We start from the raw sequence: 62,996 nt of genomic DNA, 5'->3' as shown, positions 1-62,996 counted from the left end.
TACTCCTTACCATATCCTTAAGAGTCCGGTTTCGTCTTTCAGCCACACCATTCATGCTAGGTGACCCTGGCATGGTGTACTGTGGGACGATTCCGCATTCCTCTAGGTATTTGGCAAAAGGCCCTGGACGTTGTTCACCTGAACCATCATATCTACCGTAATATTCACCACCACGGTCAGATTTGATACTCTTAATTCTTTTGTTGAGTTGGTTCTCAACTTCAGCCTTAAATGATTTGAACACATCCAGTGATTGAGACTTTTCATGTATAAGAAATAAGTATGCATATCTCGAATAATCATCTCTGAATGATATAAAATATTGTTGACCATTCCAAGAAGGTGTTGGAAATGGTCCACAAATATCCGTATGTATCAATTCCAAGATGCCTGTAGCTCTATATGCACCAAATTTCTTTGTTTTGGTCTGTTTACCTTTAACGCATTCAACACAAACATCAAAGTTTGTGAAGTCAATGGAATCCAAAATTCCATCTGACACTAGCCGATCAACTCTATTTTTAGAGATGTGACCTAGGCGCTTGTGCCATAATGCTCCTGAATTGTTATTATCAATTTTACGCTTAGTACCACGTGATTCCACATTCAGGGATTCGCTATAGGTGGCTACAGTGCTCAGCAAATACAGATTATCATATCCAATAAGTGAACCGGTTCCAACAATATTTGAATTAAAAGACAACTCGGCTTTACTGTTTCCAAATGAACATGAATAACCTGATTTGTCCAAATTAGAAACTGAAATTAAATTCCGTCTAAATGACGGTACCACAAAAGTGTCTTTCAAATCCAAATAAAATCCAGTACACAATAATAATCTAAAATTCCCTATAGCTTCCACCTCCACCGTCTTGCCATCTCCAACATAGATGTATCTTTCAACATCATTTGGCTTCCGGTAGCTTAGGCAACCCTGCATTGAAACACTGATGTTAGTAGTTGCACCAGAGTCTAACCACCAAGTGTTTCTAGGTACTGAAGCTAAATTGACCTCAGAACAGACCAAAGCAAAAAATGTACCTTTCCTTGCATGCCAAGCGTGATATTTAGTACATTTCTTTTTCATATGCCCAGACACATTGCAAAAGTAACAGGTATCATCCTCTTTCTGTTTCTTTTGTGCTGGAGCATCTGCAGCTTCATTCTTGGGCTCAACAATTTTCTTTCTTTTGCCCTTGTCTTTAGAGATGCTAACAAAATGAGCACTTTCTTTCCTTTCTTGCTTCAACCTTTCCTCTTCTTGCACACAAAATGAAATGAGCTCGTTAAGAGACCATTTCTCCTTTTGACAGTTATAAGATATCTTAAACTGACTGAATTGTGCAGGAAGATAAAGCAATACTAAATGAATGAGCAAGTCATCCGACAGCTCAAGCTTTAGCGCCTTAAGTTTTGAAGCAATATTTGACATGCCCATAATGTATTCCCTTATATTTCCTTTGCCCTGATATTTCATGGAAATCAAGTTCTGAAGAAGAGTACTTGTTTCCGCCTTATCGCTTTTTGCAAAGCGCTTTTCAATCTCAGCAAGGAAATCTTTGGCACCTTTTATCTCTTCCGAGATAGTACCCCTAAAGACCTCAGGAATGCCGCGCTTAATGATCATAAGACTCATGCGATTGGAGCGATCCCACTTCTCATAATCTTTCCTCTGTTCAGAGGTACTAGATTCCGTAGGAGAAGCGGGTTTCTCCACCCTTAGTGCAAGGTCAAGATCCATGCAGCCAAGAACAATTTCCATGTTCTCTTTCCAATCCTTAAAATTTGTTCCATCAAGGATCGGAACCGAATTCAGATTAGCAGATATCGAACCGATAGTAGCTGAAAATAGAACAAAAACAAATGCTATAAATATACTCACATTAAGAAAAATTGAATCATCAATACGTTCAAATAATGGCATAACCCATCTCAAGATACCTAGTGCACCATCAATATCATGTCTTTTGACAGTAATACTAATTGCTAGTGGTACTCTTGTTGTAATGATCAAACATTGATAATAAATCATGTCAAATAACAAACCCTTCTTTGGATTGATTTATCATTCACATGTAAACCCTTAAAATTATCACATGTTTATCATCACAGGTGTGTATGAAATCCGGCCAAGCATTAACTTTTCCTTTGGGGTCCATTAATACTCGCATGGATAAACATACACACGCACAAACTTTTAATATTTCTTATGAGCAATCTCCATAAAAAGAGGTCACTTTTGTGACTTTCTTATTTTAATTGACTCATTTAAAATATTAAACAATTGTATAAAAAATACAGACCATAGCCAAAATTTGAACGCACACTAATAATTTTCCAGAATCTTTCGATATAACCATATTGGAAACAAATTTCTCTTGCCCAAGATTATACTAACAAATACTAAGAATTTAGTATCAATTTAATATCATCAGAGAGCAGCCGACATACAGTTTTCCTTTTCTTGTTGATTTTGATTTTAATCAAACCATAAAACAAAACAAAACGACAATCTAGAATATGGTTTCTGAATTGCAAACAAAAATTGCAGCTTAAATCATATACTGAATGAACAGTATGAACAAATTGCAGGAACCGAAACTGAATTTAGATCATTGGCTTTCTACAGCAATGAATTTTCATGTTGCATTCTATAGCATATAAATCAACAAGCATTTCCAAAATTCATTCAACAAGCATCAATGAAAGTTATCACTGTAGCATATATATATATATATATATATATATATTACGTGAATATCAAAAACGGTTATTGATATCAATATGTGAATATCAATATCTAAATTCAACAACGAACTGTTTTAGAAAAAAAAACATGCATCCAACAGTTTCGTTTAACATATATATGATACGTTAATGTCAAAATTTTGACACACATGGATAACAAATAAATAATTCACCAAGATAACTCACCGAAGCAGCAATCACGAAACTATAACCCAAACACCAATTCTCATGAAACGGAATGAGTATAATTTCAAATAACACAAAATTGAAAACCTAATTTCAAGAATTACCAAATTCATACATGAATTAGGTATGGGTGGCTCTGATACCAATTGTAGGTTTCTAACAATTGAGGATTTGTTCCTAACCACATGCTTTTCTACCCATATAGAAAATATGAGCATAATCCTAAACCACACTTGATTAACCCATACCCGAAAAACATGATGAAGATCTAGAGCGGAAGCGTACCTGAATGAGCCATGAGAATCGCTGAAGGATCTGGGGTTGTGATCTTCCAATTGTAGATCACCCTTAGGGTTTCCTGATGTTTTCCTCTGATGGGGATGAGGAGAAACTTTTCACGTTACTGTGTTGTGTCTACAATTGGGGACCATAACCCTATAAGTAACTGCATCAGTTACAATTCTGTTTTCAATATTTCTAATTTGGCCCCTCATCAAATTAGAATATTGCCTTATGGTATCCGCACAATACCTTTTCATAACACACATGCCCTTAGCCATAAGATCAATATTAAATAGACCACTTTAGTTTTGGCTAATTAAATAATGGCCCTAACACAATTAAAAGTTACATTTGTGACCCAAAATTCTAACAATTAGTTCTTAGCACTATTCATTTGACCCCACCAACCACATTATTTATACTTTTTATTTTCATAAAGTAATAAAACAAACTCATAAACTAATAAAGTAATTTTGATGAGAGACAAAAAATAAGAACTAAGAACCTTGCATTGAAGATGCTCTAAGAAACACTTCAAGGACTTGAATATGTGGACTTATCTTCATCTTTTTCTATTTTCACTCACATTGTCTTAATGTAATGTATTATTCTCTTTAATTTATAACTATGGGCCATGGGCCCATGGCTATGAACCCATTAAACAATTAATTTTTTTTTAATTAAAATTAGTGTGGGTGCCACTTGGGGGAGGGACTTACTTGACAAATCTCCCACATGACTCAAGTGAGGTAAATCACTACCATGGTGACAATCATGTGCAAGTCTCAAGGTTTTTCCTTGGTAACAAATTTGTCAACAAATCAGCATATTATCATTTGCATGGATCTTCTCAAGTACCAGTAACTTGGAATTCCTCGCTTCATGTTTCTAGTGGTATTTGAATGTGCTTCAATATAAGGCTTGGAAGGTAGAATTCTTACAAAGGTGGATAAGCTTAAATTTCATATACCATTGTTTAGCAACCCATAGACACATGTTACTCCAATCTGGAGACAAAATAGTTTTTACCTTTTTCCCTTAGACATTCAAGATGCAGCATGGTGATCTCTTGCTCTAAATCACCATGGAGGGAAACTAGTCTTTACATCCCTCTGTTGTTTCCCCAAGTCTTGCTAGTTTTCCAAACAATCATTGTACAAATTGATGAAATTTTCACCCCATGAGAATATATGTTATCAAAATAAAAATATTTTCTCTAGTTGAAACACATGGGTGTTAGGGGTAGAAGAAAACAAAGTAAAGTCAACTACATAACCGTTGGTTCATTAGAAGAAAATGAAGACCGTGTTTAGAAACCATTTTCATCCAATATTCCTCGAACTCATCAATTGTAAAATGTGAATAAAGTGTTTCTCAAAGTGTTTTTAAAAATGGCTTGTTGACATGCATTCTTGTACAAGTCTTATACACATATTCGATGTGATGCATTCGGAAAGACTTGTTTGATGGCCTCCTTCATAGCACCATCACCATCTGTGACACAAGATTTAGGGAGCTTATTGCACATTGCTTCTAAGAAAGTTTCCAACGCCCACTTGTATGTATCCACAATCTCATCCGTGAGTAAAGCACATGCAAATACAACTGTCTAGAAATGATGATTACATTCGGAAAATATAACAAGTGGATTGTTATATTTGTCTTCACGTATGTGGTTTCAAATGCAAGAACATCATCAAAGCATTGAAAGTGTGCTCTATTACAACCATCTGCCCATAAAAGATTTTTCAATCAGTCGTCAGCGGTGGTTGTGTAATTGTGTAATTTGAATAAAAAAACATGGCATTTGTATCATGCTTTGCTCTTAGATAAGTTATGGCAATTCAAGCATCCCCACCTTTAATATGTAATGTTTTTGCCTGTTAATGTTGTATTCCAAGTATTTTTTTTTTAAATAAACTCCTGAAAATCCCCCTTTTTGTGTCGTCATATAACCCAAGATATGAAATGTTCTAACACCAAATGAGTGAAGGATATCCACTTGAGCTTTATCACCTCCACACATCACAAGGTAAGAGTCAATAAAAGGCATATATTTTGATGGGGTTAGTTTGTGGCTGTGACACAAACGACACCACCTTCCATTTCAACATCTGTTAATCAAAGCGTATCGGAAGATTTGCTTGACAATTCGTACGAGTTAGGGATATATGGTTTCTTTGCCTATCCGTGATGAAGTGCCTCTTTTCCCCTTAACCCCTCTCTATGGAATACAAGTTGACGCATTACAATTTTCTCCTGTGAATCTTATTCACATACATCTCTTCTCACCACAAATCCAACACCTTTCGCATAAGCGCAATAAAAAGTGTATGCGTCAAAATCACTGCAAAACTCCGAACCTCGGATTTCATATGTTGTTAGATAATACATTCTTGCATTCATCATTTGAAGAATTTGTGTTTGTGTCATCACTACTCCCACCCAAATCACTGTCATCCCCTTCACCATGATCTTCCTTGGAGATTCCTTCATAAACATTTTTTTGGTCACCACCATTCTCTGAGCCAGACACATGCACAACTTGAAGGAAAACACTTCAATTGGATGTCACAAGAAATTAGCACTCTATCCAATCTTATATAGCAAAACGTAAGCAACTCCATCACAGACCTATCCACACCAATTAGTAGGGGTGTACAAGGGAAGGGTTGGGACGGGTTTTGGTTAACCCTAACCCGGCCCTAAATATTGACCGGGCCAATTCTTAGACCCTAACCCGTCCCTAGACCCGAAGCTACCCGACAATATGCGGGTCCAATTTAGGACGGGTCTATGTAGGACTGGACCGGGTTGGCCCGAGGGACAATAAATCTAAGAGTATTTGATACTAATTGTAAAATTTAAAGATAATAACATATTAAAAGAGTTATAAGTAAGAACTATTTTTTAGAAGAAAGAACTTGAAATTATCCAATTCTTGCACAATCTATGCCATAATCTATTGCACTTGAGAAGTTCACATTTTGTTTGATATATTTGCACGTGTCACTCATTTTGTTTGATCTCTCTTCACTTGTCTCACATGTTCATTACATGATTTTCTCTTTTTAAAGTATGAAAGTGTCCATCTTTTGACCAACGTTTATTTAATTCATAAGTTAGATGTTAAACATTTTCATCTCATCCACATGGTAAGATAAATTTGAGCACCATCTATCACATTTTGACCATTATAACAAATTGAAATCTTGTAAAATGTCTATGTGGGACGGAACGGGTGGCCCGAGAGCCAACCCGAACCCGACCCGACCCGAAGCAGGATAACTCTATGATCAACCCTAACCCGACATCTTTTAATGATCGGGCCGGGTTCAACCCGGCCCTAAAGGCTTGGGCCGGGACGGGTTGGCGGGTAGGGTCGGGTCTTGTACACCCCTACCAATTAGGATAATAATCCCTGAAGGATAGCTCAAGTGGTAAGAGCTAGGGACATAAGGGTGTGGTGGGATGAAGGGTAAAGGTCCAGGGCTCGAACATTGAGGATTAATAATTTACTAACATTGCTAACAACTAAAATTTACCTATCAAAAAAATAAATGAAACTTCAATAAAATCCATATCAGAAATAAAAGTCGATTAAACAGTACCACACCCAAAGCCATCTTAAACTTATTCATACCATTTAACAAGCACATTTAAAACAAAAGTAGCAGGGGATAGAAAAGAGTACAAGGATTTTGCTACTTTTGTTGTCCTCCGATTGAGAACAATATAGGCTCAACGCATAATGTGGTTGTTTGAGGAACTATGATTCATAGAAGTGACGAGCTCTAGGTTGATGGATACTTCAGTTCGGCTTGCTTAGGATTCAGTGAAGGAAATAGGTTATTGCAACGTTATTGATGGCACCGATGGTTGCGACACTTGATTCGTTGGTTACGGGGGTGCTTCTGACAAAGACGGAACGAAATTGATGCCCCAAAGGCTGGAGGAGGTGATGTGAACAACGCAGAGCTATTGATGTATGAGACGAAGAAGTGAACAACACTAGGCTAGTGAGGGAGAGCTTCGGTGGTTAGGGACTTGGGGTTTAGATGGTTCAAGGGGGAACTCTAGCGGTTGCTAAATTGAACTCAGATGAACATAAAGTTGACAGTGAATAAGAGATTAAATGTTAGTGTTCTAGTAGTTCATACAAAAGTTTGATTTTCTTAAAAAATGTCATTATGTTTTAGTCAATAATTGGTTGACCCTTTTGCTTTTCCAGCAATACGAACATATTTAAGCAATTTTCGTGCCGTAAGACCATAGAAAAAAGGGAATATTAGTGCATCCGAGAATAATTGGCTCTTCTAGGGTTTACTCATCTGGGATCTCGAGGAAGAGGATCAAGATGGCCCATGCAAATAACTTGATTCATTATCTCCCTTCGAGTGAAATGCGGCAAAAGGAACGAAAATCCATGTAATTACATAATAATAATAATTATAAACAAGTCTGGGCTAATAGGGCTGTCCATCGGACGGTTTCGGTCGGGTACGGGCCGAAATCGTCGGTTTCATCGGTTGAAAGTTGTTAAGCCACCGGACCCGCCACCGTCCGTTCTCTGACTACGGGTTAGTCGGGTTCGGTTTTGATCGGTGGCGGTTTTGACGGGTGGGTTCCCACGGTTTACCAACAAAAATAATCAGAAAAAAAAAAGTAAGAGAAGATGAAAGAAAAGCAATCGTATTCCATATTCCAGACAACACAACAGAAAAAACTTAACAAAATCCAAGAAAAATACTAAAAAATCCCAACAAAAGGAGGGTTAAACATAAAATCCTAGAGAAGATGAAGCTTCACCACAGATTTGTGGAAGCTATTGCTCCGCCGCGCTGTCATCGTTGTCGTGATGCTTGGCAACAGTGGAAGAAGGCATGCAAGAAGATCTCTGTTGTGCGCTCTGTGGCTGATAGGTTTGTCGCTTCGATCTCTCCATCCTCTTCTTCCTCCTTATTCTTCGTCTTCCCTCTACCTCTGAGGTTCAGATTCGAGGCATGCAACAAGAGATCCTCAGTCAGTTATCTCTTCCGATCGCGATCTGCAGTAGGGATGAGGATATGAAGCTTCCACATATCTGAGATAGGCGAAGCTTCAACGGTTCTGAAAGAGCGAGAACGACGTTGTAGGTGAAGACGGTGGGGGTTGGGCTTGGTGAGTGGCTTTGCGGCAAAGGAGTGAGTTGACGGGAAGGGACGGCTTTAGGGTTTGCGCCGCAAGTGGGAAGGAGAAGAAGAGAAGTCATGGAAGAAGAAAGTCTGATGCAACTTTAGGGTTAACTCTCTCTCTCTTCTCTCATTAAAGACATGACAGCGATCCGGGTAGATGAAATGAGGGTCGTTGATAAGAATTGATCTAACGGTGTGGAATGTGTGGGGAGAAGCACACATTGGGCTGGAAAACGCGTGAACTTTCACATTGGGTTGTGGGCTGGTCATTATTTTTTTTTCTTTCTGTCCCTATTCGGTCGGTTCGGTCGGTTCACAGCCCAAACCGAACTCGACCGAACCAAGCCACTCAAAACCGTTTTTTTTGAACCGGTGAACCCGAAAACCGAACCGACTCGACCGTTTACACAGAAAACAACATCGGTCGGACCGGTTTCGGTCGGACCAGAATAATCTGGACACCCCTATGGGCTAAATACGAGAAATTGAGGCAAGTCTAGGGACTAAAATTGTCAATTAAAAATTTTCTAGTCAAATTGATGACACGTAAAAAAAGTGACTCTAGTCATTTCTATATTGAGCCACGTAAGGGAAGCATGACCGCACTCTTTTACGAAATGGTTTGGGAGAACTCCGTTGAGACAAATGTGCTTACTTAAAAAAATGGTGCTTGTTGCGATACCTTAAGTCAGATTAAGGTGTTGTACCTAAAATTACTTGTTTCAATAAGAGCATCTCCAATGGAGATCTTCAATTGGGATCTTATATTAAGATCCGGATCTTATTAGATCTTACCATTGGAGGTATCCTACATGGCATGAGATCTTAGCAAAAGCTAAGATTCGTGTCTCAGCTCGCTACTCTCAAAAGTGAGATCTTAAATAAAATAATATTTGTTTATCTCTCATTCAATACTATAATCAAAATAAATAATGTAAATATATTGTGTATTGAGGGTCCAACCAAAAGTAAAGTAAGATCTCAAACCATTGGAGCAAAATGTGCATCGGGACCTATGAGTGTCTTAAATATTATGTGGTAGTACGAACCCACAAAAAGTGAGTTAAGTCCCAAAATAAGATCTCTTTGTTGGAGATGCGTGCTCTAATAAACACTCACGTACCAGTAAAAATTTTGATTCCGTTCTATCGTATTATTGCAGTGTTCCATTCTTAGGAACGTAAGATTTGCGAGTTGTGTTTTATGAACTTTGTTCATCCATCAACCGTTGTCATTTTACACGCATCTCCATCACCACCACTCGTCTATTTTTCATTAAAAAATGAATTTCATGAGATAAAGTTAATGGACAAGTAAAGTAAAATCTAAAAATGTAATATTTACAGTAAAGTCTGCTTATTACCAATTACAGCTCTCCAAAATCTGTAAATGGAGAAAAAAAAAGAGCATTTTACAATAAAGTTTGCTTATTACCAACTAAAACTCTCCCAAATAGAAGCTACTGCAGGGGCTTAAAGAACACCAACTTTCCATGGAGAAAATTGTGGGTTGTTAAAGCACCAAACAAGATCAAGCATTTCATTTACAAATCAGCAAATAACATAACACTCTGCAGAGCAAACTTAGCTAGAAGAGGCATCCAAACATAAGAGATATGCGTGTTATGTGGGCAAGAGGTACCTGAAACACAAGGCCACCTATTCCTCCACTGCCCCTGGGCTAGAGCAGCTTGGTTCCACCACCCTCTAGGAGTTCGCATAGACCTGATCCATACCTGCTTTGTTGAATGGCTAAAAGCTTCTCAATACAAGACCAAACTGAGATTGGGCAGCAACACAAGACCAAACTGAGACATTGGCAAGGGAGGATCTATGGACAACATCGTCGAATGGATGGATAAAATTCAACATAGATGCAGGCTGGACAAGGGAGAGCTCGAAAGGTTTTGGTTTTGTGGCTAGAGACACAAGAGACAATTTAATGGTGGCAGGAGCACGGTTGGAAGAGAAAAGATCGAATCCGCTTTTAGCAGAAGCAATGACTTTGAGATGGAGTTTAATGATAGTAAAGGAGATAGGTATGGATATTGTGATTTTTGAATCAGACTCTCTCTCTCTATATATATATATATATATATATCTCTCTCTCTCTATATCATCAATGCAATGAGAACTGACTCAATTGTTTGAACTATCCAGACTCTGTCATACAGGACTGCAAGGCCTTAGCTAGATATTTTCCTTCTATCTCTTTCTCACATGTAAGGCGCAAAGCAAATTTCCCTGCCCATATTTTAGACTCTGTTGCTTGCAAATATCACTCTAAAGTTTGGTGGAATGATGCCCTAACTGATATTGTACAAGTCTTGCTCGTAGACTCAACTTTTTTGAATTAATATATTGGAGCATTGAACTTTAAAAAAAATGTAGTATTTACCTTAAATAATTTGATAATAATCCATTGAATTACTTAATACGAGCACCACACCAAAAAAAAAATTCAAGGTAGCACAAAATTAGCTAAAAAAGTTTGAACCAATGTCATTAGAAATGCGCTTAAACGAGTACGTTGCCGACATTTCTCCACCATTAAAACCACTGAATGTTTATCTTAGAACATCTCCATTGCTAGTTCTTAATTATTAGTTCTTAGCACTATTCACGTGGGTCCGTACTGCCACTTGTGCTCTAAGAAACTCTTAAGCAACATTTCGCTTCAACCACAAGTTCTTAACTTTCAAAATAAAGATTAAAAATTTAAAGTTCTAAATTTAAATGGTTTTGAAGAATCTCTTTTGATGCTAATCCTATGATTCTGCCACTGCCATTTTTATGTGTTCTACTGGTCTACTCAAATGGCTTTTGTTTTTGGGACGTACCTTGTGTAGGGGTTTATGCCATAAGTTTGGTAAGAGTGTTGTGTTTTGCTCTTTGTATGTTGTTCATTGGTTAGTGTCTATTCAACTAAGCATATTGTGAATTAGATATTTTAGGTTGAGAGGGTTATATGGTGTCATGTTGTTTTTTGGGTATTGTTCTTGTAATTTTAATAAATGTTGTACCGACAGATCTAAGATTGCTGCCCCTTTCCCCACCCATTTTTAACCCCAAGCTTTGGTAGGTGAAAAAAGAAGTTCTCCACTTTTCTTCATCTTACTCTCCTAAGTCAACGCTAACCTAAAAACTAGTTCAACCTTTTTGGTAGAGGACTATGATAACCAACTCACAATAGAACCGTGTGTGGAAGGCGAACTTATTTGCATAGGCCAAACGGCCGAGGCTGCTATTGAGTTCATTTTCATGTACATGACTGTATTTGACAAACGACAAGTTCAATTTCCCATTTCTTTTTTCAAATGTTCTATCATTCGTGTCCTTGACGTCGCTCCATCCCAGCTGCATCCAAATAGTTGGGCTTTTGTGGAAGTCTTTTCTATACTCTGCAATCAGTTTAATATATCTCCCACTGCCAATATCTTTTTCTCCTTCAAAGTTGGTCTTGGTTTACAGTTTAAGGTCGGGTGGGTTGCCGTCAAAAGTATTCAAGGGTGAAGTATCGGGTGAAGTATCTTCACACTTTACCTCCAATCTTACGAAAAATTTGAATATAAGTTCTTCTTTTGCGAGAGCAATGAAGTTATTCCCTCGTCCTTCTATTTTTAAAATCCAACAGGACCCTTCTTGATTTATACCAACTGACTTTTATGCCAAAATTAGTGAGGCTTTTTGCTTGGTTTAAATCAATTCTCCTTGTTCGAATTCTTTCAAGGCCTTGGCTTGAATTCTTTCAAGGCTTTGGGGCTCGGTTTAGACAAGCGTGGGCTTAGCATTGCTAAGGCTTAAGTGCTTGGCTCTTAGGCCAGCGGAAAATCGTTCAATTATAAATATTCTTGTTTAAAAAATATTAAACTTGGAGAATATAGGGGAATGTTGTCAAAAAGCGTGCCATGTTCGCAAGAAAAAGACATGTCCAAGAAACGATAAAACTTCAACTAAATGATCTTGCTTCCCCCCGGATCTAATCTTCTTATGCTATTATTGTCTTCAAACCAAGTACTCCTTGTCTCCAATGTGGGCACCAATGTTCACAAAGTGAAACCTAGGAGTCAAGTTTTACCAGGGCCCACGGGGGTAACCAATGTGCACAAGCGACTCAGACTCAACCCTAGGATGCAAGTGACCATACATTCTCAAATGTATACTCTCCTTCATATGTGTCAAACAACCAATTATCCCAAAAGCTTAAGCTGCTGGGTAAGGGTCAAATGAATGATTTTATATTATATTCTAACACCCCCCCTCACGCAACAGCTCTTTAGGCTTGAAGTGTGTATAAATGCACAGGCTCACCTACCATGTGCTTAAATTCCACTTTTTTAATTAGAAAGTAAGGGGTGCAAGGATCGAGCTCTAGACCGCTAAGTCGTAGAGGCTGTGATACCATGTCAAGTAACTAATTATCCCAAAAGTTTAAGCTGTTGGGTAAGGGTCAAATGAATAATTTTATATTATATTATAACAATATGCCCGCTGTCTCTTTATGGGCATACAATCATTCCATAATTACATTCTATACTTATTTGTCCGTTATTGTGTCGCCTTCTTGATCTTTTGATCCTAATCACGGGCGCTGTTGTAGGCCTTCCTTTGTTGTCACTCAATTGGTCTACCCTCGTTATGCGTCATAATGATCAATGCTTGTTAAGGAAAAAGATTGATCCTCATGGATGATCTGTCTCTCTCCTCAATGTGCCAAATATGACCGACCAGATCTTAGTTGGGTCCAACCAGTCCTGGGAGAATTCTTAACTAGTTAATAGGTGCATACTTGGGTACCGTTAAAAATGTTTAACTTTCTTAAATGAATTTTACTATATATGTGTGTGGGCTCACCCGTGCGGATGCGGGTGCGTGTGTGTTCTCAGTTTATTTTCCTCTTCTCTTGATCTCACCACAGTTTGTAAAATGGTATTATATTTGTTTGCGCGTACTTATTCTAGGTTCATATTTTACAGAAATGAAAGTGAGGATATCACGAAAGTAGTTGAAGATGTTGCCGATTTGCTAGGCAAGACAGACTTATTTGTTGCTGAGCATCCAGTGGGGGTAGAAGCTCGCATTCAAGATGTAATTCGACTATTGAAAAGCCAACAATCCAAAGATCCTCTACTACTTGGGATATGGGGGATGGGAGGGATGGGTAAAACAACCATTGCCAAAGCCGTGTATAATCAAATTCGTCGTGATTTTGAGGCTAAGAGCTTCCTCCTAAATGTTAGGGAAGTTTGCGAACAAAATAATGGCATAGTTACTTTACAACAGAAACTTCTTTCTGATATCTACAAAACCACCAAGACAAAGATAGATAATGTTGAATCAGGAAAAGTTGAATTGAAGAGAAGACTTAGCCAGAAGAAAGTATTTCTTGTGCTGGACGATGTCAATAAATTGGACCAACTGAGGGCTTTGTGTGGAAGTCGTGAATGGTTTGGCCAAGGAAGTAGAATTATCATCACAACAAGAGATGTAAATATAGTTCAAAAGGAGTTTGGAGTTGAAGTTGTATATAGAATAAAAGAGATGGACAACAAGGAATCTCTTGAGCTTTTTAGTTGGCATGCATTTAAGCAACCAGGTCCTGAAGATGGTTTCGCTGATCTTTCTAGCGATGTAGTTAAATACTGCGGTGGGTTGCCGCTAGCTCTTCAAGTAATTGGGTCCTTTTTGTTGACTAGGAGGAGGATAACAGAGTGGAAGAGTGTACTGGAGAAACTCAAAATGATTCCCAATAATGAAGTGATGGAGAAGCTTAGAATAAGTTTTGATGGTTTAAGTGATGATGATATTAAAGAAATATTCCTTGATATAGCTTTCTTCTTTATTGGGATGGACCAAAATGATGTGATTGAGATATTAAATGACTGTGGGAATTTTACAGAAATTGGAATAAGTGTCCTCGTACAACAATGCCTTGTAACTATTGATAGGAAGAACAGGATCGGAATGCATGATTTGCTACGAGACATGGGAAAAGAAATTGTCCGCAAGAGATCAGCAGAAGGGGGCAAGGAGCCTAGTAGATTATGGCGTTATGAGGATGTGCACTGTGTATTATCAAAATACACTGTAAGAACTTATTGCATCTATTGTTTTTGTTTCTAAACTATCTAAAGTCAGATTGCTAAGTGAATTCAGTTGTTACCAACAATCAGTTGCCTGTCTTGTTTATCTTAATAATTGTGAAAATAATCTTTGCTTGTGAATCGTTTTGTGCTCCATGGTTTCTAGTAACAGATTATGGGCTTCAAACCTTACAGTTGTAGTCAGTGGATTTTTAACGACCATTTACCTACGATATGTGATTCATTTTTTTTTTTTCTGTTGATTTTGTCTCATAGAGAATAGTGGATGTTCAGGGACTGACTTTGAAGTGTCCAGAAATGGATACAACTTATAATTTGGATGCCCAAGCATTTGAGAAGATGGATAAACTTAGATTGCTTCAACTTGCTGGCGCACAACTTAATGGAGATTATAAGTATCTTTCAAGAGATCTTAGATGGCTTTGCTGGCATAGATTTCCTTTAAAATATACACCACCAGACTTTCATCAACAAAGTTTAGTTGCCATTGACTTCAAATATTCCAATCTGGTACAAGTTTGGAAGAAGTCCCAGGTACGAGTTATAATTCTTTAAAAGATAGAGTTTGAATAGTAATAGTGCATGTTGATGCAACAAATTTTACCGTCCCATGTGATACTTCGACTTTATTAACTACGGAGGAAAACAATAATATCTGTATTAATTGCAGTGACTAAAATGAGCAATACACATATCTTATATGGACATTTTAACCGTCAACATTTTGAGTGATGGTTTTTTTCTTCATCTATTTTCCTGTGCTGCTTTCTCTAACATATGTTTTCAAATTTCTTTCTGCCAGATGCTAAGGAAGCTGAAATTTCTCAATCTCAGTCATTCTCATAACTTGAGACAAACTCCAGACTTTTCAAACTTACCGAATCTTGAAAAGTTAGTACTAAAAGATTGTACCAGTTTGTCTTCAATTTCTCCTACCATTGGAAATCTCAATGAACTGCTTCTTATAAGTTTGAAAAACTGTACAAGCCTTCGTTTCCAAGAAGCATCTATAAGTTAAAGTCATTAAAAACCCTGATTTTGTCTGGGTGTTCAAAAATTGACAAGTTGGAAGAGGATATGGAACAAATGGTATCTTTAACCACCCTGGTTGCAGATAACACTGGTATAACAAGAGTTCCCTTTGCTGTAGTGAGATCAAAAAGCATTGGATATATTTCTTTGTGCGGCTATGAAGGATTCTCACGAGATGTATTTCCTTCAATTATACAGTCTTGGATGTCTCCAGCTAATGATACTTTATCCCAAGTTCAAACATCTGTTGTGGGCATGTCATGTCTTGATCTCTCGGATGAACATAACAGTAGTTTCTATGGTCTATTATATGCTCTAAAAGATCTTCAGAAGCTTCAACGCCTTTGGGTGAAGTGTGACTCAGAAGTTCAGCTGAATCAAAGTGTAGAGAGGATTTTGGATACCTTAAATACCACAATTTGTGGGGAATTAGAAGCAAGCCCAAGCACAAATCAAGTGTCAAACAATAATTCTTTTTTAGTTGATTGTCACAGCCAAGTTCGCATCTCATGGTCAAAAAAATCCTTGACATCTCTTTTGATACAAATGGGAATGAACTGCAGTGTTTCCGATACTCTTAAAGAAAGCATTTTACAGGTTCTCTCTTCACTTTACACACACACCATACCACCATTGCCTTATTAGTGTTTAAGTATATGGAACTAGGGTTGCCTTATTAGTTTTTTTTAAGTTTATGGAACTAGGGAAATGCTAGCTGCACACTCTATTAATCAAACTCCATATGATTGGTTTGTTTTTAATAAAGTGAACTAATTTTATAAATGTGAGACAAACGTGTTAGCTTTTTTAAAAATAGACTTAAGCATAGAAGCTTGTAAGGGAGAGTTTAAAAGAGTGTGTTGCTCATTGCCTTATTAATGTTATAAGTATAGAACTAGAGAGCTACACACTCTTTTAATCAAACTTCATATGATTGGTTTATTTTTTCAAAAGTGAGCACATTTTATATAAGGTGAGGCTAACGTGTTGACCTCTTTAAAAATAGACTAAGAAGCTTGTGAGTTGTGAGGGACAGAGTCTAAAAGAGTGTGTTGCTAGCACTCCTCAATTAGAGATATTTACAGTTGGTTTAAAGTTAGACATCACCTTAGTTTTTAATTTAGATTTAACTCTTGAGATAATTGATGATTTTATGTTATTAAAAAATAATTATAAAGATTTAATTTTCAAAACTTTATACTTACAAATGGTCATATTTAAATAGACTTGGGGCTTGTATGATTCCCTTGTCTGTTTGCTCAATTTTAAAATTATTGTAGAAACAAACTTTAAAACTTTTTTTCCAGAAGAAGAAAAAATAAACTGTTAAAACTGTAAATAGATCTATTTTTAAGAAGAGTTTTTGGAAACTTGTTTGACATGTTTTACCAATTTTGAAAAATCTCTGATATGTTTTGAGATTATAGTTGTAAAAACTGTAAATAGATCTATTTTTAAGAAGAGTTTTTGGAAACAGTCTATATCAAACAAGTTTTTTCTCATTTTCCATTTTGAAAACTAAACTGTTCGAAGAGGCCCTTGCTATTTTAAAGTACAATATGATTTTTTTGTCCTGAAGATGCCATAGAGTATAATTAAAATTTACAAGAAAATAGGTAATTAATTTATGCTATACGGGAAACATTTGTGTTTAACAATTAAATTAAATAATTTTTGGTATCAATATATTTAATAGTTTTACTTTTTATATGTGTGCATGTTCATTGAACAGAAAATGCCTCCCATCGAGTTTGGTTTACTTCCGAATGACAACTATCCTGATTGGCTAACATTCAATAGTGAATGTTCTTATGTGATTTTCAAAGTCCCACAAGTGGACGGGCGCAACTTGAGGGCAATAATGTGCATTGTCTATTCTTCTTCCCCAGACAAAATCACATCAGAAGGCCTGAAAAATGTCATGTTGATAAATTACACAAAAAACACCATTCAGCTCTATAAGAAAGATGCATTAGACTCCTTCGATGAAGAGGAGTGGCAGAAAGTAGTATCAAATATAGAACCTGGTAACAAAGTGAAGGTGGTGGTTGTTTTTGAGAACAGTTTCTCTGTGAAGAATACAACAGTTTATCTCATATATGATGAACCATTTGACAAAAAGGTAGAGCACTACCATGAGCCAGATAAGAATGCTGTTGTTTCTAGCGGTGATGAAAATGTAAGTAATAATAGTCTGAATTGATGCACATTTGAAATGAATGGTTTTTCATATTATTATCCAAGCAGGGTTTAAGTACTGAATTGGAACTGTAAAACAGTTGTGCAAGTTACCTCATAAATCTGGTCATGCATGTTGGACACATTGAACTGCTTCAACTGCTTGATTGGATAAGAACTTTGCACATTTGAACTTCAATTTTATTTCTTCAAAATCTTATTATTCCATTCATGAGGTCATCCCCTTTCTCTTTGTTCATGATTTTAGAGATTTGGTCGACTCTTCTTCATGCTTCCTTCCCTTGTTCGAGCTCTTCTGACTTCACAGCCTGTCTGGTTCCTTGTGGCTGGTATCTTGATTGGTCCGCTTCTTTTCAGACCAGCGAAGGAGTGATAAACCTATTTTGAGGTTTGAATCCATCTCTTTTGCTTCCAGAAAACATTTATATGTTAAGAATGAATTTGTTGGCTATGTACTTATGGTATCCTTTTGAATCTATCAATCATCAGTAAAAGGCTATCATCATTTAATTTGTGTTGATCGTTCTTCTTTTGGCTTTATATTAGGTCCCTCTGAACCATATATAACTTTGTATCTGGATCCTGATTACTCATTTGCCTTTCGAATTCATGATTGTATGATATTCTGCATTGTAAAACTTTACATCAATAATGATTTGTTAGCTAATATTTAAGATATATATTTCATACTACTTCACTGTTTTGTGTGAATTAGGGAAATGTCCTCTGTCCAATAATCAAGTAGCAAGTGATGCAACTTCACACGAGGATGTGAAAATGTGGGATGAAGAAAAGGAATAAAACATGGTTGAGTTGGTGAATATTCGCTGAGTTTTTCAAATTTCTGAAAGTCTTTGGATTAGTTTGTATAGAAAGAGGACCAGAAATTGATTGAAGACAAAGGCAGCAAGAAAGGGAGGAAAAAGCTTATGCCTGCCTGCACTTGTATAGTAACCTTGCAACGTTTATAAATAGAGTTCCTCATTTCAATTTCTTCTTCCCATAACAAGTTGAAAACATTTAAAACTTGTATATAAATTTCTTATTTTTCTTATATTCTTGTAGAGTGTTGTGAGATATAATTCAGATGTTTGTTATGTAAAGTGAGTTTTATGGAGTTCTGTTGTGTTTGAGTGAAAAGTCTATGTACTCTTAAAAAATTCAGTGTTATTCTTTGGTTGTCTTAGTCAACCGTCATAATTTTCTGCAGTTTTTTTAATTTTCCACATTAAGTTCTTGTGCTATGGTTATGGCGTTATGCTTTTGTTGTAGTTTTTATGTCATATTTTCAAATTTCAACAGGTCTCTCTCACTGGTTGCACCTCTCCACATAGTTTTCCCTTCATTTGCCTTGTGTTACAGTGACTCGTTCATAAATCATAAATCATAAATCTATATATTTTGTAGTGATATTCTTATGTTTTATGACCATAAATTATACTTGTTTGTTTGACAGATCAATTGTTTACCTGGATCAGTTATCTACCTGTAAACTCAATATACACAGATGTGGACTTACAAAATCATCATCATAGATGTTGACATGTAAGAAGATTACAAAGAACCATGAACAGGATCTTTAGTTCAAGTGTTCAACACAGTACAAGTAGCATCCATACAATCCAACCTCTTAGAGAAAGATTAAACGCCAATGCACCGAAAAACCAAAAATCAATAGCAAGTTACAATTGAAGAGAGTCGACTCTTATAAAGCACGGAATTGACTTTGGAGAAAGATTAAAAATCCACACTTGATTAAAAATCCATATATATTAAATATCAACAGTTGATTTATCAATATACTAAAATATTGAGCAAATGAAGTTGTGAAACTTGGCAGCAACATCTCATTGAGCATTTCCTGCCACCTTTTTGTATGTATACCTCTTAGCAATCCAGAGATACACCAGGAAGTTAAGCAAGCTCAGAACGGTCAAAAGCCAGTAGAAGTAGTCAAGATGGCCTCTATTCATGTTATCTGGAATCCAACCAAGACTTCCACTGCTTGTGGTGACTTTCGTTACAATAATAACAAGCAAAGTGCTCACATAATTTCCCAAGGCATTAGTTGTGAGTGAGAGAGCAGAACACAAACTTCTCATAGCATCAGGCGCCTCACCATAGAAGAACTCCATCTGGCCAATGTTTGTGAAAACCTCTGCGGCTCCTACAAGAATATACTGAGGGACTTGCCAGAAGATTGACAATGGGATGGTTTCAAGATCATAGTAGTTGTTTTTCCGGACTATGTTGAGGCGAACAACCTCTAAAATGCCGGCAACGGTCATGGAGATGATGGAGATGACGAGGCCAATGCCTATTCTTTGAAGTTGCGTAAATCCCAGTTCGTGGCCCGTGAACTTTCTCGCACAGGGGACAATGATACGGTCATACAAAGGAGCCCAGAAGATGACGCTGAGGGTGTCAAAGAGGGAGAGGGATGCTGATGGAATTTTGAAGTGAGGGCCAATGTGCTGGTCCATTGTGTTGCCTTGTAACACAAACATGGTGCCCATTTGACCGTATACGGTTGCAAAGGCAATCAGTGATGCCCAAACTGGGAGCAAACAAATGAAAGACTTGAGTTCCTCAACTTGTGTTACTGTGCAGATTCTCCATGGGTTTGGCAGATCCTTAATGCTGTCAGATTCTGTTGCTACTGCTGCCTTATCTAAACACCTAGAATCAGAATCAGTAACTTATGTTAGTTAAAACAACAACAACAATAGAAACAAAAGCATTATCCCACAAAGTGAGGTCGGCTATATGGATCACACTACGTCATTGAGCTCGGTCAAAAACAAGATTATGAAGAATATTATTGACAGTAAGAATAAACCAAGCTAGTTAAAACAAAAAACAAAAATATAAACTTAGCTTTAGAATGAGATGATGATGCTTCATGATGTTATATTAGAAAGAATTATGCCCTGATGGGCATATTACAATTTAGATCAAGTCTAACACTACCCGAAAAGCTAGCACAGGGGTGAGGATTGTCCTACCTCATATGTGTCATTATTTCACCATATCTCTAGTTAATGTGAGACCTTAACACACCCCTCACGCCCGACATCTAGCGCATGGAATTTGCATGAATGGATATTTGCGGAATAACCTATGTATGGGTGATCTCCAACAAACAGACTCAGGATAGGCTCCAGCCAATACCATATTTGAATTTGGATTAAGCCTAATCTTCCTCAAAAGCTAGCTCATGTATGAGGATTGTTTTACCCTATACATGTACTTATTTGGTCATATCTCTAGTCAATGTGAGACTTTAACAAGGCTAAGTATTAGTATTACTTTTCTCTGACTATATATAACACGTTACCATGAAGAAGAAGAAAGAGAAAGTGATAAAGGTTCAGTTTTTCGAAAAAAAAAAATGATAGGTAAATTACTTATTACCCAGTAGCAGAAATTATTATAAGGACAAGATAAATGATATTTTTGGTCCAAGGAAAAAGGTGTTCAATGCTAAGTGAGTGGGAGTATCCTAGCACTCCCAGATAATATATATATATATATATATATATGTTGATTTATATGGATTAAGGTAAAAAAAGAGGAAAGAGAGATAGATGAAAGAAGTTAAAATAATATGGAAGTCGTTCATGAGGATATGTCTAGATTGATAAAAAGGGTAAATGGAGTGGAATAGTATCATACTATATATTTCATAGTTGGGATTGCGTAAAATATAATGGAATGGGTTGGAACTTAAGTCATCCAATTAAGATATTGTGACAGATGCTTTTTAGATACTCTAACATCAGATAACTCACTTTAATTTAGTAGTGTGTTCAAGTTTGCGACTCCCTATGATGTTAGATTCTGCATCAGCTGTCTCGTAGAGAAGAGACTCGTTTTCTGGCACTTGGACTTTAAAATTCCTTGATGCTGCAACTAGAACTTGACAAATCCTTGTAAGGGGGCTGCCTCCAGGAAGTTGAATCCTATACCTTCGACTACCGATGAAGAAAAATATAATCGCAATGACCATTGCAACTGCAGGTACTCCAAAACCCCATCCCCATCCGACATTCGTCTGTATCCAAACTAACACAGACGAAGCAACGAGTGCGCCAATATTGATTGAGAAGTAAAACCAATTGAAGAAAGAGCTCTTCTTTTTCCTCTCAGTCTCATCATTGTCATCAAATTGGTCAGCACCAAAAGACGAGACACATGGTTTGATACCACCAGTTCCAAGAGCAATCAAGTAGAGTGCTATAAAGCAAGCTGCAGTTTGTCCTGACGTTGGATGGCAACTATCACCATCACATGAAGGCTTTAGTCCGGGCAAAATAGCTGAAAATGTGAAAAGTGTCATTCCCTGCAAAGTAAACAAACAACCACCATTAATAGGGCTAGTGCTCCTATTAGTTTATCCTCCAATTCCTGGTAATAATGTTTTAGAAACACAGTTCAGGACTTCAGGTATAACGTTGATTGAAATTTCAAGGAAATTGAAATTTCAATTTTCAAATCCAATAAATGAGAGAAAGGATAAAGTGCAGATTAAAGATGAAATGATGCTAGAGCTAAGATTATATCCATGCTGATAGAGACAAATGTATAGGACTGGTGAAATATGGAGGGTGTACACTTGAAAAAACAAACAGAAAAGTTAGTAGTTAGGAGGGAAGTTAGACAGTTAGCAGGATGGTTTGGGGAAGCTGTTAAATAGTAAAATTGTAGAAGGAATAGGTATCTTAGTGAAAATTAGTTTGTACCTAGCTATTGCATGGTGTAGAGGGTACACCATTTGGATGAGATCCACTCCTTGAACAATATTCATCAATAAAATAGATCATACGTTATTTCTTCTTCTTTCTCAAAACTCATTACTTTTTGCCTAGTTTTCCTAAGTTCTATCACAGGCTTTTCTGAAAATAGTATCCTCATTGTTCTGTAGTTTAAAACAAATAATTATGAAAGGAAATCAATTGGCCAGACGACAAGAGAAAAAAGAAAACTGCACTGAAGCTTTGGATTATGCTTGAGAGTAATACAATAAGTGAAGAAAGACAAAATTAACAATAAACAAATAAAAAAAAGAAGGTTCTAGTGTCTAACAACTGGACTGATCCTTGTTGACTAGGAACCACAGACATTATTATATGAACAGAGTCAGAAGACTGCAGATTTGTTGCCTTCATCATAACATGGACTTCAACAAACAAGAAAGTTTTCTTTTCAAATGAACTTACAATAACATAGATAGTTGAGAAACTGGCAATTGTCCAGTATCTCCCCAAGTATGAATCAGCTAAAAAGGCTCCAAGCAATGGAGTGAGGTAGCATGTCCCAGCCCAGGTTGTGACATTTCTTGCAGCAGTTGCATTTCCTTGGTGGAAGCGTTCCTGGAGATAGTTCACTAGGTTCATTTTCATGCCATAGTATGCCAATCTTTCGCAACATTCATTTCCTGCCACAATATTTTGTTTAGCATCTTAGGGAGATCAAATTCTAACAATACAGGAATAAGAGATGGTATGAAAGAATCCAATACCGAGAATATAACGGCATGCTTTCCAATCTCCAGTCTCTTTCTTGTTGGCAGGTTGTTTATTGATGTTGATTGTCCCATCTTTTGTATACAAGTCATCTTCTACCGTGTCATGTTTCTTAGCAATATCAGGCATAGTTTGCTAGTTTTTGTTCTCTTTGTTGCCTATGAATGTCTATCTGCAGGATTCTGAAAATAAGAACAGAAAATCAGAAATTGCAAGTTATTAAGGAGCCAAACAGACTTGAATTGTATGCAAAGTTGCTACCATGAAACTCATTGTAAACAAGCACTACACAATTTGAGTTTTATTATAAAGTAAGAAATTGAGAGGGAGGCTGAGCAAAACATTGAATTTGAGTTGTTAAGACCCAATCAGAAAGCTTAATAAACATATATGGTGGCAACATTTTATTCTTGGTGGTACTTATGCTGTGAATTATGTAAAAATCAAAATCATAACGAGTTAGTGTAACCCTACAAGAATACAAGAGAACCCTTTCATAGTTCAAACCCCATCAACTGGATCATACTTTCACCGGAAATAAAGCAGGAAATACAAAAATATTCGGAAAATAATGATAAATAAAAACAGTAATGGAATTAAACTCTTTCCGATGTACCAAAATGCGTGGAATCAGCAATGATATCACAAGCACAAAAAATACATGCCGAGTGCCAATGCCACAAAATATTAAAAGAGAGAAAAAGGTCTAAAACTGTGAAGCACGGGTACTTTGAAATTGGCTACGCACCCGCACCGGGTACATACCGGGTACCGGTACTCCGTGGGTACGCCATGGGTACTTTGAAACCATGTTTTTTTTTACAAGCTTTATCAGGTGTTTGAATTGCTATTATATGCAAGATATATGAATATTGAGAGATTTGATATGTAATTAATAATATTATGTAACATAGATTATTTGATATCTATTTTTTTACTTCACTATATATATATATATATTTAATATATATATTAACGTACCTATAACGTACCCGTACCTAGGATTTTCTAAAAATGTCGTACCTCGTACCCGTACCCGGTACCGCACCCGTACCTGTGCATCCTAGGTCTAAAAGCATAGAAAACCTTAAACTAAAAGATAAGGCAAAGAAAAAAGAGGACATGATTGTTCAAATCAATTTCAACCAGAAAAAGTTGTGGTTAACACTCAAATCAAAAATTAATTTCTACACCAAAAAGACAAAAGCAAAACATATTTCAGAATGATGTCAAGATGATGATAGTACTTCCCTACTGGTTTTGATTCATTCACACTTCTCTTTCTCTGTTCCATCTCATTTCCACCAATTTTTTCTTCCTATCAAATCGCACATCACCTATTATATCTCTCATTTCTTCGAATCTCGCGTGCGAGGAATAAAGTGTGAACATAAACTTATGAGTCATGATTCATTCTCATTTCAATTTCATTTACACCTCATTCTATATCTATTTCTCTCTTTTCTCTACTTCATTTAACACTTTTGAATTTTAGACCTGACTTTTACCTGTTATAAGCATTTGCAACTTCCAGCAGCCACCATCCTTCTCCTTCTTCCTCTTCCTCCCGTCCCACTCTTCAGACCTCACCGGAAAATTCTCCTCCTCCTCCACCTCCACCTCCAGACCCGGCGCGCTCTTCTTGATGAGCCTCTTCCTGGGCTGCCACCTCGAGGAATCATTGTCGTACCCCGGAGCCGGAGACTGAGATCGCTCACGGTTGTGCCAATCATCGACGTCTTCCTCGTAATCGTTGCGGTTGTTGGGCTCCGGAGATGGATCACGATCAGATTAACGTCGTCGTAATCCATCAACGGCTCTCCGGTAACGCGAAGGTGAGAAATTGAGAGAGGGAAATCACAGGTAAAGGTGTAGTCTTAACTCAATCAATTAACTTTTTTTTTGCAGTGCTGCTTATTAACTTGTATTTTATTTCATTTAATATTTAATATTTATTATAGTGAGAGATTCTAATTTCTAACCATTCATTTGTTTTTTCGAAAAAGATTCTATGTATTAATTTTTTTTATGGATAGTACCATTTAATTAAATTGTAATCGAATATACATCCGCTAAAAGAGCTGAACTAATGGTAATCGGGAAATTGTCCCACCAACACATGTTAGGAAAATTCGATGCCATAGCAGCTAAGGTGTGAGTAACCTTATTCCCCCCCCCCCCCCCTAACATGAGACAAATAAGAAGAAGGAAAAGAAATAGCATAGGCTCGACAATCCTGGAGTATGGGTTCCAATGCTGCATTTGACTTCTTGCCCGGGAAACATGAGAAAACGTCCATAGAATATTTCTCTATCACCAAAGAATCCAGCTCCAACTTTAACGCTTACGTAATGGCCCAACGTAAGGCTAACTCCTTTGAAATCGAAGGATCTGTTCTGTTAAGCAAAAGCCTCGTAGCAGCATAAAGGCACTCCCCATCGTGGTCCTTAATCACCATTCTCACCCCTTGCCCACTGTTGCTCGTCCAACCGACATCAATGCTAACCTTCAGCGTTCCTTATCGAGGCTTAACCCATCCCCGTACCTGTTGCTCAGCAACTCGGTGACTTCTCCCCGCACCCTCCTCTGGTTGTGCCCACGCTTCCTTCCAATCACGCAATACTTCCCATGCCATACTATGCGTCTCCTCCAACCTCACAACTTGTCCCTTAAATAAAACATTGTTTCGTTGCTTCCAAATAGCCCACACTAGCAGGGCCACCTTCTCACATACCTTGTCATCCCCTGATAATAACAACTCAGTGAGCCACACTCTCATCGATGGAATAGTCAAAGTACGAATACTAAGGCAGGATGAAAACCAACACCGTTGTACCCATGAAAATGCTTGATTTTATTCAGAACGCGAAAGAGAAAATGCTTGATTTTACTTAGTACCTGAAAAATCAAGGGTAAATGTCAAAAAAAATGTGTGTCAAAAAAATGGTCTAAAATTAGAAATTTTCTTAGGGGTTCATAATAGGTAATCTCCAAAACTTTTTTTTTCCTAAACTTATTGTTTCTAATTTCAAAAAACAAACTTATTGTTTCTTGACCATCTTGAGGAATAAGAAGAAGAAAAACTTAAATTGCATTTTTAGTTCCTTTAGTTTGCACTATATGTGATTTTAGTTCCTTTACTTTTTTCGAGCTAAAATTATTCTACTTCTAAAACTGAGAAACTTCAGTTCATCTTTCAATTTTCATATGTATAAAATAAATAAATCTTCAAAACTTTTCAATTATTTTAAAGTTTATGATGAATTTGATATATGATACAATTTTAAACTTAAAAAAAAGTTGAATACAATTTATTTTGAAGGATTTTTTATGACATGAGATTATAGTATAAAGGGGTGGAAATTGAGATTTTTTTAATTTCTGAATGAATTTTGATATTTTGATTATTGAATATCGACGGGAATAACATCTAGAGTTATTTAGTTGATTAAAATTGTGAATATTTTTCTTAGAAAGCCTAAATTTGCGAGTTTTAAATAGAATGATAATGATAAAGGCTCAATTTGCAACAACAACAAAATTGAGAGACTAAATCTGTTTGAAAAAACTTGGAGCCTTAAATCACCTATAATTCCAAAAAAGAATTTGTCAAGAGAAGAAAAAAAATCATATAGATAAGAATAAATGCATGAACATATAAACAAAGTGAAACCTTTGTAAAAAAAAAAAGGACCGAATGAGTTAGAGGGCCCATTGGCAGTGGATGAGGGATCTACACTTGTTACAAATTTGGCCTCTTCTTCATCGCTGGATTCGGGTACCGTTAGTGGGGGGCGCTTCTTCACGCGATCGAAGAAGGCGTGGCTTCTCGGCAAGGTTGTCTGTTTGGTGTACGAAGGGAGCGACATGGATGCTATACGAGGTCTTGAAAAGGTTCTTGAGGAACATTTCATGCCATGATATGCTCTAGTGGGCTGGTTTTGTGACTCTTTTTGGGTTTTGGGGTGCTCTGTTGCTAGCACCTTTGAGGGTTTTTTGTAAGTTTCCTGCGGGGGGGGGGGGGGTCGTTTCCTTTTTTAGGGGCTGTTCTGTTGAGCGGGTGATTGTTGTTCTTTGTTTGCTGGATTTTCTGGCTTTTTTCGACCTTGGGGGTTCTGTCCTTAAGCGTTTTTGTGGATAATAATACAATCCTTTATTTTTCAAAAAAAAAAAAAGGAAATTCTTTTATAGCAGAACATTAAAAAGAACATGGAGAGAATAAAACATATGGCAGTTAGCCCAATGTCTCCATTCTCAAGTAGTTTGACCAACAATAAATCATTTCATGTAGAGAAGATTACAAAGAACCATGAATGGTAGTATGGTACAATCTTTAATTGAAAACACTCCAAATAACATTCCATACAATTAAACGCCAATATATTGAGAAGGATTAAACGCCAATATACAAATGGAGAATGATTAAAAATCCACACTTAATCAGTAATTGCATACATATTAAACCATGGAGTTGTTTAAATATCAACAGTTGATTTTTCTAATGCGGATATTGGAATAGCTAAATCTCCATTATGGAGCAACTGAAATTGTGAAACTTGGCAGCAACATCTCACTGAGCATTTCCTGCCACCTTTTTGTATGTATACCTCTTAGCAATCCAGAGATACACCAGGAAGTTGAGCAAGCTCAGAATGGTCAAAAGCCAGTAGAAGTAATCAAGATGGCCTCTGTTCATGTTATCTGGAATCCAACCAAGACTTCCATTTCTTGTGGTGACATCTGTTACGATGGTAACAAGCAAAGAGCTCACATAATTTCCCAATGCATTAGTTGTGAGTGAGAGAGCAGAACACAAACTTCTCATAGCATCAGGTGCCTCACCATAGAAGAACTCCATCTGACCAATGTTAGTGAAAACCTCGGCGGCTCCTACGAGAAAATACTGAGGGACTTGCCAAAAGATTGACAAGGGGATGGTTTCAAGATCATAATAGTTGTTTTTCCTCACTATGTCAAGGCGAACGACCTCTAAAATGCCGGCAACGATCATGGAGATGATAGAGATGACGAGGCCAATGCCAATTCTTTGAAGTTGTGTAAATCCTCGTTCGTTCCCCGTGAACTTTCTCGCGTAGGGGACGATGATGCGGTCGTACACTGGAGCCCAGAAGATGACGCTGAGGGTGTCAAAGAGGGAGAGGGATGCTGATGGAATTTTGAAGTGAGGACCAATGCGCTGGTCCATTGTGTTGCCTTGCAACACAAACATGGTGTTCATTTGACTGTATACCGTTGCAAAGGCAATCAGTGATGCCCAAACTGGGAGCAGACGAATAAAAGACTTGAGCTCCTCAACTTGTGTTACTGTGCAGAGTCTCCATGGGTTTGGCAGACCCTTACCGCTGTCAGATTCTGTTGCTACTGCTGCCTTATCCAAGCACCTGGAATCAGCAACATTTGTTAGTTAAAACGAAAGATGAAAATATAAACCAAGCTTTAGAATGAGATGATAACCAGCAGATGCTTTACAATGCTATATTATTAATTATTACATTTCTCTTGACTATAAGTATCTGCTTATTTATAAGGACAGAAGTAAAGAAAGAGGAAAGTGAGATGGAAGAAAATTAACACACCCCCTCACACCCAGATGAAGGGTGGAATTTACAAGACTTAACATCTGCTTGTGCCCCATTTATGGGTGGCCCAATAAACGGATCAAGGATAGACTCTCCTATCATCTTAGAAGTCAGGTTAGGCTTAATGAGCTAGCTCAGAGGGGGAGCATTGAACTCCCATTTATAAGTACTTCATTAGCTATATTTCTAGTCAATGTGAAACATTTCAACATCATCCAATCAAGATATTGTGAGAGATACTTTTGAGATACTCTAACAATCTATATCATTCATTTAAATCAGAATAGCATATGAAGATTTCCTTTTCACCGCTGACGTCAAAATAAAAACTAAAGCAAACAGGATTTTGATAACTCACTTTAATTTATTAGTGTGTTCAAGTTTGCGACTCCCTATGATGTTAGATTCTGCATCAGTTGTCTCATAGAGAAGAGACTCGTTTTCTGGCACTTGGACTTTAAGTTTCCTTGATGCTGCAACTATAACTTGACAAATCCTTGTAAGGGGGCTTCCTCCAGGAAGTTGAAGTCTATACCATCGGCTACCGATAAAGAAAAATATAATCGCAATGACCATTGCAACTGCAGGTACTCCAAAACCCCATCCCCAGCCCACATTCATTTGTATCCAAACTAACACGGAGGAAGCGATGAGCGCGCCGATGTTGATTGAGAAGTAAAACCAATTGAAGAAAGAGCTCTTCTTTTTCCTCTCAGTTTCATCATTGTCATCAAATTGGTCAGCGCCAAAAGATGAGACACATGGTTTGATACCACCAGTTCCAAGAGCAATCAAGTAGAGTGATATATAGCAAGCTGCAGTTTGTCCTGACGTTGGATGGCATTTACCAGCTTCACATGAAGGCTTTAGTCCAGGCACAATAGCTGAAAACGTTAAAAGTGTCATTCCCTGCAAATTGAACAAACAACCACCATTAATAGGGTTAATCCTCCCATTAGTATATCCTTTAGTTCCTGATAATTCTATTCTGAAACAGAGTTCAGGTATAACTTGATTGAAATGTCTTGAAAGTTTAAAATGCAATAAATGATAGAAAAGATAAAGTGAAGACTATATAAGATGGAATTAAACTAGAAAGGAGACTTAATCCATGCTTTTCACAAAATAGTATCCACATTGCGCTTCGGCTCAAAACAACAAACAATCATGAAAGGAAATTAATTGGCCAGACAACTACAGAGAAAAGGAAAAGAAAAATGCACTGAAGCTTTGGTTTATGCTAGAGAGTAATACAATAAGCGAAGACAGACTAAATTAAAAATAATCAATTAACAAAAAGAAGGTTTTAGTGTCTAACAACTGGACTCATCCTTGTTGACTAGGAACGTTAGACATTAAAATATGAAACAAAAGATTAGAAGAGTGTAGATTTGTTGCCTCATCATAACACGGACTTCAACAAACAAGAAAGTTTTCTTTTGAAATGAACTTACAATGACATAGATAGATGAGAAGCTGGCAATTGTCCAGTATCTTCCCAAGTATGAATCAGCTAAAAAGGCTCCAAGCAACGGAGTGAGGTAGCATGTCCCTGACCAAGTGTTGACACTTTTCGCAGCAGCTGCATTTCCTTGGTTGAAGCGTTCCTTGAGATAGTTCACTAGGTTTGTACTCATGCCATAGTACGCCAATCTTTCGCAACATTCATTTCCTGCCACAATATTTTGTTTAGCATCTTAGGGATATCAAATTCTATTAATACAAGAACATGTATAAGAGGTTGTATGAAAGAATCCAATACCGAGAATATAGCGGCATGCTTTCCAATTTCCAGTCTCTTTCTTGTTGGCAGGTTGCTTTTTGATGTCGAGTGTCCCGTCTTTTGTATATAAGTCATCTTCTTCCGCATCGTGTTTCTTAATGACATCAGCCATGGTATCTCAGCAGAATTCCAGTATGCAAGTCTTTGTTCTCTCCGTTACCTATAAAGGTCTGTTTGCAGGTTGCTGAAAATAAGAACAGATTATCAGAAAGGGAAAATTATGCAAGTTGCTATCATGGAACTCATGTTAAATAAGCACTGCTCAATTTGAGTTTGCTTAAAAGTAGGAATCAGAAAGGGAGATTGAGCAAAGCATTAGGGTTATTAAGCTCTAATGACAATGTTTAATGCATGGTTTAATGAACATGTATGGTGGCAACAATGTCATTCTTGATGGTACTTATGCTTCTTTTTTTGACAAAAATGGTACTTATGGTATGAATTATGTAACAGTCAAAATCACAATGAATTAATGTAACCCTACATGAATACAATATAAAGCAGGAAATGCAAAACTGTAATGGAATCAAACAATTCTAAACACATTTTGCGCCATTATCTGTAATCAGTTGAAAACATAAAGTGTCATGACAATGGTCCCCTTAATTTCAAAATTCTGATTAGTGTTTGTGTGTGGTCACAATTGGAGAGATTCTAAATCAAAGAAAAAACAAAAATTCTGCAGAATGCGTGTAATGATATCACAAGTACCAAAAATACATGCCAACATAACCACACCCAATAGAAACAATAGATCCAAGTGTAGAATCATCCACTACCCACTTTTTCAATAGTAAATCCCACAAAAACAATACACAAAAGAAATAAAAAGGTTTAGAAGTATATACAAATTTAAGGTAAAAGAGAAAAAGAGGACATGATTGTTCAAATCAATTTCAACAACAAAAAGTTGTGGTTATCACTCAATCAATAATTAGGGAACACATGATTACTCAAATTAATATCTAACCGTTTTAAGCAAAATAGATTTCAGAATAACGTCAAGATGACGTATTTCCAGACCATAAGAAGAAATAAAAAATCAAATTCATAAGAATAAACCCTAAGAATGTTGTGTGTTTGATAACCACCGTCTCTGTTGATGGGTGATCAGTAAGTACCTTTACCTCTTTGTAAGAGGCATGCCACCAATGATCCGGGAGAATGCTCTGCCCGTGCCAGGGGTGATGACCAAAGCCGAACCCACAAAATCAAAATCTTTTGATATAAAAAAGTGAAACCTTTGTAAAAAGAAAGCCTTTTTGAAGCCCACCGAAACAAACTATTCTAGATTGAAGGGGTAAAACATACAAAATAAAATAAAATAAAATGGAAAAACAGAAAAAGAACGGCAAACACAGACAAACCAAAATAAAAAAAGAAAAAAACTATGAACAATGCATGCAAATGCAGATATCACAAAAACCAGAACCATCAACAAAAAAACCATGCAAGTTGATGCTTACCCAGTAAGAAAGCCTCACGGGCTATGCAATGATGGAAGATTTTGAACCTGAATTCGAACAAGAATTGGAGACACAAGAAATTGATGTGGGTATCACCGTCACCAAGAAAGAGAAGCAAAATTACTATGGAGCAGAACAACGATTTGTTTTCTCTCTGTTTTGTACTTTTCCTTTGGCTCTCTCGTTCTGTGACAACGCTCGTCGTACATTTGTTGATTCGTTTGCTTGGTGTTATATAGGCCAAAATTCAAAGTATATCAATTTGCAACTATGCCCTTTAATTCAAAATAATTGATGATAGATATTCAAGAATTGCTTTATTTTTCTTTAGGCACATTTCTTTGTTTGGGTTTCTTGTTTAAATTTACAAATTAGCGGTATGTTTTGTAATCAACTAGTTAATATTGGTTGTATTTGTAGTTATTGGTTGTATTTGTCTATTGGGAGATATCAATTAAGATATTTTTTATTACTTAAAATCAAGATATATTTTATTGAGACTTGTTAAGATTATATTTTATCTTCCTTTTTAAATGATATATTTTTAACAAGTTTAAAGCTAAATAAGCAGCATGAAGAGAGTGTTGAGATATTTGTAAGATATTTATCAAGAAGTAATGGTCTAGTTTTCTTTTTCGAAATTCAGCAAACAAATAATATGATTTTGAGAATGGTTTTTTTCTTTTGAAAGGGATGTTGATTGTTGAGAATGGTTAGAGCAGTTACATCTTGGCATCGAAGTTGTAATGCCATCAATTATATAAATTATTATGCTTTTTATTTATGAAATAATTAAAAATGGCAAAGTTATAACAAATAAATAAAATAATTTTTTCTTTAAAAAGACAATTATTTCCATAATATGAAATGAAACGGCAAGCTATTTCCGGAAAATATATTATTTGAGAGGGTATATGTGATACGCATTCCCTTAACTTGTCAAAGAAAATAATACTTTATTCTCGGAATAAGACATGATGTGATTAATTAGTAGCATACTTTTGTAGCACCAAGACAAATCGTTTTTATTCTCTGAATAGACTATCGATTCTTTTTGGACAAGTATTCATTATCGAAGTCTCAATGGTGAGTGGCTGCTGTAAAGAACTAAAGATACCTTAAAAATCAGAAAAATTTAACATAGACAATTTCGTTCGAATGGTGAATACTCACATCCTATAATTTTCATCTATCATCAAGACTTGAACACTTTAATGAATAATTCCCTTTGAAGCATGAAGACAGTAAATTTTAATACATGAATAGGACATTTTGAATGCCTATCTTAGAGGAACCAATGCTGATTTAAAAAATTCACGTGGATCCATCGTCTATCTAGGATAACTATGTGGATTGGTGATTGAGAAAAAATTAAGTCATGTAAACAGAATGACGTTTCCGAGTAATAGCTCAAGTGGTAAGAGTTGAAGACATATGAGTTGGGGAGGAGAAGGTCTAGGATCGATCCTTGAATGTGCAATTTATCTTTCCGATGTACTAAAAAAAAATTCACATCAGATATCCTAATTTGATCAAAATTTGAGGGACCAAAATTAAAGCTAAGTAAAAGTTTTTGGGTTCAATTTAAATTTACTCCTATATACCAGGGGTTAAGAACACAATTAACTGTTATACATAATATCCAAAATAAAATGTCAAGATAGCAAATAATGTAAATTTGTGTCTCTTCTAATAAAAAAGAAAAACTTGTTTCAAATACTGTAGCTGGAAAATTCTTTTGGCATTATTGTATAGAGACACGTTTATGGGCAAAATGCGAAAGGAAGTGAAAATTCCTAAGAATAGGTTTCCAATTCAGTTGAAAACAACACAATTTACTAATTTAATGAAGTAGTTATAGAATTTCCATGGGAAGAAATTAAAATAAAAGTAGTAATTACAGTAGAGATTTTGCCTTTTCTCTAATGGGTTGGAGTCAGCTAGGGGTGTACAAGGGACGGGTTGGGACGGGTTTTAGTTAACCCTAACCTGGCCCTAAATATTGATCGGGCCAATTCTTAGACCCTAACCCGTCCCTAGACCCGAAGAAACCCGACAATATGCGGGTCCAATTTAGGACGGGTCTATGTAGGATGGGACCGGGTTGACCCGAGGGACAATAAATCTAAGACTATTTAATACTAATTATAAAATTTAAAGACAATAACATACTAAAAGGGTTACAAGTGAGAACTATTTTTTAGAAGAAAGAGCTTGAAATGATCCAATTCTTGCATAATCTATATCATAATCTATTGCACTTGAGAGGTTTACATTTTATTTGATCTATATGCACGTGTCACTCATTTTGTTTGATCTCTCTTCACTTGTCTCACATGTGCATTACATGATTTTCTCTTGTTAAAGCATGAAAGTGTTCATCTTTTAACCAACGTTTATTTAATTAGTAAGATAAATGTTAAACATTTTCATATCATCCACATGGTAAGATAAACTTGAGCATCATCTATCATATTTTGACCATTATAACAAATTAAAATTTTATAAAATATATATGTGGGACGGGCCGGGTGGCCCGAATGTCAACCCGAACCCGAACCCGACCCGAAGCCAGATAACTCAATGATCAACCCTAACCCGGCATCTTTTAATGATCGAGCCGGGTTCAACCCGACCCGAAAGGCTTGGGCCGGAACGGGTTGGCGGGTAGGGCCGGGTCTTGTACACCCCTAGAGTCAGCAGTGAAAACTGAAAAACAACACAATTTGGGTATCAAAACTATCAATGCAAATTTTGTGCTAGCCAACCCTCTAGCAAAAAATTAATAATGTAAGAGAAATTAATTAATGTCAAGGATAATTCACCAAAAAAATTAATATCAAGGATAAGATATACAGTAAATATAATATTATTTTTCATCCAAACTATAGTATTAATTTTATTTCTAAATTCATATATGAGCCATTAAATGAAAAATAAAATACGAAGATCCTATATTTACTAATATTAATGGTAATCAAACATCTCAATATTTTATCATCGTTTAAATAATGATAAATTACTGGTATGGTATGGATAGCCTAAATGGTACTTAATGGATAAAAATTTCTCAAGTCCAGGGTTTAAATCTTATTGGTATCTAGATGCTCAACAAAAGTCTCTGTAGGATAGCTCAAGTGGTAGGAGTTGAGAGACATATGAGTTGGGATGGGGAGGTCCAGGTATCAATTGCTGGCGAGTGCAATTTATCTTTCTGATGTAACAAAAATAAAAAGATGCTCAACAAAAAATAATGATAAGTTTATTAGTTGGCAATTGAACACAATATAATTTTCTTACAATCTGATTGATTGACGATGTAGAAAAACTTTAAATGTCAATGCATCATTCTTTTTCTCATTTTTTTTCCAAATACGCATTGGTCAAGCCGACTCTAATATAAACCTCAGCGTTGAACCAACCGACGCTAATTCGCCCAATCTAATAATTACATTTTATTGTGTGAATGTGTATTGAAAATCGCGATTAAAATCTACGATAGATTAAATATTGTTTTGAAATAAAAATCAAATATCCACTTACTATAAGGCGAGTAGTTTCAGGTCTTGCTTCTTTTTATTTTGTTGTTTTATGTTTCATGTTTTTTTGCGGCTATAAGCTGCCTTATTTATTAAAAAAAGAAAACTGATCACTATCAACATCAAAACAAGAAGAAATAACCAATTGGAGTATTGGACCCATAATTCCAAAATTTATTCTAATACAATTTTCATCCAAAGCAAGGTGCAAACCTTAATTACTGAATGCTGATAGATATCTATTAATTTGATGAAGTTAACAAGGTAAATAGATTAAGCACAATTGACATTTCAATGAATGTTAGTATCATCAACCAGGTACCACTGCTTTCTTATATGAGTACCACCTAGCAACCAGGACAAAAACCCCCAAATTCATCACGCTCAAACCAGCCAACAGAAAGAAAAAATTGTGAAGATGACCATAATTCAAGTTATCTGGTATCCAACCACTTCTCCCATTCCTAGTGCTCACATCTGTCACAATGTTCACAAGCACACTGCTCAAATAGTTTCCAAGTGCAGCAGTTGTAAGAGACATAGCAGAACACAAGCTCCTCATTGCATCAGGGGCTTGCTCATAGAAAAATTCCATTTGCCCAATAAAAGTGAACACCTCAGCACATCCTATAATGAAATACTGAGGCACTTGCCAAAAGATTGAAATGGGGACATGCTTGAAATCATAGTAGTTGTGTTTTCTCACTTCTCTCAGCCTCAGAAGCTCCAATGTCCCTGCAATCAACATCGCGAAGATGGAGATTGCAAGGCCTATGGCGATTCTTTGAAGCTGCGTGAAGCCGCTGTTGTGGCGTGTGAACTTTCTCGCGAAAGGGACGATCAGACGGTCGTAGATGGGGACCCAGATTATGACACTGAGGGTGTCGAAGAGGGAGAGTGAGGCGGAGGGGATTTCGAATGAGGGGCCAATGTGGAGGTTCATTGTGTTGCCTTGGAGGACAAACAAGGTCCCCATTTGGCTGTAAACGGTGGAGAAGATTATGCCGGTGGCCCATATTGGAAGGAGCCTTAGGATGGATTTGAGTTCTTCTACCTGTGTCACGGTGCAGAGTCTACAACTGTTTGATGCTGTGTATTTTTTGTCTGATGGGGTCACTACAGCAGCCTTGTCAAAGAAACTGAATTGATGGGGGAAAACATACAAAATATTGAAAATCAAATAAATGTTGTCTTTTGGCTGAGAACAATTGGAGGGACAGAAACTTGAAACTGATAAAAACAATTTAAGGGACAAAAAATATGCAAGAAGTTCATATGACTAGGGACATCCTTTGAGCTTTTTTTTAACTACATCATTTGAGCTAATCAAACCAAAATCTGGCCATATAAGCAATTTGATATCAGTTTGTTCTTACTTCAAATAAAAATAAAAAAAGAGACAAAAAATTATATAAAAAAATTGTACAACTAATTTAGATGCTACTCTATATTACAGGAACCATCCGAATATATTTAATCCTAAAATTTAAAAAATAATAATATGAAACCTGACTAGTTTAAACCTATTTTGATCTTATTCATCGTATTATTTATCAATTCTAGCCGATCTTGAGATGGAATGATTTTTTAGGTTAAATTGACATATGACTTGAATCATTCTAGGTTTTAGTTAGAGAGGGCAATCCACTGTTTTTTAAACACAATTGTCCGCGGTAGATACTGTGCATTCATCCAAACAAAGTTTCACACTACCCCTTATAGTAACTTCAAAAAAATTATGTGTACATATAAATTTGGTAGTCATCTAATTGGCATACTACTTAGCAGTGGTTTTCATCCTCCATGACAGTTTTTAACCTCTGCTAAAAGAAGTTAAAAACCGTCTTTAAGTAGTATGTCTATGAACGAAAGTTAAAAATCGCTGCTAAGTGACTTATTGATTAGATGATTGTCAAAAATTGTAGGTGAACATATAATCCCCTAGTATCTTTTAGTCATACTCCAAACATTTATTTTTCTCTGTTACCCACTTTCATTTGTAGTTGAAGTTCATGTTATCCCTTAGTTTTTTTATAGGTAAAATATATTAATAGGGAGCACAAGGGGTATTCAAATACATATACACAAGCCAGAAATTCTAAAGAGTAACTAGACCTGCAAAGCCAACAAATGAATCAATACCCCCCAATAGAAACAGAGAGCATAAACAATTCTAATTAAGTTATTCTATACTTCTCTAACCTACAAATTTACATTGGTTTTACTTTAATTACATTTTGACAGTTGAGGCATTCAAGATTAATTCTTCCCCTAATAATTGAGAGCATACTATGAGTCCATTTGAATCTAAGTTTATTGAACTTATCTACTAAAAAACAACAAATAATTTTTATGAGTAATGATATATACACACCTCCTTATTTATACACTTCATTTCCACCTATTTTTATTTCTATCTCTCTCCTCTTATCATTTATCACATCTTATACTTTCTCTCTCTTCCTTTTTCTTTTCTTCCTATCTCTCCCCTCCTCCACCTCTTTCCACCTCAATTTAGAGGTGTTAACAAATAATTATTGTTTCATAAGTGCTCTTTAATTTGTGTTTTGGACAGGACAACTTACCTAAGTTGTTTTGTATGATCAAGTTTGCGACTCCCTCTAACAGCGGAATCCTCATCTCCAGTCTCATACAGAAGAGACTCATCACTCGGCACCTCAACACGCACTTTCCTAAAGGAAGCAACAATCACTTGGCAAATTCGCGTTATAGGACTCCCTCCAGGCCTCTGGTTCCGGTACATCCGCGTACCGGAGAAGAAAGTGACAACCGCAATGGCCATGGCCACTGCTGGAATGCCAAATCCCCAAGCCCAACCCACGTTTGTTTGGACCCAAACAAGAACAGAGGAAGCAATGAGGGCTCCAATGTTGATGGAGAAATAGAACCAGTTGAAGAAAGAGCTCTTCTTTTTCTTCTCAGCTTTGTCCGAGTCATCAAATTGGTCTGCCCCAAAGGATGACACACATGGCTTTATCCCTCCTGTGCCTAGAGCTATTAGGTAAAGTCCTGCAAAGAAAACTGCAGTTTGGGACCCTGTAGGGTGACAAGCAGTTTTTGCATCACACTGAGGTTTTAGACCAGTAATTGAAGCAGATAGTGTCAAAAGTGTCATGCCCTGCATAATGATTAATAGAATGTTAATTTCTCATGATCAATTATGATACACATATAGACTCATAGAAACTTATTCTCTTTTACTTTAAATCAATCTATAGTGCACTAATGTGTGCGCAGTACCAGTACCAAGTACGAGTACGAGATAAGTGATTTTTAAAAACCTGAGATACAGGTAATACTAGAATTCCGAAAGTAACTACCCTTACAACTTACAAGGACATATATGATCGAGAAGCAAGCAATTGTCCAATATCTACCCAAGTAAGCATCAGCTAGAAAAGCTCCAAGCAATGGTGTGACATAGCATGTGCCTGACCAGTTTGTGACATTATTGACCGCCACAACATTGCGCTGGTTTAGCTGAAATTTCAGGTAATTAACAAGATTTGTATTGATGCCATAGCCAATCTCTCACAGCACTCATTTCCTATTCAAATTAAACAAGTTTGTGTTAGCCATTTCAAAAAAATTATAGGTAACATTAACAATAGCATCATATTACAAAGTGGGAGAAGATGGGTACCGAGAATGAAGGGGCACGCTTTCCATGTTCCTGTTTTCTTCTTAACTGCAGGGTTATTTTTGAAATCTATGGTTCCATCTTTTGTGAAGATATCATCTTGTTCCATTGTCTGCATCATGAAGAAGAAGAATCGGAGACTAAGAAGAGTTATATGCACTTATTCACTCTCTCGAGCTATCGCTCCTTCAATATATAGTGGAATCCACGAATACTAGACATTGTAAGGTCAGACCCGCAGAAGGCAAGTAGTAGTCTTAATTGCAGTCAAGATTATGCAAGAGTTATTCATGGCACACCTTTCCATCCTAAAATTAAATGCTTATCAGTTCTAGTTAATGAAGGAAAGAATGGATATCAATCAAGAGGGGCAATCAAGATATCATAAACTAAGTACACGATCGATGTAGTACATGCTCGATGTAGAAGTATCAAAGGCGGGATGAGTTTGATTTCTCTAAAGTGAAAGACTCGCTAAACCATGTATTGATTGATTTGTTTTATTGACTTTTCAAAAAATTAAATTATTTTTAATGTTATATTGACTTATTTTACCTTTTAAAACTTTCCTTTTAGATGAGAGGGTTGACTTGAGTTCTCGTATTTCTCTTTCTCTTTTTGTTGAGAATTCAAGTGCGGAGTTGGAGTCCCACATTGGTTAAGTTTGGGTGAGGAGAAGACTTTATAAGAAGATGGACCCATAAACCTAATGCCTTAAGGTTTTGGGTTAAGATGTGGCGTCGAGATCTCTTGGTGTCTTGCTCCTCGGCCCATGGGCTCCCTTGTCTCCCCAACAAGTGGTGTCAGAGCCGATGGTTGATGTAGTCATGGTTACGGCTCCTTGTGTCGAAAGTCTTCCTAGCGGTGTGGCTAGGCGGCGGGTTCCGTTGACGCGGTGAAGCGAACGGCGGTGCAAGGGTAGATATGCTTCCGCGGTGGGGGGCCATGATAATGTGGTGGTTACTCGCACTTGAGGGGGAGATTGTTGAGAATTCAAGTGCGGAGTTGGAGTCCCACATTGGTTAAGTTTGGGTGAGGAGAAGACTTTATAAGAAGATGGACCCATAAACCTAATGCTTTAAGGTTTTGGGTTAAGATGTGGCGTCGAGATCTCTTGGTGTCTTGCTCCTCGGCCCATGGGCTCCCTTGTCTCCCCCAACACTTTTAGGTATACTAACAATAGAGGATTAATATAAAAACACACTTTGACACTCTCTTACTGACATTCTCTTATTCTTTGAGAAATCTTATTCCCCTGCAGCAACCTAAAGCCACATGCCGAACCCTCCCTGTTCTGCAACTTCTTCTCTTGTCAAGGAATAGATTAGAGCCCAATCAAGTTTCAACTTTTTGAAAAAGCCGTCTCTACTCTTTCTTGTCTACGTCTACTCTTTCTTGTCTACGTTTCTGCCCTTGATTTTTCACAAGTGTGCACCGTTTGCTCCTCTGTCACTCTAACGTTAAAAAATTAACGGAAGGGGCTTACGTGGCACTAGTAATGTCATGTCAGCATCCTATGTGGCGTGACACATTATTAATAAAAAATCAAAAATTTGAAAAGAGGGTGAAGGGCCGGGTTCGAACTCAAGTCTTGTAAGTGGAAAACAACCACTTAACCAATTGATTCAGGACTTGAACCTCATTGATGCTTTGTGTGTGGAAGTTGATTGCATGGCAAAATCAGGAGTTCATAGGGAGTCAAATTTGTGGTCATTTTTTGGACATTTAAATTGAGGACCATAGTCGCATCCATTTTCTGATATGGTGCTTGGATAAATTGATAATTGTGGAAGTTTCTTTCACTTCTGGTATGTCTATGTGCAGAAGTGTGCGTATTTTTGGAGCTATTTGTCTCTTATTTTACTGCAGAAAATTTCATCCTTTGAATTTGAAGGTGTTACATGCTGTTCTGTAAGTTTGCATTGCCATGATGACAATCTCTAAGCTGCGGATTTGAGCTGTGCTTTTGCTACAGCAAGTCATTTGGATAGTTCCTGTCTTCCACTTCTGAAGGCTCAGCGAGAGGACTTTCCATGTTCTGGACGCGTGATTGCTTTACTGTCAACATGGTGATTAAGACTCATATGCATTTGTCTAGCTGCAAATATTTGAGAAGTGGTGGATTTTAAGGGTTCTATGCTCTGCTCTCTGTCATATTTGGTCGTGCCTTTCACATGTAGATTGTGAACTGCTTTAATTTTGTTTTGTTTTTTCTGCTTCCTTGTGTTTCTTAGTTTCTTTTTTTTTTTTCCCTCTTTGTTTTTCTTTTCCTGTGACTCAAATGGGAGAGCCTATTCCCAGTAACTTCTTTCTTTCACTAATAAAGGATCATTTTGTTGTAAAAAAAAGTTGTTTTGATTAGTTACATAAGGAAGGAGATTAAATGCTTAATATTTTTGGCATATACAATATACAATACAATATAAAATGGTAAAAACTACCGTACCCCAGTTGTATCATACCTTAGTGACATGTACCAATTAAAATAGGTTTGACTGTTAGTTTTGACTTTCTTTTGTTTTTTTCTTTTTTTTTATATCTAAAAAAGAAAAATACATAAATGATAATTAAAATTGTCAGGTTGGGTTAAGTTAACCTAGTGTGGTTAACATTTATAATGATTTTGAATATCAACATTGCTATGGAAAATTGAGTTTTTTGTATTTTTCAGAAGAGGGATATTAGAAGGAGAGTTAGGGTTCATCTTCTGGGCTCTTCTTGACGGCGGCGACGGTCGTTATTTGCACGGCGGTGACGAACGGTTCATCGCGACCAAGGGTTCTTTGATAGTCACGACCAAGGGTTCATCGTCGGCGACCAAGGGTTCATCGACGACGACCAAGGGTTCATCGGCGGTGACTTTGTCTTCTACCATTTTCAGCGTTAACGTCGTAGGTCCCAAAAGCATATTCAGTCTATCGGAATTTTGTTTCCATTTTCTTACATCTTGTAGTTCTATCTGTTCCATCGTTGAACACAGTTTAGGGTTCCATATTTTTGCCCCTTGCATATGTAAGATCAAGTTTTGATCTAGTAGTACAACTCTTATGTTTTGATGATTACAAGTTAACTTTTGAGTATGAACAATTATGGTACTCTAACGTGTTTTTCTGAGTGTGCTGTCTACAGGCTCTGACCTCAATTCCATCTCACACAAATCAGAAGCACTGTGCATATAGAGTAACCCAAGCAACGCTTTCGCAACATCTATGTTCAGTATGAACAGTAGAATTGCTTCATAAGATCTGAAGTTATACAAGCTCTGATAAGGACTCAGTCACTAGAAGTTCTGAAGATCCAGAAAGTCTGATAACCAAGAAACACTGAAGGTTCAGATGTTCTGATGGTGTAGAAGACTCTGAAGAACCAGAAGCTGATTAGTGAAATTCTGATGTCCATAAGCAAGATACTCTGAAGACCATGTACTTCCCTCTGAGTTCAGAATCAGAAGATACAATGGTCAGAGGATCTGGGCTTTCCCTCTGACTCTGATCAACCGGCTTCACAAGTTCCAACATGAAGCTTTCTCCTGATCAGAAGTCTCCTAGGTTTAAAGGTCAAGTCGCTATCCAAGTACAAAAGCTACTGTACCTTCCTGACGACCTACCTAACAGTCTCAAACACAGCAGAAGCTGGATTTTCTAGAACTGCCCTCCAACGGTAGCATTTCCCATGCAACGCTCAACCCTAATCCTTGGAGTATATAAAGAGGCTGAAGACTGAAAGAAGCGGCTAGAAGCATTCACATACGCGCAAGAAAAATTCAAATTCTTCTAAGCTTTCTTTCATCTGAAATTCATTGTGTTTACTATTAGCTTTTTAGAAGCAAATCTCTTGTAAACAATTCTTTGATAAACAGTTTGTTTAGTTCCTTTAGGAGATCAAGGTTGATCGGATCCTAGAGAAGACTAAGAGAGTGAATCTTAGTGTGAGCTAAGTCAGTGTAATTGTTAGTCACTTGTAGGTTTCAAGTGCAGTTGTAACTCTTACCTGATTAGTGGATTGCCTTCATTCTAAGAAGGAAGAAATCACCTTAACGGGTGGACTGGAGTAGCTTGAGTGATTTATCAAGTGAACCAGGATAAAATCCTTGTGTGCTTTTCTATCTCTTATCTTTAGCACATAAGTTCTCGAAAGATTTGTCAAAATCTTTAAGGTGGAAGCTTTATCTTGAAAACGTTATTCAAACCCCCCCTTTCTACCGTTTTTCATACCTTCAATTGGTATCAGAGCGCAAGTTCTGATTACCACACCTAACAGTGTTCAGTGATCCGGGCCGGTGTGAAAAACAATGGCTGCCACCACCAGTGAAACTCAAAGAGATGGTTACAATGCAAAGCCTCCTATGTTCGACGGTCAAAGGTTCGAATATTGGAAAGATAGACTGGAAAGTTTCTTTCTGGGTTTCGATGCAGATCTCTGGGATATTATTGTGGATGGCTACGAGCGTCCAGTTGATGCAGATGGCAAGAAGATCCCAAGGTTAGAGATGACTGCAGATCAAAAGAAGCTGTACTCACAACATCACAAAGCAAGAGCAATTCTTCTAAGTGCTATTTCTTATGAAGAGTACCAGAAGATTACAGATCGTGAGTTTGCAAAAGGCATTTTTGAATCTCTGAAGATGTCTCATGAAGGAAACAAGAAAGTCAAAGAATCAAAGGCATTGTCTTTGATCCAAAAATATGAATCCTTCATCATGGAGCCAAATGAGTCCATTGAAGAAATGTTCTCCAGATTTCAGTTTCTTGTGGCTGGCATAAGACCTCTCAACAAGAGCTATACAACAAAAGATCATGTCATAAGGGTTCTCAGGAGTCTTCCTGAAAGCTGGATGCCTTTAGTGACTTCAATAGAGCTCACGAGAGATGTTGAGAATATGAGTTTAGAAGAACTCATCAGTATTTTGAAATGCCATGAGCTGAAGCGCTTTGAGATGCAAGATCTGAGGAAAAAGTCTATAGCCTTGAAATCCAAATCTGAAAAGGATAAGGCTGAGAAGTCAAAAGCTCTTCAAGCTGAAGAAGAAGAATCTGAAGAAGCATCAGAAGATTCTGATGAAGATGAGCTGACTCTGATCTCCAAGAGACTCAACCGAATCTGGAAGCACAGGCAGAGCAAGTACAAAGGCTCTAGAAAGGAAAAAGGAAAGTCTGAATCCTCAGGCCAGAAGAAGTCCTCAATTAAGGAAGTCACATGCTTTGAGTGCAAAGAATCAGGGCACTACAAAAGTGACTGTCCAAAGTTGAAGAAGGACAAGAAGCCAAAGAAGCACTTCAAGACAAAGAAGAGTCTGATGGTGACATTTGATGAATCAGAGTCAGAGGATGTTGACTCTGATGGTGAAGTCCAAGGACTCATGGCTATTGTCAAAGACAAAGGAGCAGAGTCAAAGGAAGCTGTTGACTCTGACTCAGAATCAGAAGGAGATCCTAACTCAGACGATGAAAATGAGGTATTCGCTTCTTTCTCTACCTCTGAACTGAAACATGCCTTGTCTGATATCATGGATAAGTATAACTCTTTATTGTCTAAACATAAGAAGCTGAAAAAGGACTTATCTGCTGTTTCCAAGACTCATTCTGAACATGAGAAAATTATCTCTGATTTGAAAAATGATAATCATGCTTTGATCAATTCTAACTCTGTGCTTAAGAACCAGATTGTTAAGTTAGAAGAAATAGTTGCCTGTGATGCCTCTGATTGTGGAAATGAGTCTAAGTATGAAAAGTCGTTTCAAAGATTCCTGGCTAAAAGCGTAGATAGAAGCTTAATGGCTTCAATGATCTATGGCGTAAGCAGAAATGGAATGCATGGCATTGGCTATTCTAAACCAATTAGAAATGAGCCCTATGTGTCTAAAGCTAAATCTTTGTATGAATGCTTTGTTCCCTCTGGTACCATATTGCATGATCCTTTACCTGCTAAAGTTTCTAAAGCCCCTCTTAAAAAGGGATCCTTCTCCATGTCTAAATATAATGCAAAAATTCCTTTAAAATATCATGTTGAGACACCCAAGGTGATCCGAACCTCTGGGGTAACTAACAAAAGAGGACCCAGAAAGTGGGTACCTAAGGACAAGATTATCTATGTTGCAGATATCCTTGATAGCTCCACTGAAACACCAATCATGGTATCTGGACAGTGGATGCTCGCGTCACATGACGGGAGAAAGACGTATGTTCCAAGAGCTAAAACTTAAGCCTGGAGGTGAAGTTGGCTTTGGAGGAAATGAAAAGGGTAAAATTGTTGGTACTGGTACTATTTGTGTAGATAGTAGTCCATGCATTGATAATGTGTTATTGGTAGACGGCTTAACACATAACTTATTGTCTATAAGTCAATTAGCTGACAAGGGTTATGATGTTATATTCAATCAAAAGTCCTGCCGGGCTGTAAGTCAGATCGATGGCTCTGTTCTGTTTAACAGCAAGAGGAAGAACAACATTTATAAGATCAGATTATCTGAGTTAGAGGCTCAGAATGTGAAATGCCTTCTTTCTGTTAATGAAGAGAAGTGGGTATGGCATAGACGGTTAGGGCATGCCAGTATGAGAAAGATTTCTCAGCTGAGCAAGCTAAACCTTGTCAGGGGCTTACCCAATCTGAAGTTCGCTTCAGACGCTCTTTGTGAAGCATGTCAGAAAGGCAAATTCACTAAAGTCCCTTTCAAGGCAAAGAATATTGTCTCAACCTCAAGGCCGTTGGAACTTCTGTATATCGACCTTTTTGGACCAGTGAAAACTGAGTCTATAGGTGGCAAGAGATATGGGATGGTTATCGTTGATGACTATAGCCGCTGGACATGGGTAAAGTTTCTAACCCGCAAGGATGAGTCTCATGCTGTGTTCTCTACCTTCATAGCCCAAGTGCAAAACGAGAAGGCTTGTAGGATTGTGCGTGTCAGAAGTGACCATGGTGGAGAGTTTGAGAATGACAAGTTTGAGAGTCTGTTTGATTCCTATGGAATTGCACATGATTTCTCTTGTCCCAGAACTCCTCAACAAAATGGTGTTGTTGAGAGGAAGAACAGAACTCTTCAGGAGATGGCTAGAACCATGCTCCAAGAAATTGGCATGGCCAAGCACTTTTGGGCAGAGGCAGTAAATACAGCATCTCTGTGAATTGTGAGACCAATTCTGAATAAGACTCCCTATGAATTGTGGAAGAACATAAAACCCAACATTTCTTACTTTCATCCTTTTGGTTGTGTCTGTTATGTTCTCAATACTAAGGATAGATTGCATAAATTTGATGCTAAGTCTTCTAAATGTCTTTTACTTGGTTACTCTGAAAGATTTAAAGGTTTTAGATTTTATAACACTGATGCTAAGACCATTGAAGAATCTATTCATGTTAGATTTGACGACAAGCTTGACTCTGACCAGTCAAAGCTAGTTGAGAAGTTTGCAGATTTAAGCATTAATGTTTCTGACAAAGGCAAAGCTCCAGAGGAAGCTGAGCCAGAGGAAGATGAACCAGAAGAAGAAGCTGGTCCCTCTGATTCACAAACTCTGAAGAAGAGCAGAATCACTGCAGCTCATCCTAAAGAATTGATTCTGGGCAACAAGGACGAACCAGTCAGAACCAGATCAGCCTTCAGACCCTCTGAAGAGACCTTGATTAGTCTGAAAGGATTGGTGTCCTTAATTGAACCCAAGTCCGTAGATGAAGCTCTTCAGGACAAGGATTGGATTCTGGCCATGGAAGAAGAATTGAATCAATTCTCCAAGAACGATGTTTGAAGCTTAGTGAAGAAGCCTGAGAGTGTCCATGTAATTGGAACAAAATGGGTGTTCAGAAACAAGCTGAATGAGAAAGGAGATGTAGTCAAAAACAAGGCAAGGCTAGTTGCTCAAGGCTACAGCCAGCAGGAAGGAATAGACTACACTGAAACATTTGCTCCAGTAGCAAGACTAGAGGCAATCAGACTGTTGATCTCTTTCTCAGTGAATCACAACATAGTTCTACATCAGATGGACGTGAAGAGTGCCTTCCTAAATGGATATATATCAGAGGAAGTTTATGTTCATCAACCCCCAGGTTTTGAAGATGAGAAGAAGCCAGACCATATGTTCAAATTGAAGAAGTCACTCTATGGTCTGAAGCAAGCTCCCAGAGCATGGTATGAGAGACTCAGCTCATTCCTTCTGGAGAATGAGTTTGTAAGGGGTAAAGTAGATACAACTCTCTTTTGCAAAACTTATAAAGATGATATCTTAATTGTGCAAATTTATGTTGATGATATTATATTTGGTTCTGCTAATCAATCTCTATGCAAAGAATTTTCTGAGATGATGCAGGCTGAATTTGAGATGAGTATGATGGGAGAACTCAAGTACTTTCTGGGTATACAAGTTGATCAAACACCAGAAGGAACATATATCCATCAGAGCAAGTACACTAAAGAACTTCTGAAGATGTTGAATATGCTGGAATCTACAGTGGCCAAAACTCCAATGCATCCTACATGCATTCTGGAGAAAGAAGATGAAAGTGGTAAAGTATGTCAGAAGCCCTATCGCGGTATGATAGGATCTCTTCTATACTTAACTGCATCTAGGCCTGATATATTATTTAGTGTTCACTTATGTGCTCGTTTCCAATCAGATCCAAGGGAAACCCACTTAACTGCTGTTAAGAGGATCCTAAGGTATCTGAAAGGCACCACTAACCTTGGCTTGATGTATATGAAAACATCAGAGTATAAGCTTTCAGGTTATTGTGATGCTGATTATGCTGGAGATAGAACAGAGAGAAAAAACACTTCTGGAAATTGTCAATTTCTAGGAAGCAATCTAGTCTCATGGGCAAGCAAGAGGCAATCAACCATTGCACTATCCACTGCAGAGGCAGAATATATCTCAGCAGCAATTTGCAGCACCCAGATGCTCTGGATGAAACATCAGCTGGAGGATTATCAGATCCTTGAGAGCAATATCCCAATCTATTGTGATAACACTGCTGCAATCTCATTGAGTAAGAATCCTATCTTGCATTCAAGGGCAAAGCACATTGAGGTAAAGTATCACTTTATTAGAGATTATGTACAGAAGGGCGTACTTCTTCTGAAGTTTGTTGATACTGACCATCAATGGGCAGATATCTTTACAAAGCCCTTAGCAGAGGATAGATTTAATTTTATTCTGAAAAATCTGAACATGGACTTTTGTCCAGAGTGAAGATGGATCAGAACCTCTGACAATGATACTTCTTGATCAGAAGATGTCTAATCCAGAAGGTAACTCAATCAGAGTGTGTGTACCCATTGGTACTGACTCTGAAGCTGAGACAGAAACACGTGTGTCAGTATCTCTGATGCATAGTTCCTTGTGCCCGTGTGACAGTCTGTCATGTTGCGTGTAGATGTGCTTCTCTCCTGTGTGTGATATGTGTATTTACTGTTACTATCTATCTTTAATTTTCAACCGTTGATTTTAAATTTCTTTTTGAATCAACAACGGTTATTTGTCAAAACCCACTATACACACACGATCTCCTTCACTTTCGGTTTTTTCTCTCTCTCTTGTATTTTCAAAACCGCTTACCCTCGACTTCTCTCTCGCTCTCTCTTCATCTTTCAACCTTCATCTTCTACCCAAAACCTTCAACCGCTCCAACAATGGTGAGACAAACCAGAAGAGATACTGCAGATCCAGCCCAGTTCCCTCATATGGTAGTGGGTTTAGCAACAGGTCAAAGGGGTCCTGAGAATCCGAATCAAGATCAAGGTCAAGATCAAGAACAGATCATTCCGATTGCAGAACGAGGTTGTGCCGTTCACTGCGTATATGCTCCTGAGGAACTTCAAGTACTGGCAGAATGGAGATTCGACCTCGACAATCTTGCTACAAATGGGTATGATCTTCGTCCTGAAGTCCGTGTTCAAGACTAGGAAAATTACTTCAACAGGCTTCGAGGACCGGTGTATGACAAATTGGTCAAGGAATTCTGGAAGCACGCCGACTGCGATGATACTCAAGTGGTATCCTACATTCTTGGAAGAAGGATAATAATCACGGAGAAGTCATTTGTGAAGTTGCTAGGTGCAGAAACTGCAAATGGGTATCGATTTCAACTGACAGAATCGAAGCTGAAACCCAACACCAAGAATACAATCAACAAAGCCCTGTACACCACTTACAAACAGGGCAAGACCTACAAGGTACTGGACCTTCATCCCCCAAAGACCAAAGGGCAGTTCCCCAGACTACATCAACTTCAACCAGAAGGCGATGTTGTTTTTCATCCAAGACAAGAAGAAGATCTGCCTTCCCTACTTCCTGTTCTCATACCTGAAGGAATGTATCCGGAAGTCTAGGACTACTGCCTCCATCAAGTCCGCAATCAAGTATATCCCTTTTGGGAGATTGCTGTCTGATCTCTTCATTGAGAGTGGCCTCATTCAAGATCTGGTCAATGCTGGATGCATAGAGGATCTGACCACCATTGTCAGCGATGTCTTCACTGCAAATTCTCTGAAGAAAATGGGTCTAGTCAAGAAGAAGATTGCTCCTGCCCATGAAGACACATCTTCTGAAATCAGAAGTAGAAGGGTGCCTCTGAATGACTACCCTCTGTGGACACAGGCAGACAATCCTGAAGCTATTAGGTGCTATGTTGAAGACCTAAGGGCTCAAGGCTATGAAATTGATCTCGATGAATTCTTCAGAAGACTGCCGCCATCTCCTGAGTTTCCTTCTCCTACCAAGAAGAAAGTTCAGAGGAAGATGATCTTAGAAGAATCCTCTGAGGAATCAGATGTCCCTCTGACCAAAGGGAAGAAGGCTGGTCAATCAAAGAGAAAATATGATGAAACCAGCAAACCAGATGATGATGATGATGGTGATAATGAGGATGGTCCTCCTTCTCCCAAGAAGAAGAAGAAGCAGGTCAGAATAGTGGTGAAACCTACCCGGGTGGAACCAGCAGCTGAAGTGATCAGAAGGATTGAAACTCCTGCCAGAGTGACAAGATCATCAGCACAATCAAGTAAGTCTGCAGTTGCTTCTGATGATGATTTGAATTTATTTGATGCACTCCTCATCTCAGCCATGCTCAAACAATCTTCAAATCCACTCACTCCCATTCCTGAGTCCCAACCAGCTACACACACCACCTCTCCACCACATTCCCCAAGGTCTTCATTTTTCCAACCTTCTCCAACTGAAGCACCTCTCTGGAATTTGCTCCAGAACCAACCATCTAGGCCAGATGAACCAACCTCTCCCATTACCATCCAGTATAACCCATTAACTTCTGAACCCATCATCCCTGAGCAACCAGAGCCCAATCAAACAGAACCTGGACCTAGAACCTCTGATCACTCTGTCCCAAGAGCATCAGAACGTCTGGCTCCCAGAACCACTGATACAGACTCTTCCACAGCCTATACACCTGTATCCTTCCCAAAAAATGTTGCTGACTCTTCTCCCTCCAACAACTCTGAATCCATTAGAAAATTCATGGAGGTTAGAAAAGAAAAGGTGTCTACCTTAGAAGAGTATTATCTCACTTGTCCAAGCCCTAGGAGATATCCTGGCCCTAGACCTGAACGTCTAGTAGACCCAGATGAACCTATCTTGGCCAATCCTTTACATGAGGCAGACCTTTTGGCTCAACAAGTTCATCCTGTCCCTGACCCACAAGAGCCAGTTCAACCAGAACCCGAACCAGAACAATCTGTGTCTAATCACTCTTCGGTTAGATCACCAAATCCTCTGGTTGACACTTCATAACCCCACCTTGGAACCTCTGAACATCATGTTCAATCCTTTAACATTGGCTCTCCACAAGGTGCCTCTGAAGCTCATAGCAGCAATCACCCAGCCTCTCCTGAAACCAACCTCTCCATAATTCCTTACACTCACCTCCGACCCACATCTCTCTCTGAGTGCATCAATATTTTCCATCATGAAGCTTCATTGATGCTACGCAATGTGCACGGTCAGACTGACCTAAGCGAGAATGCTGAATATGTGGCTGAAGAGTGGAACCGTCTGAGCACTTGGCTAGTGGCTCAAGTTCCGGTTATGATGCAACTTCTGAATGCAGAGGGAAGTCAGAGGATCGAGGCTGCAAAGCAAAGGTTTGCTAGAAGGGTGGCTCTTCATGAACAAGAACAAAGACATAAGCTACTCGAAGCTATTGAAGAAGCCAAAAGAAAGAAAGAACAAGCAGAAGAAGCTGCACGTCAAGCAGCAGCTCAAGCTGAACAAGCCAGATTAGAGGCAGAACGACTTGAAGCTGAGGCTGAAGCTCTTAGATGCCAAGTACTTGCACCAGTAGTGTTTACTCCTGCTGCTTCTGCTTCCATTCTAGCTCCTCAAGCTGCTCAGAATGTTCCTTCCAGCTCTACCCAGTCAAGCTCGTCCAGACTCGACATCATGGAACAAAGACTTGATACTCATGAGTCTATGCTAATAGACATGAAAGAAATGATGATGGAACTTCTGCGTCGATCTACTAAACCCTAGTCTTAGGATCTCTTCGTCTTTCTTCTTACCCTAGTTTTATTTTCTTTAAGTTTTTTTATTTTCTGTTATGTCTTTTCGTTATTTATTTTCGCACATCATACATATATATATATATATCTGACATTATGCTTGCAAAATTTTCTTTATTCATAATAACTGCGTTTACATCATACATTTTTTGTTTTTTTTCCCTAAAATCCTAGAATGGAGGATCCCTCCTCATTCTTCCGCACTCATGGCGCTGCTCTGACCTCTCTTTCTCCAGACGCTCCAGTGCATACTGGATGTTGTTGAGATTGACAATCTGCTCATCCCTCTCCAGAGTTTCTTCTGAAGTCTTGAGCTTCTTTTCTATAATTTCTTTCTCTTCCAGCAGCTTTAGCTCAAGCTGGCTGAGTTCTTGCACTTCCTCCACGAAGGCAAGAAATTCCTGCAAGTCTTTCTTCAACTCTGGATGCAGGTCCTCCTCCAGCAGTGTCCGTGTTAGCTCTGAGATGGTTGTTGTACCCTCTGGATGCCTAATATTGAGGAACAAGTCATCCTCAAAGGCCTTCTTTCTCAGCTCTTCTAGTGCGATCATGCTTGATGCCATTTCTCTTTTTATGGTATTGTTCGAGTTGTGAAGCTTACCCCATTCTCCATCGCTTTATATAGGCTTCACTCTCTCTCTGAAAGTTAATGCTCCTGCAGTTTCTCGAGGTTAAGTTCTTGGTAACTGACCCTTATCTTTACTACTTTGGCCGGTGGTAAACGTTCTTCTTTTGCATTAACTCTTCTCTTTACTTCGCCTAACTTTGATTCTTGCATCGTTTTTGTTAAAACTTAGACCTTCTCTAAGGGGGAGTACCTTATACTTCAAGCTAAGTTTTTCACACCCCAAGCTTTTTGCTTATGACAAAAAGGGGGAGTACACCCAGTTTTTGATGTGTAAGATGTGTTAGTGTGATTTATTTTCTCTTTTGGAGAACTTAAGAGTTCCACCTTTATGACCATAGATGTGTCACTGGGCAAATACAAGGAATACATTTCACTTCTTCTGAAGTGATTTTAGTTTGACTCTGATACCCAAGACTCTGATACCTTGTCCGTTGACTCTGATTACTTATGCGCTCTGATTACTCTATTTTCATCTATGTCATAATATTTTTCACTCTGAACTCTTATATTATTTAGCTCAGAATCTAGACTTTACTAACGTTTTCATCAAGTATTAGATTCAGGGGGAGCTAAGCTCAGAATCAAGCAGTGACTTGAATTCAGAATGAGCAAGACAAACTATTCACATCAGGATAAGTTTTATTCTATATCCCTAAACTCTGAGTGAATTCAGTTTATTGTTTATGAATTGTTCATCAAAATCTTAGTTTTGTCATCATCAAAAAGGGGGAGATTGTAAGATCAAGTTTTGATCTAGTAGTACAACTCTTATGTTTTGATGATTACTAGTTAACTTTTGAGTATGAACAATTATGGTACTCTAACGTGTTTTTCTGAGTGTGCTGTCTACAGGCTCTGACCTCAATTCCATCTCACACAAATCAGAAGCACTGTGCATATAGAGTGACCCAAGCAACGCTTTCGCAACATCTATGTTCAGTATGAACAGTAGAATTGCTTCAGAAGATCTGAAGTTATACAAGCTCTGATAAGGACTCAGTCACTAGAAGTTCTGAAGATCCAGAAAGTCTGATAACCAAGAAACACTGAAGGTTCAGATGTTCTGATGGTGTAGAAGACTCTGAAGAACCAGAAGCTGATTAGTGAAATTCTGATGTCCAGAAGCAAGATACTCTGAAGACCATGTACTTCCCTCTGAGTTCAGAATCAGAAGATACAATGGTCAGAGGATCTGGGCTTTCCCTCTGACTCTGATCAACCGGCTTCACAAGTTCCAACATGAAGCTTTCTCCTGATCAGAAGTCTCCTAGGTTTAAAGGTCAAGTCGCTATCCAAGTACAAAAGCTACTGTACCTTCCTGACGACCTACCTAACAGTCTCAGACACAGCAGAAGCTGGATTTTCCAGAACTGCCCTCCAACGGTAGCATTTCCCATGCAACGCTCAACCCTAATCCTTGGAGTATATAAAGAGGCTGAAGATTGAAAGAAGCGGCTAGAAGCATTCACATACGCGCAAGACAAATTCAAATTCTTCTAAGCTTTCTTTCATCTGAAATTCATTGTGTTTACTATTAGCTTTTTAGAAGCAAATCTCTTGTAAACAATTCTTTGATAAACAGTTTGTTTAGTTCCTTTAGGAGATCAAGGTTGATCGGATCCTAGAGAAGACTAAGAGAGTGAATCTTAGTGTGAGCTAAGTCAGTGTAATTGTTAGTCACTTGTAGGTTTCAAGTGCAGTTGTAACTCTTACCAGATTAGTGGATTGCCTTCATTCTAAGAAGGAAGAAATCACCTTAACGGGTGGACTGGAGTAGCTTGAGTGATTTATCAAGTGAACCAGGATAAAATCCTTGTGTGCTTTTCTATCTCTTATCTTTAGCACTTAAGTTCTCGAAAGATTTGTCAAAATCTTTAAGGTGGAAGCTTTATCTTGAAAACGTTATTCAAACCCCCCCTTTCTACCGTTTTTCATACCTTCAGCATATGCTATAAGTTGATTGTGTTATTAGTTTGTTGAAATTTTGTTTCTTTGTGGATTTCACTGATTTAGGGTTTCTGATTAGTGCGGTATTATCCTTTCAATTGAATGAATTGTGGTTTTGGGGGATGTTTTAATTTGGGTGAAATGAATTTTCCATTATTGTAAAAAACGAAGTGTTCCTCAATTTGATAGGGTTTAGGGAAAGTAAGAGGCACAAGGAAGAAGACCAGATGCATATAGGTCATCTGCTATTTACAAATTTTAATTCTTAATTGCAAAGTTGTTTGTTTGTGATGAAAATTTCTTTGTTTGTTGAGTTCATTGATTTAGAGTTTTTGATTAGTATGAGATTTTATTTTCACATGAATGAATTCTGGTTTTGATGTGTCCATTCCTTTCCATTGTTGATATAACTTATTATGGCTCAATCTCATAGGTAATGGAATGTAAGTCGCAAAAGCAAGAAGAACAGGTCCATATAGCTGATGAGATGGTTGTTGGTAATGGAAGTAACAAAGAATCTGGTCCAATGAAATTTAATGGGGAGGAAGATGGTTATGAGTTGAAAGAGGATGAATTGCCACCTGTGGATGAAGTTCCTATGAAATCTTCATATCGGCAATCAAGCGAGGTTGAGAAAGCACAGGTTAATAGCCTTAAGGAACATGGGGTTCGTACTTGCAATATATTGGGGTTGATGCTAGGGCAGGAAGGTTGTCACGAAGGTTTTGGTTTTTTTAAGACTGATATGTACAGTCATATTAACAAGAATAATTTGGTAAGGGTTGGTAACGACGAAGCGGTTGCTGCTTCATCATATGTAGATGGAGATGAAGATGAAGATGAAGATGTAGATGAAGGTGAAGACGGTGGACAATGAAGGGATGCTGGACTAAAAGCTTAATAAGATGTTGATTTAATGAAGTCCCATTTTTTTTTCTTATTAAGTTTTTGAATTCATTTTCTTTTGTACGCTAATATTAAGATTTAATTTTAGTAATGTACTTTTGGTGCGTATAAGGCATGTTGCTGCCAATTTTGGATGATTTGGGTTGTTAAGTTTTGATAGAAATTTGTGTTGATAAATGGCCTTTACTTGGTTATTTTGATTTATCTAATGTCTATGGTTGTCCATATTTTTTTGGTTAAAAAAAGATGGAATTTCCATTTTTTCTTTGTTGAACCCAATTGGTGTACGTGAATGAATTTGGACAAGATCAAAGTCAGTCAATGCATTTTATGGTACTGAACACAAAAAATGTAGTTGGGTGTTGAACACAAAACCACATTCAGTGCATTTAATAGCAATAAAAGGTGCCTAAAAAATGTAGTTGGGTGTTGAACCCAAGACCTGTGAGAATTTAAACCAAGCACAAACCGCTGAACTATGATGACAATTTTGTACTTAATACTATAACATTTGTATTAGTAATGCCCTAAGTCGTATTTAAGATAAAAAAATGAAAGAAAAATGCACGGATCAAGATTCGAACCATGGCCAATTGATTAATCTGCAGCCACAAATACCATTAGGATATAGGTAAAGACAATTAAAAGTTTTCAAATCAATATATAATATCTTTTAAACCTTGCGATAAAACATTTAAGTTTAAGGCATTAGATTAAGGGCATCAACCATAACTTCTTACCGTTCCATTCCTTTATTGCTTATTGGGAATGGATGAACCTTTCCCTCACATCTTAAAAGGGCTTAGTTTGAGGCATGAACCCTAACTTCCTATGATCCCCCTCCATGAGTGCTTAGTAATGGTTAGCTTAAGACACCAACCCTAACTTGTTATGATACCCTAAATATCCCTTCGTCCCTTATAGTCGCAATCAACCCTAAACTACCTTGACTACATTTGCCGTAGTGGTTATTCATGGTTAGTTTAGGGCATCAACCCTAACTTCCTTGAGTGGTCTGTTAATGGATAACTTAAGGTATCAACCCTAACTTCTAATGATACCCTAACTAACTCTTCGTCCCTTATGTTAATGCTTAGTCGCCATTAGTTTTGGGTATCAACCCTAACTTCCTTTTTATTTTTTTGTAGTGCTTAGTCGGTGTTAGTTTTAGGCATTAACAATAATTATAATTAACTTTTTTTTTTGAAGTGAATTATTATCAACTTAAAATGTATATAGAATTATTTAATTTAAGAATATTTAATATTTTAGATTTTTATCACAATTATAATATTTGGTTATTTTTTTATGTGTAACAAGTATATTTCAAAAGTATATTTGTTTATTTTCAAATTATTATATTGATTTGATGCTAAATTAGTGGACAATTTCAAAATTAACATTAATGAGGAGAGGGAAAGTATCACGTTTGTATTCTGTGAAGAAGGAAAGGCACCGGAGGGAATTAGAGAGACACAATTCAAAGCAAAAAAATTTAGTGGATTTAGGGTTAACTTCTTGTCACAAGTGGCGACCGGCGTATTTGATAATCGGAAGCGGCGGCGGCGTTTATTTGTTTCTTTGAGGGCTGCGTTTTGGCTATCTAATTGGTAAGTTCAAAACTAGTTTTCCCTTTTGCGTTTCAGTTCATGCTAATCTTCTTTCCATCCTTTTACTCATGGTATTTGATTATTTGAGTTTCTCTGTTTTTTCCCGTTTTCGTTTCATTGATTGTATCGTGAGTTAGGGTTTTTGATTGTGATGGTATTGGGGTTGGGGTCTGAGGGTTTATTTGATTTTGGTAAAAAATAATTTTCCTTTATTGTTTTTTGGGTTGATGGTTTCTTCCTGTGGCAATTAAATTTGAAACTATGAAAATAATTCACCACTTTCAGGACTATGAAGTTGTTAAGCTAAATACTCTTGTGGTTTGTGAATCTTATAGGTAATGGAAACTATATTTGAGGAAGAAGACCAGGGCCACAAATCTGATGATATGGTTGATGATGATGGAAGTAATCAAGTATCTGGCGGACCTGAAACTGATGGGGAGGATGATGATGCTGAGTATGTGAAGAATATTTTAGAGTTGACAGATGATGACGTCATGGGTCTTGAATTTGATTCGGAGGAAGAAGCAGTAAAGTTTTATGAACGATACGGGCAATGTTTTGGTTTTGGGGTAAGGAAGGATAATGTGTATCATGGACCCAAGGGTTGTGTTGTTACACGTCAATTAGTTTGCAGTAAAGAGGGGGCAAGGCACAAGAAATACATGGAACGTGGTGATCGGGTTAGAGCTCCAAAGCCAAATACAAGAGTCTCATGTCCGGCCAGATTTCGCGTTCGTTATGAAAGAAACTCAGGTAAGTGGAAAGTATCTCTTTTTAAGAAGTCTCACAATCATGAATTGACTCCGGTTGACAAAGTACATCTGATTTCTTCATTTCGCCAAATAAGTGAGTCTGACAAGGCCCAGATTAATAGCCTTAAGATCCATGGTGTTCGGACATGTAATATAATGGGGTTGATGTTAGGGCAGAAAGGTGGTCATGAATCTTTGGGCTTTACAAAGAAGGATCTGTACAATCATATTGACAAGGAGAAGCGGATAAGAGTTGGGAACGGTGATGCAGTTGCTGCTTTATCCTATTTTGAGGCAAAGTCTGAGAGTGATCCTATGTTTTTTTCTAAGTATACTAAAACTGTTGATGAAAATTTGAAAGACCTGTTTTGGAGTGATGGAGTAAGCAGATTAGACTATCATGCATTTGGTGATGTTGTTTCTTTTGACAGTACATATAAAAGGAACAAGTACAACAAGCCTCTTGTTATTTTCTGTGGCTATAATCATCATGGGAAAACAACAATTTTTGCATGCGCTTTGCTAACAGATGAGTCGGCTAATACATATAAGTGGGTTTTGGAAACTTTTGGTGAATGTATGTTTCAGAAGCATCCGAAAGCAGTTGTTACTGATGGTTGTTTGGCTATGAAAGAAGCCATTCGGTGTATCTTTCCTAATGCCCGTCATAGGTTGTGTTCATGGCACATTCAGCAAACTGCACTTGAAAAGTTAAAGCATTCAGAGTTTCTGGATGAATTTTCAGGGTTGATTTATGCTAAAATGAATGCAGAAAAATTTGAGAGATTGTGAGCTGAAGCTGTTGAAAACTATGATCTTGCTAATAATGAGTGGGTGAGATATATGTATGGGTTGAAAACAATGTGGGCGGCGGCTTATATGAAGGATCTATTATTCGCAGGCATAAGAACCACTTCAATGTGCGAAGGGATTAACTCATTTATCAAGAGTTATGTGCAGTGTAAAAACAATTTGATTGATTTTATCCACAATTTTGAAAGGGCTGTCAAGGAGTACCGACACAATGAGTTGGTAGCAGATTTTACAACTATGTACACGGAGCCTGTGCTAACAACTCCACTCCGTGAAATTGAAATTGGCTTTTCCAAGCTTTTGACAAGGAAAATGTTTGAAGAAGTGAAATCTCAGATTCAACGTGTGGGTGGCTTAGAAATTACTCAAAGGGCAGAGGTAAATGGTGTGGTCATGTTGAGGATGCATAAGTTTTTGTATGAGCGGCGTGAATACGTTGTTTTATATGATAAGCATTCTGTGAAATTTGTATCTGATTGTGGAAACTTTGAGTATTGTGGTATTCCTTGCTCCTACATCATATGTGCGATGAGAAAAGAAAGGGTTGATGAAATTCCTCCTAGTCTTATATGTAAACGGTGGTCAAGGAATGCTAAAGTTGAAATCATGCATCATATTAATAATTCTGTTGCTGAAAATGATGCCAAGAAATTAGCTATGCTGCGCAGGGGTGTGTTGTCAGCTGCTTGCAACATACTGAACGCAGTAGCTTGTGAAAATGTTAATGACTTTTCTGAGGTTATTGTGGACATTTACAAGCTGGCTGAAAAGGTCCAAAGGCGCCGGACAGGAAACTCTCGACTACGCATTGGTCCATTTATGATTGGTGATCCCGCTGTGGTTACTACAAGGGGTCGCAAGAAGAATGTTGGGAAGAAAAAAAGGCTATGTGGTAGATGCAGGATGAGTGGGCATACAATCCGCAAGTGCACACAATTGCCTCACCCAGATGGTTGTTGAAAGATTTTTCTACACCGATACTACTTTTAAAATCCTTCAAGATTCAATTGTAGTATAGCATAGGGTTTTTTTGTCGTATCCGCAGGGAATTGCTAATACAAATGCCGTTCTCTAGTAAAATTACTCAAGCAATAGATTTCCAAAAGGTTGATGATTGTTTCGGTAGCCAAAGCACATGCAAATTAAACAAAGCGAGAATAAAAAGGATAGATATCAAGATGAGAAAGCTGTTGGAATTGGACTTCACCGTTTAACTACTAGTGTCCTATGATTCTATATGGGAATTCATTCCTATTTATGATTCATCTACACCAATTCTACCCTACTTCATTGATTCCTCACATGAGTGGATATCTATAACTTACTTTCCTAAACATTGATTCCTCACATGCATAGCAAAGTTAAGTTATCTTTAAGCTTAGGTGTTTTAGTGACTAGCAACGCCTAATTCCATTCCTAGACATTAGGATTACTAGATGATTAACTCTATGTCAGACTCTAGACGCCGTAGCTTCCGCTCTTACGCCGAACCAAGCAATATGTTCTAGGTGCGCAACTAAAACATAACATTAAGAACAAGAGAAAATCATTGAATCATGTAATAGAAATGATATTTTCATATAGAAATCAAGAGAAACACATCATAGTTAAAGGCTACATCCAAATCCAACAAAAAGGGTTTAGCAATCCATTTCTATGGATGCTTTAAGGCTTACAAAGAGAAACAAGAAGATGATGACGATCCGTGACGTCCGCCGAGCGTTCCCACCTCGATGGATGATCAAAGAAGTCCAAAAATATCTTCTTCTCCTCAGCTCTATGAGTTCTCTGTTCTGTTTCCCTAATTTTTCCGCCGTCCCTGTAAAATACGATGGTGGGTTCTTTTTATAACAGCTTTGTTCGCTCAAGCGGTCCAAAGTTCGCTCAAGCGAACTCTTTCTGAACTGGGAACCGCCTTTCAACCGCTCAAGCGACCAAATATTCGCTTGAGCCAACTTCAGAGCCAAACACTTAAAACCTTCTGTTGCTAGATGGCTTGAGCAAACTTCTGAGCCAAGCATTCAATACCTTCTGTTGCAAGATGGCTTGAGCAAACTTCTGAGCCAAGCACTATTCTTTGATGCTTTCTTATGATTCAAGCCTCTTTGAAGCAAATCTTCATTCCCAACATTCATTCCTACATCAAAATTTGATAATTAACACTTAAATTCTACAAGGACCTCTAGTAAACCATATCATCACAATTGAGGGTAAATTTGATAGTTATTTCACATTTCTAACCCTAATAAGTGCCCAAGAATGATATGAAAATTAAGTAGATTTGACACTTATCAATGGTTCTCTTGATGTTGATACGGGTGATTCCTCTGTTGAGTTTGGCGAGGACGATAGTGTGCAGGATCAGGTAGCTGTCTTGATGTCATTATGTTGTATTTTAATACTTGTTTCAGTGCTTTAAACATATTTTTTTTATTAACTCTGCAGATTGATGGTCTTATGCTGGATAATGGAAGGAAGCGGAAAGTTCGTTCAACAAAAAACACGCCAAATGCAAAAGGGAAAACAGCAACGCCAAACAGGAGAACTAGAACACCGAGAGGGAAAAATGCCACACCAAACAAAATCTCTTCAACAACAAATGGGAAAGCCAAGGTAGTTATTCATTTTGTACATATAGATGTGCTGCTGTGGTTTTTAACATGAAGAAGAAGTGTATGTGGTGATAACTCTTTGCTTGTTGTAGGAAGAATATTTGTACTTGATGTTTTTTTTATTCAGATTACATTGATTTTACTTAACTCTTAATTTGGATGTTAATGTAATAGCATTTGAGGGATGTTCATGCTACAGAAGCTGGTGGAGTTCAACATTATTCGCATTATCCAATGAATATGGCAAATGAATTTGCAATGTTCCCTCAATTTCCTGAAAACGGGAATTACCAATCATACGCTGGTATACGTATTTCAGAACCAGGTTCTTCTTCCACAATTCCTAATGTAAGCGGGCATGCATTTCTATTAATTTTTTAAAGTAATTCCCGTTTTCAATCTTCTGATATGGTTGTTTGTGTGTCATAGTTTATGAGTTATTTGAATGAAGTTGAACGGAATGCGAGGGTTGCACGGGTTGAAGTTGGTAGAGGCGAAGATGAAGAAGAAGATGAAAGTGAAGATGAAGATGGAGATGAAGATGAAGGCGAGGAGTAGAATTTAAATGAACAAGAAATCATTGTCCAAGAAGTCAATTTGTCTCTGTTTTGTTTTTTTCTATGACATGTTTATGTTAATTTTGTTAGAAATGCACTTGGTGTGCTAAGGCATGTATGCCAGATTTTGTTGATTCCAGACATGGTTAAATGGAGTTGAGAGATTTATAAAATTGATTTATGAAATTTATGTCAGGTCTCGTCTTTTTATAATTTAAGAAAAATTTGCAAAAATTAAGTCCTTCACCTAAGCTGTACGAATTAAATGTCTATGGTGATAAATGTCCAAAAAAATATGGTATTGGGTGTTGAACACGAGACCTGACTGTACTAGAACCAAGAAGTTTCTACTGAACTAATTTGCTTAACTATGATGTATAGTTCCAACAATTGTATTAGTAATGAACTGTCTTCGAAATATAAAAACTAAAACAAAGACATGAAAAAATGCGCTCAGCAGGATTTGAACCTTTGACATGAGGCACAATGGGGGAGATATAAAAACCATTAAGATACAGGTCAAGTTATGACAAAAGTGTGCAAATCAATAATTAATGGTTTAAGTTAAAGCAATTTAGTCTAACTTTAGTCCACCTTAGTTTAAATCGAGTGGTGGATGAACCCAAATTTTTCTCCTTCCGATCCTTAGCCTTAGAGACGAGTCATGGATGAACCCTAAATTTTCCCATTCCGATCCTTAGCCTTAGAGATGATGATTGGATGAACCCTAACTTTTCCCTATCTGAACCTTTCCCTTAGCGACGAGTCGAGTGGTGGATGAACCAAAAGTTTTCCCCTTCCGATCCTTAGCCTTAGAGACGAGTCATGGATGAACCCTAACTTTTCCCATTCTGATCCTTAGCCTTTAAGACGAATCATGGATGAACCCTAACTTTTCCCTATCCGAACCTTTCCCTTAGCGACGAATCGAGTGGTGGATGAACCCTAACTTTTCCCTATCCGAACCTTTCCCTTAGCAACGAGTCGAGTGGTGGATGAACCCAAACTTTTCCCCTTCCGATCCTTTCCCTTAGATACGAGTGGTGGATGAACCCTAACTTTTCTCATTCCGATCCTTAGCCTTAGCGACGAATCATGGATGAACCAAAAGTTTTCCCCTTCCGATCCTTAGCCTTAGAGACGAGTCATGGATGAACCCTAACTTTTCCCATTCCGATCCTTAGCCTTAAAGACGAATTATGGATGAACCCTAACTTTTCCCTATCCGAACTTTTCCCTTAGCGACAAGTCGAGTGGTGGATGAACCCAAAGTTTTCCCCTTTCGATCCTTTCCCTTAGATACGAGTGGTGGATGAACCCTAACTTTTCCCATTCTGATCCTTAGCCTTTGAGACGAATCATGGA

The 62,996-nt window shown here is 37.6% G+C and overlaps 4 protein-coding genes and 2 pseudogenes across 10 annotated transcripts; 3 read left to right on the top strand and 3 right to left on the bottom strand.

Annotated features, from left to right (window-relative positions):
• Nucleotides 1-13,315: 13,315 nt before the first annotated feature.
• LOC130743962 (disease resistance protein RUN1-like) lies at nt 13,316-16,170 on the top strand (annotated as a pseudogene).
• Nucleotides 16,171-17,249: 1,079 nt separating this feature from the next.
• Nucleotides 17,250-17,728, top strand: LOC130743960 (uncharacterized). The gene has a single exon (XM_057596168.1). It carries the CDS (start codon nt 17,261-17,263, stop codon nt 17,726-17,728), a length of 468 nt encoding a protein of 155 aa, XP_057452151.1. The 5' UTR covers nt 17,250-17,260.
• Nucleotides 17,729-19,429: 1,701 nt separating this feature from the next.
• LOC130749346 (protein NRT1/ PTR FAMILY 8.1-like) lies at nt 19,430-25,118 on the bottom strand. 5 transcript variants are annotated; one of them, XM_057602690.1, is made up of 5 exons: nt 24,758-25,118; nt 23,246-23,431; nt 22,944-23,161; nt 21,516-22,066; nt 19,430-20,403 (listed from the first exon to the last, which is right to left on the bottom strand). In XM_057602690.1, exons 2-5 carry the CDS (start codon nt 23,376-23,378, stop codon nt 19,572-19,574), a joined length of 1,734 nt encoding a protein of 577 aa, XP_057458673.1. In that variant the 5' UTR covers nt 23,379-23,431; nt 24,758-25,118; the 3' UTR covers nt 19,430-19,571. The 5 variants fall into 5 exon arrangements, with proteins under 5 accessions (XP_057458673.1, XP_057458677.1, XP_057458674.1 ...); XM_057602694.1 differs by lacking the exon at nt 24,758-25,118 and adding an exon at nt 24,015-24,094; XM_057602691.1 differs by lacking the exon at nt 24,758-25,118 and adding an exon at nt 23,866-23,966.
• A 2,494-nt stretch (nt 25,119-27,612) lies between these two features.
• On the bottom strand, nt 27,613-32,301 carry LOC130749338 (protein NRT1/ PTR FAMILY 8.1-like). 3 transcript variants are annotated; one of them, XM_057602676.1, is made up of 5 exons: nt 32,099-32,301; nt 30,612-30,816; nt 30,304-30,521; nt 29,208-29,758; nt 27,613-28,651 (listed from the first exon to the last, which is right to left on the bottom strand). In XM_057602676.1, the coding sequence occupies exons 2-5, from the start codon at nt 30,742-30,744 to the stop codon at nt 27,820-27,822; spliced, it is 1,734 nt and encodes a 577-aa protein (XP_057458659.1). In that variant the 5' UTR covers nt 30,745-30,816; nt 32,099-32,301; the 3' UTR covers nt 27,613-27,819. The 3 variants fall into 3 exon arrangements, with proteins under 3 accessions (XP_057458659.1, XP_057458660.1, XP_057458661.1); XM_057602677.1 differs by lacking the exon at nt 32,099-32,301 and adding an exon at nt 31,754-31,884; XM_057602678.1 differs by lacking the exon at nt 32,099-32,301 and adding an exon at nt 31,760-31,878.
• A 3,646-nt stretch (nt 32,302-35,947) lies between these two features.
• On the bottom strand, nt 35,948-39,407 carry LOC130743959 (protein NRT1/ PTR FAMILY 8.1-like; annotated as a pseudogene).
• A 17,825-nt stretch (nt 39,408-57,232) lies between these two features.
• On the top strand, nt 57,233-58,441 carry LOC130743958 (protein FAR1-RELATED SEQUENCE 5-like). Its single transcript, XM_057596167.1, has one exon. The coding sequence runs from the start codon at nt 57,233-57,235 to the stop codon at nt 58,439-58,441; it is 1,209 nt and encodes a 402-aa protein (XP_057452150.1).
• The last annotated feature ends 4,555 nt before the right edge of the window (nt 58,442-62,996 follow it).

This window comes from Lotus japonicus, chromosome 3, assembly GCF_012489685.1.
Source record: "Lotus japonicus ecotype B-129 chromosome 3, LjGifu_v1.2".
NCBI classification, from domain to species: domain Eukaryota; kingdom Viridiplantae; phylum Streptophyta; class Magnoliopsida; order Fabales; family Fabaceae; genus Lotus; species Lotus japonicus.
The sequence above is the reverse complement of the archived record's forward strand: the minus strand, read 5'-3'. Positions and strand labels throughout refer to the sequence as shown.

Coding starts and splice junctions, on each gene's coding strand:
- LOC130743960 (XM_057596168.1), top strand. CDS start 17,261: ATGCCTCCCATCGAGTTTGGTTTACTTCCGAATGACAACTATCCTGAT.
- LOC130749346 (XM_057602690.1), bottom strand. CDS start 23,378: ATGCCTGATATTGCTAAGAAACATGACACGGTAGAAGATGACTTGTAT. Junction 23,162..23,245: donor AGCATGCCGTTATATTCTCG/GTATTGGATTCT, acceptor ATATTGTGGCAG/GAAATGAATGTTGCGAAAGA. Junction 22,067..22,943: donor TCTCAACTATCTATGTTATT/GTAAGTTCATTT, acceptor TTTACTTTGCAG/GGAATGACACTTTTCACATT.
- LOC130749338 (XM_057602676.1), bottom strand. CDS start 30,744: ATGGCTGATGTCATTAAGAAACACGATGCGGAAGAAGATGACTTATAT. Junction 29,759..30,303: donor TCTCATCTATCTATGTCATT/GTAAGTTCATTT, acceptor TTCAATTTGCAG/GGAATGACACTTTTAACGTT. Junction 28,652..29,207: donor GAACACACTAATAAATTAAA/GTGAGTTATCAA, acceptor TGCTGATTCCAG/GTGCTTGGATAAGGCAGCAG.
- LOC130743958 (XM_057596167.1), top strand. CDS start 57,233: ATGGAAACTATATTTGAGGAAGAAGACCAGGGCCACAAATCTGATGAT.